This window comes from Pinus tabuliformis, chromosome 6 (genome assembly GCF_031772625.1).
Source record: "Pinus tabuliformis cultivar Carrire ecotype Pingquan chromosome 6, CPIR1, whole genome shotgun sequence".
Lineage (NCBI taxonomy): Eukaryota > Viridiplantae > Streptophyta > Pinopsida > Pinales > Pinaceae > Pinus > Pinus tabuliformis.
In genome coordinates, this window is record NC_142292.1 from 1,626,551,212 (window position 1) to 1,626,623,300 (window position 72,089).

Here is a 72,089-nt window from a genome sequence, read left to right on the forward strand (position 1 = left end):
AGGATACGGGTTGTTTAGTAGTCTTTCCATGATTGTGTAAAGGGTTGTCTCATCCTACAAGAAGGTCGAGTAAGTAGAGGTAAATCGTAGGTCTGATGTGGCATATTTTGTGTATGGGTTCCACTGTGTTTGTCGGCCACAGGTTTTCAACACCTTGTTGCAGGGCTACGTGGGTCTGTTTGAGGGCAATAAGTGCCTAGATCATCAACGTGGAAGCGGAGGAGACTAATGGAAAGAGGCAGCAACTATTTAAGGGACTTTGAGGGTATGTTTTAGGGCTGACCTAGGTCACAGTGATGCCCTAACCAAGTCACATTCATACAGCAGTTGTACATCATACTTGGGAGGTGTTTGCAGCTAGATTTTCCTTGTGTTGGGTCAAGTGTTGACCAGTTTTGGATCAGTTTCATGAGCAACCTCTAGGAGCCAATTGGAAGTCTTGTTTTGTTGGATGAAAGCCTATCCTAGGAGCAGTTCTTGTAGTGAAGTATTAGGTCATTGCACTGGTGGAGAGGAGCGTGTTGGATACCCAAAGTAGCCCTTGACAAGCAGTCATAAAGTGGCGTTGACAGCGGGAGGTTGGGTGAAGATTGGAGCCTAAAGCGCAGCACTTTGAGGGACGAAAGTGATTGCTAGATTGGTAGATTGGAGCTCAGGTGTTGGCCAACCTAGAAGAGCATATTGGATCAGCCCGTGTTCATTGTAGCAAAAGCGACTTGTAGCAGTGATAGGTGGCAGCCCTCCTGGAGACTCTATGTGTTGTCTCTTGATGGACTAAGGGGCAGCTAGAGAGCAGAACAAAAGCGAAGGACCGATAGGATGAGATACGACATGGAGACTACAGCGAGATTGTCATTGTATCTTGTATCCCTTGTATGGGAGCACTAGACTGTTGTATTACTTGGTTTAATATAGTAAAGATTGGGTTGTACATATTTGTACAATATTTTGTAAAAAGTTGTCTATACTTGTGCATGTGTGATTCACTGCTTTATATTTTCCTCTGTGCAAAGTAGTTCCGTTGAGATTCTTGGTTTGGTAGCGTTAAAGATTCCAAGATTCTATCCTAGACAAAATATCATGGAAATTCAACAGTTAAGTGCTGCCACAGCCACCATGTTTGCGTGGAGATTGACAGCCATGCCAGCAAATTGAATGGAGGGTTAATAACTTAATACCCACTTGAAGTAAAGCCAACAGAGCAAATGGCAGGTTAATACTCCCCTGGAGTAACACCAGCAGAGCATGTAGGGTTAGGTGCTGCTCCACTGGCATTCTCCAATACAGCTCTCTATTAGATATTAAACACTAATCCTCGAGTGAGCTCCTAAAGGAAACAATCCATATCAGCAAGGGATGCCAGCTACACCATGTTTGCATGGAGGTTGACAGCCATGCCAGCAAAGCAAATGGCAGGTTGACACTCACCTGGAGTAATGCCAGCAGAGCAGATGGCAGGTTAACACCCACCTTAAGTAAAGCCAACAGAGCAAATGGCAGGTTAATAGGCACCTGGAGTAACACCAGCAGAGCAAGGGGAGGTGCTGCTCCAGGTGGCATTACCTTTAATAATGCCACGTCCCTTCCGCTCTGTGGAGATGGCAAGTTAAACGTCCAAAGCAAAAAAGCATTCAACTGGCAGTCCCACTCAATGATAATTATCCCTTTCTTGCTACCAATTATCCCCTATTATTTATTGATACCCATTAATAAACATGAATCCACATTCCTCGTCTGGTTGCATGTCCCACCTGAACTGTGTACGGGAATTTTTTTCGTAAAACTTCTGGGAACACCACAGATCTTTTACATGAAATCAACTGCCCTAGAAATATACAAGGGAAGACATGATTTGAACATGACAAAAAGCCTTTTGCACTCAAGTCGAAATGCACTCAAATCCACAACCATCATAACAAAAATGAACTAACCCAGACAAGCAAATCCATAAATGAAGATTGCTTCATGTAAAACAGCCTAAACTGGATAAACATGATATGACCTCAATTAACAGGCAAACCACAAATGAAGAATGCTTCCTGTAAAATAGCATAAACTGAATAAACATGATAGACCTCAAATGATCCAAAAAGCAAACCATAAATGAAGAATGCTCCATGTAAAATGGCATAAACTAAATAAACATGAGATGACCTCATTTGAGAGTGTCAAACAGCCTTGAGCTACTTTATGTCTTCCAAAGTTTGAGGTGTCATTAAACCAGAACGAATGGAATTCTTTTTCAGGGAGGCAAAAAAAACAAAAAAACTGGCATAGAACATTAATCCCTTCGGTAGATATTCCATGGTATAAATTTATAAAATCTACTTCAAAAAACCAAAAAAAAAGAAAAACAGAAAGAAATAAGCGGTATGGAACATTTATTCCCTTGGGAGAAATTCTATGGTGATAAATCTACTTCAAAAAAGCATTGAATCAAATTAAGCACATCTCATGTTCAAGTGGTGATGTAGAAACTACATCAATTATACCAGGAGAATGTCTATGCTGATTATGCCATCAATCAAGGTTAACAAAATTAACCTTAGAAATGGACATCAAACATACATGAAAATAGAAAGAGTGAACTTTTAAAATCAATTCAGAGCAGGCATAACCGCATCAATTTCCTTATTTTATGAGGTTCAACTTTCAAGTGTCCATACTCATACAACAATAAACAAGATGAATAAATGAGATTCAAAAGCCGTTGAACTCTTGCACAAGAAATTTTTCACTGGGAACCCAATTTCCCTCTATTTCTATGAGAAAAGGAAATATGGCATTGGGATTCACAAGATCTTGTAAAGAAATGCTTACAACTATGTTAGCAACTGTAAGGCTCTAAAATTGATTAGTAATTGATCAGGCAGTTTGTACAATATTAGCACTACTAGTAGCAATTTCTAAAATGCCTGGACTTGATTATTGGTGCACTTATAAAGGGCATAAAAGAATGTCCTTGCAAGATCATCCAGGCCAAAGGATACCAGCACTACACTATAACAGACAAAACAAACCAAAAGAAAAATATGACATGGGCCTCTAAAATCCCCCTAGACTTTAGGACTATAAACTTCTCTCCAGAAAAAAGCACTTCAGGGAACTAGTTTAAGATAATACAACTTTCTTAAACACATGCAACACCGAGCACTCATATATGATACTCATCACAGGTTGTCAGAAGATGAAAGCAAACTTGAAGCATCCTTCACCTAAATTAAAGTTACCATCTTGGAATGAACGATGAAGTGGTGTGAAAGAACTAAACGACCATAAGTACTGATAGTAGATTACTAGCACACTGTAGGATTTCCACATATGTTTCAAAGCTTCGAGCTATTACTACAGCATAACTTATACTCTTTTTATAATATAAAATGTGTTAGTTACAAAAAAAATGCAAAATGTTTAAAATAAACATCGAAAATTAAAAAAATAAATAAAAATAAAAGATGGAATAAAGTGCCAATTGTATAGAACTGATATGGTACCTCAAAATCTGTACTGTTTAAAGACTAGAAAAAATGCCATTGTCATGCTCAGCAACAAAGAAATTAAGTTTTAATGTCCAGTTTGTGTCTTTAATTGGATAAATGTAGATAGAATAGCAATCTTCTAGATAACAGCCACCCATTTCATATATTTTTATAGATAAGTTGTGTTGATTGAGCAGTTGATTATGCGACCTACTTTTTGGAGCCAACAATTAATTTTGTACTGTGGGTTACTTGTATCTATTTATAGGTGTGTGCAATGAAAATGAGGGTGTGTGTAGTTTTGCTTTCTGCAGGAATTCATTAATAGAATAAGTTTGGACAAGACCATACTCTATACCACCTTGGATAATATGGCTAGAGTTAGCAACCATACCTTCTTGGGAAACTGATTTATTGGATTTGAAGGTTATCTGTGCAGCATCTTTGGTCCTTGGCTACAGTTATGGTTCTCCAAACAGCTCTTGTCAAACTACAGTTGGAAAGTGTTGAAATTGTCGGCCCACTGATGGCAAAAGCGATGTGGTTATTGCCGCTTTACTGCTCTTACCCCGTTAGAATACAATTGTTCATGCTGAATTAGTTCCAAATTTTAGATCTGTTAAAATTTACAGATCTTTATTATGACAAGCATTATGTTATAATACCAGCTTGTTGGTCAGGCTCATCACACTAAGCGTTCAACATATCAAGAATTGTTTCACAATTTGTAAAGCACTGGAATAACTGAATCAATAGTAGACGTGCATTCTCTGCCCCCATAAAATTAATTTGCATTTGCTATACAATTGGAGGAAAATACCATCCACTCGTGAGTCATCCTCACAACATGAAAAAAGATAATCTCAACAAAGAAAATAGTATTCTGAACGTGAATTCATTGAAAACTTGCTATTGCCAGATTTTACTGAAACTCTTCAGTTAATTTTCATGATGTGAAGAGGAAAAGGAGTGTTAATACATTAGTCTTTGTAATGTTTAAACATAACAATTTCATGAGATATGATAATAGTTGTAATATCTGATTTGTGCTTCCTGACTAAACTAACTTTTAAACTTCAAAAAGACTAATCTAAAGATTCAATCTTGTGGCAAAGACCCTCAACTGTCTGCCACAGGCACATGAGAACTCAATTTTCTTGCCGTAAACAAGACTTTATATGTTCAAAAGTATACATGAATATATCTTCCCAACAAACATATATGTTTAAAATTACTTTGAAGAAAAAACAGTAAAAGGGGAAGTTCTTGAAGGGCCACTGCATTGACTTTACAAATATCCACAAATGATTCATTCTAAGGATGCACTGACAGTGCCAAGGTCCAAAACTTGAATGAAATATTTACATTAATACAAGTAGATATTCTACAGTATAGAGGAAAGTGGGGTGTTCTTGAAGAACCACTACATTGAATTTACAAGGATCCACAAATGATTCATTGGAAGGATCCACTGACGACGCCAAGACCCAAAACTTGAGTGCAACAATATCAAGTTCATTAATACAAGTGAATATTCTAGTATAGATTAGCAAATGAAAATCTACATATGCAATTTTGGCAGACAGGCACCTATAAAAATCAACCACGGTTATATATAAAACAATTGACCATTACCCAAAAGCAGTCGTCAAAATTTGTTTATAAAAATTTCTCACATATTCTCCATCAATTGGAAATTTGAATATCTTCGGTACCATGGAAAAATAAAAGTATAAGAGAAATTATTATGTAACTGAGACAATGGCATTCCTAATGACATAATATTATCATTTCTATAGAATCCAAGCTCTAATGTATAAGCATATGCATAAAAGTAGCATGTTCTTGATACAAAAATTTAACAAAAAAAAAACACAATTTAAAATTATAAGGAAATATGTAATATAACTAGGGAAAATATCTGTTGATCTCAGATAATGAAAACCTGAATATGAAGCAATAATTTTTATGTGCTTACACAACTAGCAAAAACGTTGCTATACCTGGTAATGAAAACAAAACAATTGCAGCCTCCAGACTGAAAACAAATGAAGCCAACTTGAAGGGCAAATAAACAGCCCTTGCAACATTAGTGTGACCAAGCTTTAGAGACTTGTAACTCTAGCTTACCTGCTGATTATAGTTCCCATATCCAGGGTAGCCACCATAAGCATACATTGCAGGATCTTGAGGAGGGGGGGCATAACCATAGCTTTCATATCCTTGCCCATAGTAAGCACCATTCCATTGATTTGGATCAGACTGAGGCTGTTGCCCCTGTGGCTGAGGTTGCTGGTTTAGAAGGCAACATAAATTACATTCTCAGATCCCAATATTCAGCAAAACTAATGCCAGAAGTAAAAGAATGTAAACTTAAGACATAATCCTTAAGTACTTGTACACATTTTACCTGCTTGTTTGCAGGGCTTCGTCCCCAAGAAAGGCGTATAGTTTGCTGACGAATAACAGTACCATGGAGCCTTTGCAATGCTTCCTCAGCACAAGCCCTGAACAAATACATTTCCAACAAAATTCAACCAGGATCTAAAACGTTTCATTGCAAAGAATAAGAAGTGGGAATATAGCTCTGATGACAAAGCAAAAATGCTACAAATACAGCGATTTCAAAAGCTTACCTGTTCGCAAACTGGACAAATCCACAACCTTTACCAACAGGTATTTTTATGGACACAAGATCACCATACTGGCCAAAGACTTGTCTCAGATCTTCATCTGTAGCATTTGGGTCTAGCCGTCCTACAAATATCTGCATAAATGAAAACATGAGAACAAGCAACAACCAAAATCTGAGGGATAAATAGAAGAAAAATTAACTCACAGTTGTATTGTTTAAATCATTGTCTGACGGGAATCCTTGGGCATGAGATCCACCATTGCCTGCTGTAAACAAAAATAATCAAGGGAAAGTATAACAAACCTAATAACATAAAACCATCATAAATTTGAAGAAAACAACATTGCATGATTTGGCAATGCCTAAATCAGCAACCAGTCAAAATGACCAATAAACTTAGCACAACGCAATTCCACTAATCTTCACTGTGACTAGTCAATTATAGAATTATGTTTACAATAGCATGTATGCCAACCACCACCCACAACATGCATATATGTAAAATAACCAGCACCGAGTGCAAGCATGTTTAACATAGCAGTTAAGACAATCAGCAAATGCATGTTATGAACAGCATTATCAGAACCGGAGCAGAACCAGTTGAACCAGCCACTCCAGCTGTTTTCCAGCCTTAACTGATGGCACAGAAACAGAAAAAGCCGGTTTGTTACCGAACCAATCGGTTCCTGTACGGATCCATCCAGGCCAGCTGTTTTAACTTTTCAGGCCCTAACCGGTGGAACAGAACCAGAAAAGGCTGGTTTGATACTAAACCAACTGGTTCCTGTAGGGATCAGGCTGGCTTGGTACCAAAGCAGCCAATTCTGTATGAAACTGGCCGGTTCCATACAATGCAGCTAAGGACCCTTGGAACAAAAACAAAAAAAAATTAAAGCAATAATATATGAGTGGAGCAGCCCAATATTCAACCATAGATATGTAATTAATTGTAATATTAAATTCTTAAAGTAAATAGATGAAAATGAAGTTTTCTTAACAATTTTCAGGATTGCAGGATTGGTGGGATTGCAATGTTTCCATTGGAGTTTGTCGCGTATGAGGGTATGGAACTAGCATTTAATCAAGAACGCCAAGCCCCCCATGTACCTCGATGTTGGTGCCATTGCTTGTTGAACTCCTCTATCATGACCCTAGTCAAAATGTACCCATCGCTCAAACAAAATCTCGATTTGACGTGTCAAGCTTTTTCTATCTTATATTAATGCTTAGAGGGTGATATTGATGATGAAAATCCCAATACAGGCAATGATTTTGATCAATGAAACCAGATTCGTCCAAAACAGGCCACGTGTCCGAATCCCACGAATCCGACATGATTGGATGGGAATTCGAATCCAAAAATGGGACACCATCAAATCCCGGTCATGTCCTGTTAGGACACATCGTGTCCTGATTTTGGGATTCGAATCCCAAAATAGTGAGGGTTTATGAGGTTTATGAGGGAGGTTTTATGAGGTTTATGATGTTTGTGAGGGTTTATGAGGGAGGGTTTGTGAGGTTTGTGAGGGTTTGTGAGGGTTTATGAGGGTTTATGAGGTTTGGGAGGGTTTATGCAGATATTTGAATTTCTATGTACTATGCATGCTATAATGTTACTAACTTACTTTGTAAAAAGTAAAACTAACATCTAGATGAAGATCTATGTTTGAAATCAATGAATTTGTATCATTAATGAGAATGTGTAAGAAATATCTAAATTTTAATATATATATATATATATATAATGAATCCTACGTGTCCTGTTCCGGGGGGTCAACATGTCTGAATCCGACACTCGAATCCCCGTATCCTACGAATCCCAAATCCCGTGTCAGGTGACTTAGATTTTGATGATATGTAGGTATTTGTTGTAGCATGGTTTTTTGGAGTCTAGGGCCTATTTGTTGATGTATTTTTGGTTCAAAGATGGATTGCACCGGCTAGCATTTCGGTTATATGCAACCCTGCTATATATGAGAAACTATGCATATTTGTGTATAATGGTTTGGATCCATAGTGATGCACACACACACATATACATATATAGATAACCAGAAGGAGAATTTCTGGAGAATTGGTAACTTCAATCAGATCGGCAGCCACTATTATAGCAGATACAACTATTTCATAAATGCCACAAATGGGCCAGTTACAACATGTCTCCAGAGACTTAAACCCACGCAGCTGGGGAAACAAATTGTTCACCAAACCACTCAAGCTAAGATCTATTGACTATAGATATATATATATATATATATATACCTCTTATGTTTAGTGCAGCAGCCTTTTTTTGAACATTTAATTACAAGAATGTGGTCTGCATGATTGTAGCACAACCATCAATTCTTATCCCCACTTATCTGATAAGTAAAACTATTCTCAATTACCTACAAGATTAATAAAAATACATTCTTTTTGCAAAATTATTCCCCAGTCACATTGCATTTACAGTAACAATGAATATGCAATGTTTTTCTCAACTATGTTTACAGATGCCAGCAAGGACAATTTAATATTAATTAAATCAGAGATATGTTAACAGGTCTCGCAAACGTAGTTATCTGTATTTATTATTTTATTATTTTATATTTTTCTGGCAATCCTTGCCAGGCAAGGCATTTCATTTCAAGTTAAATTAGCTCACAGCATTGGTGTAAATGCCCAATAATCCTAAACAATCATGAAATATTCTCTGCCTGTGCAACTCTGCTCAACGTAATTCATCTTTTTGATGTTTTAATTTCAAATCAAAATAACATTACAAAAGTTCGAATAAAGTTAACGATCATGAAATATTCTTCACCTGTGCAACTCTGCTAAACCCTAATTCATCTCTTTGATAGTTTAATTTCAAATCAAAATCACAACACAATGTTCAATTCAAATTAAATGAGCTCCAAGCATGGGCACAAATACCCAATCCTAAACAACCATGATATATTCTCTGCAAGTGCAACTTTGGTCAGACTTAATCATCTCTTTCATGTTTTAACTCCTTCCCTAAAAAACCATCTTCTCCTTTGTTATTTTATTATAACACACAAAATTAAGAGCCTTTTATTTGAACCAACCTAATCTTAGCCTCACATGGCACCCCTTTCCAATGGTTAACTCACAATGCCTTTTCGTCACTGCAAATATGACCCCTCTAGAACCATCTTAAACCCAGATCTAGAAAAGCACTGAAAGCAATCAAATACCTCGAGGTGCAAACATTTCGATTGTCTGAGATTGATCTTGGAGTGCCACTCAACTAGGTAGAACTTATGAAGTTATATCCCCATATAAATTTTATATATAGTATCTCTGTTTATATAGTGGTGCTTCTATTTATGCGTAAATCTGGTATCTCTCTTTTTATCTCTCTACACAGCAGGTTCTATGTTGTGAAAATTCTCTCTTTGGCCAACATACGGTCATGTCAGTGCTTACCATTTTACAATATCTCCCCCATACTGGACTATATAAGCACCTTTCAGCACAAGAAGTCAAACTACCCAGGGTAACACCACTTCAGCAGTCAAAAAGTGTAGACTTTTTCTTGGAAACATGTAGCATCAACATTCACACCATGATTCCCCAATGTGGTATTAGGGAATAGAGCAGCGGAGGATGCCACCTGGCCAGAAGGGTATGAGAGCAGTGGTAATGGGGCTGGGATACATCAAGAAGAGGAGAGTTGGGACTGTTTTGGATGCATAGACATTCATGAATGTGCTCTCTCCCAGCAGGCCGCTCAACCAGATGGTACCCCTGCTAGGGCAGCAGATTATGGAACATATGAAAACAACTTATATGCAGAGAGGTTGAACAGAATATATGTGAAATCAGAAGGGTCAGTGATTTGTACTCATCTAGAGTGTTGGCGGTGTCAGGAGGTTTACAATGCAGGTGGCCAGCACTCTGCCAACACTATGGCTTACAGCAAACCAATAGAAATTTACAAGGCTCCAGACACAAGGAAGAGAAATGACGAGGAAAAAATGTAGTGGCAGGCCACCCCAGGAAAAAGGAAGAAGACAGAAAGGAGGACCCTTTATTGCAACAAGAGGACAAAGGCGGCAGCAACCAACACTGCTTTCTACCAGACACAATATTCAGAAGCTGTAATAAGAGAGACTCAAGCCGTCAAGGACAGATTGAAAGGAAGCAGAACTGCAAATGCTGATGTAAATCGTATATAAGTAGCTCAGTGGCCAATTTACCAAAATAAACACTCACACCATGTTACCTTTTGACAAACAGCCAATGTTCCAAAAAACAGGCTGAGAAACAACACAACGAATCACATTAGAGACCTGAAAAGGCCTCCACAGAACCAATACAACATTGAATAGTACACAGGAACATTTTAGCTCTACACCCAGGCCCCAACCCCAATAATGTACTGCAATTTGAGAAGTGGCATGAATCATTGTTGCAAACATTGCAATAAAATCGCAATTTTATAGCCGAATTGCGATTTTTTTGCGGTGGCAATTTTATCGGCTGATCAAATCAGCAATTTTTTCAAATGGAAAATATCATGATTAAATCTTTATAATCGCCAAAATATCGTGAGTCGGCCTCAAAAAATCGCCGGCCCACGGAACAGCAACTTATTAAAGATTTTGAGTTGGTTTTTTCATTTCATTTTGCAAACAGAGGGCAAGTGAGAGAGCTAAGGAGGAGGAGAACGATTCTACAAGGGAGAAAGAGGAGAAAACCGAGGTTATTGAGGATCCCAAGGAAAAAAAATTGATTTTGGACCGAGTTTCTTCAGCAGACCGTGGATTCCAGGTATGGGCATCAAATTCTGCCCTTATTTTGTTTCTTTCTTGTTTTGCCTTGGGTTTCAGTCACCCATACTTTTTCCATGATTTTTGCTTGGGTTTGAGTGTGTTTTTTTGCCATTATTGTTTCATTGAGTGGAGAGGGTTTTTTATTATCAAAAATTGAAAATGCTGATTGTTAATTTTATTTTTTTAAATTCTTCTTGTGCCTAGGTTCAATCTTACATTAACAGTTCAACAAACATGCCAAGACATTTGGACCCTATGTGGGAATTTGGTGAACCCAATGGGGTTTGATAGATCAAATTTGAGTTGCAAATTGTGTGGGAAGCATATGACAGGGGGAGTATTCCAATTGAAATTCCACCTTGCATAAATTCTGGGACATGAAGTAGGACTTTGCCCAAATGCAACTCCAGAAATCATCCATAAAGCCCTCAAATCATTAGAAGATATGGACTCAGCCAAACTAAACAAGGAAGCTATGAAGACTCAAATGGAAAGGGGTGGAGTGGTGGTAGGTGACCATGAGAGCAATTCTTCAGCATCAGCTTCTACAGTCAACCCCACAGCTGCCTCATCATTTTTTGTTCCTAGAACCATACCTGGTGCACAACCATCTATCAGGTCAACTCGAAGAAGCTGACAAGCTGGTGGGTAAGTGTTTTCTATGGAGTCTCATTCCCTTCAGCATTGCCAAGAACAATCCCTTCTATCAACCCATGTTTGATGTTATTGCTATTGTTGGCCCGGGGTACAAAGCACCTTCTTATGATGACTTGAAAGGGCCTATTCTTTAAAATGAAAAGGTTGATTGCACTACAATATTGGAGCAATTTAGGGCATCATGGGCACAAGACGGGATGCACTGTGATGTTAGATGGTTGGTCTGATCGAAAAGGTGGAACCCTTATCAACTTCTTAGTTAATTGTCCCTAGGGGGCAATGTTTATGAAATTTGTTGATGCATCTGCACATATCAAAGATGCATGATTTGTTGGACATGTTCATTCTGGAGGTAGCTCCACAACATGTTGTCCAGGTCAAGCCATAATGGATAATGTTGCAAATTATGTTGTTACTGGCAGGATGCCTATGGAGAGGCATCCTAACTTATTTTGAACACCTCGTGTTGCACACGGTATTGACTTGATGTTGGAGGGCATAGGAAAAATTCTTTTTGTTAGGGATATTGTTGAATCATCAAAAATCATTACAAAATTTATATATAATCATGCATTTGTGCTTCATTTGATGAGAACATTCAACAATAACAAGGAGTTGGTGCGACCTGCTATTACATGGTTTGCTACTAGCTTCATATCTCTTCAATCTCTCTTGAATTCTATGTGGGATGCGAAGAGAATGTTTCTTTCAGAGGAGTGGCGTGCTTTATCATTTAGCCGCAAAACAGAGGGAGAAGCCATATGCAAGGTAGTTTCATACCAGAAGAGTTTTTGGGCAAGACTACAGGAGGTGTATACCTTTACTGAAATTTTGAAAAAGGTCCTTCGATTAGTTGATGGAGACAAACCCGCAATGGGCAATTTGTCTGAGGCCCTGGATAGGGCCAAAAAATCCATTCACGGCTATTATGATTATAAGGCAGTGAGGGGTTTGAGAAACAACAACTGATATGGAGAGTGATTGATGAGTTATGGAACAATACACTACATCATCCCATTCATGTTACAGGGATCTACTGGAACCCCGCATTTTCTAACTCCTTTGGTTTCATATTTGTTGTTGAGGTCATGGATGGATTCTTATATAGGAGGTTGAGTTCCCTCCTATATATAGGCTTCCAAGGAGGACGACATGCCCTAATGAGGCTGACCTCTTAGCTGCCGGGACGACTAGGTCTTGGAGGGGTATTTTGCCACTTTAAATACAAAAATAATTCTTTTGACACGTTACAATCTAAGTTACCAGGATTCGGATACGGATACAGATACGGATCCGGATCCGGATACGGATCCGTTGCATTTTTGAAAAGGCAGGATCCGGATACGAGGAGGATACGGCAAGTACAAAAATATATAATAATATTTTTTTTAAATTTTAGAAAACACATTTGATGTTTAAAATCAAAACCATTTATGAATCACAACATTAGAACTAAAATTATTAGATAATTTATGAATTTGAACACTGAAATGATGAAATTTAAAAACTAACAAACAAATAAACATATAAATATTAATGCTAAATATTAATGCTAACATATTGATATAATTGTTAAAATAAAGTTATTACATAAAATATATTTTTTTTAATTTATAAAAATTAAAATATATTTTGATTTTTAACAACCTAACATAAAATTATATAAGTTATATAATTTATATATATATGCCAGATGGTATTAAAAAGCATATATAATATATATCAATCAGATGGTATTAAAAACTATGATACGTAAATAAATTAAAATAACTTTATTATATATATCAATCAGATGGTATTAAAAACTATGATACGTAAATAAATTAAAATAACTTTGTTATATATATATAATATATATCAATCAGATGGTATTAAAAACTATGATAAAAACTATGATACGTAAATAAATTAAAATAACTTTATTATATATATATATATATATATATATATATATATATATTAACATCAAAATAAACCAAAAAGCATATCTATATATATATCAGATGGTATTAAAAACTATGATAAGTAAATAAATTAAAATAACTTTATCATATATATATTAACATCAAAATAAACCTTTTAATTAAATCGGAAATCTTTATATTTAAAGCTTATTAAAAAAACAAATTGATTTAAAATAACTTTATTATTCATATATATAAATCAAAGATCTTTATGATTGAAAGTTTATTTAAAATAAATAAACTTTTTAATTAAATCAGAGATCTTTATATTGAAAGGTATTAAGATCACTGTTTGGTATTGGTAGAAGTCACAATATGTGTTATCGTGCAAAAAGCCTGAGTTGACAATTTGAAAGCTCAGACTTCTGTATACAATTCAATATCCCATGGATTTGTATTTGATAATCTTATTTTGACAATCAGATTGATTTGGAATCTTACATTCGTGAGAGCAGGCGTATATATCAAATTATGAAACTATAAAACATGTATTACTGTATTAAAACTATGGATCGATGACGCCATGGAATCGATTTGCTGACACGCTTCAAGGCATATCTAAAGCGAGTAGTGTGTTTATATTTGACCGGAATTTATGACAACATTAAAATATTATTCAAATTCAATAAAATCAATTAAAATGTGGATAGGATAAATGATTCGATTCATATTTTATGGGAGTTGGTATAGCAGAACCGTAGTTCTTCAATTTTTCACCGAAGTAATTAAAAATTTGTTGCGCTGATGACTGCACTGTCCGTCTCTGAAATTTTTTGGCCGAAGTAATTAAAAAAATGTTGACGCATAATTTTAATGAAATCTATATATATATATAAAAACCGGCAGATGGTATTAAAAAACCACGCGTAATTTTATTTAAATCTTTATATATATACGCTGGCAGATAGTCATTAACTAAGTCATTAACTGACCGTACACGGATCCTAGCGTATCCGTATCCGTACCAATTTCGGATTCGGGGATCCGCGGTTCCACCTCTTGCCTTCAGCGGATCCGGTAACTTAGGTTACAATATGCCCAATGGGGTCTTCTTCATATGACAATGACTCTATTGACTTCTTGACTCTATAACAAATCCTAGAAGCACAATAGATGCTTGGCCTCTATAAAAAGACCTTGAACATGAAACCCATACTACAAAAAATAACAATAATATTTTTTCTTTTTTTTTTACAATATACAAGAATCAAGAGTACATTTCATATTTATGAAAACCGAACCTAGTTACATATTTCAACACTCCCTCTTAACTAGGGAGGTATTCATAATGGTACATGGACATTCTCAAACTGAAGAGATCTCATAAGAAGAGTTGGATTGGTAAGCCATCTTATAAGTTATTATTTCATCTTATCTCATTGCATCTCACTAAACCAACTAGCATTGTCACATAGCAAGGCCTTGACTAACAACTCTATCTCTCCACAAGATCAAAGCACAATGTTGGCAATACAAATAACTGATAGACACCATCATCATTGTCTCTAAGGCACATACCCCACCCGAGTGCTTAAAGGGTATGTCCTTTTATGACAATTCATGTCTTGGAATAACACATACTCAAGGAATTTCCTCTTCGACTTCTCTTACCTATTTGATGCCCTACCTCATCCTCAAAGATTATCAAAAACTAGATGCCTACCAATCCTTCATTCTTTCTTCACAAAGTGAAAACAAGAATGATGTGTCTATCTCTCCCTCTCAACTAGGGAGGAGATATCAACCAATCCCAGATTGTCTCTCAAATACACAAACTTCTTATTAGGAAAAGATTTTGTCAAAATGTCAGCTACTTGCTCATCGATGGAGATATACTGTAGCTGCAACACTCCATCATCATCAACTTTCATATGTAATGATACTTGTTATTTATGTGCTTTGTCTTTCCATGGAACACTGGGTCTTCAAACAACATTATGCAACTGGTGTTATCAAAATGTATAATCATAGGTCCATCAATCCTTCAAACAGGTCAAACAGCAGATTCCTCAACCAAACAGCTTCTCTGCTTACTTCACATGTTACAATGTATTCAGCTTCAGCACTACTCAAAGCAATTGACTCTTGCTTTTTAATCATCCATGATATCATAGAGGATCCCAAACTAAAACATCCTCCAGTAGTGTTTCTTCCATATGTCTCACTGCCTCCCCAATCAAAATTTGTATATCCAATCAATTGGACATCATTCTTTCTATCATACTTCAGGCAGTAATGGGTTGTTCCTCACATATATCTCAGTATATGCTTACCTGTTATCCAATGGTCATACTTGGGCTCTATCTAAAACTGACTGAGAATATTCACTCGAAAGCAAATGTTTGGTAGAGTGTTCACCAGATACATCAAAGAGCCAACCAAATGTCTACCCAATGTTTTAAAACTCCGACTCAGCCGAGGGTCAACTCCAACTCCGACTCTGACTCGGCAGAGGGTCAACTCCGACTCGGTATTGACTCCGACTCTGACTCGGCCGAGGGTCAACTCCGACTCGGTATCGACTCTGACTCTGCCTCGGCCGAGGGTCAACTCCGACTCGGTATCGACTCGGCCAACTCGATTTCAATGACTCGGTCGTTGTAAAAAATACATTAAATATTTACTTTTTCATAAAAAAACATAATTTTAAAGACTTTCATTCATGTTTCCAAATACACAGCATTAGAATATAGATAGAAGACAACATATGATCAAAGTAGGCTCATGAATATATCTGTTATATCAAAATGGCACCCAATGCATTGTCCTATACATACATGATGATGATATAGAGATCAAAACAAACACACATAACCAAGGAGGCTAGAAATGGCCTCTACAACAAAAGTAAATTGTGACCAGTACTACTAGCTATTGCTAGAGGAGCCAAGATCATCTGGATCAACCTTTAGATCAGACTCAGACAGGGAGCCCCACGGCTCCTCATCATCATCTCCAACTACAACTGTAGAAGTGGTAACACTAGCAAGCTGTGCAGCTGCTGCAAGCTGAGATAGACGAGATATGTGCTTTTGTCGTGGCTGAGCAGAGGAAGCGCCTGCAACTGGAGGACTTGTTGGCCTTGAGGCTGAGGCTGGTACAAGTGGATCAGGATCTACATTCAACTGAACATTATGTTCAAGTGATGTTATCGTCTCATAATCATAATCAATATCCACATCAGTATGAAACTCTGTTGGATGACTCTCCACTACCAATCTAATGTTGGATCAATGTCTTCCAACACAATGGGATCTGAATTAGGTCTTTTGTTCAGCAATTGGTTGCGTCTGAGCCGGAGGTTGTATTGGACATAGACTAGATCATTTAACCATTTTTTATCCAAACAGTTTCTCTTCTTCGTGTGAATCCTCTCAAAGACAGACCAATTGCGCTCACACCCAGTAGCTCTGCAAGTTTGACTCAAAATATGAATTGCAAACTTCTGCAATTTAGGACAATGGCTACCAAAAGCCTCCCACCATTATGTTGCAAAAAAAATAGGAGTGTAATGAGTTAGCTCAACAAAATTACAAATTATATCCAACTTTCAAATTATAAACGATTTAACAAAGTAAGTATTAAGAATTTGAAAATTGAAATTTTTGTTTACCTGGCTCATCTGCTTCCCTTGCAATCTCTGCTAGGTTCTTCCCAAAGGTACCTGAGGCATTGCTGAAGGTTGTGGTCTGTCGGTGTATCTCCAGCTGATCACACTCCCATGGGATCATGCGATCAGTGCAGTCAGTCTAACCTCCCCCTTCAAAGCCCCTGTCTCCTTAGCTTTATAATGATACCGTGGGTTCAAAAAATACCCAACTGCATGTATAGGGCGATGGAGTTGATTGTTCCATCTTTCATCAATGATTGCCCAAATGGGCCCATACTTAGCCACTTTATCCTTGTATGCCCTCTTTATTTTCTCTTTTGCTTGATCCATAGCCTCATAAATGAAGCCCATAGCCAATCTTTCCCCATCCACCAACCGCAACACCTTAACCAGTGGCTCAACAAGCTTCACAACCTTTGTTGCCTTTCTCCAAAATATTTCTTCATTAACTTTCTTTTTCAACTCTTTTCCTTCCTGTTTGTGAGACCACTGGCTTTAATTCCATTCTTCACTAGAAAATATCTTTTCCAAGTTTCTATGTTGTGAAAGCATAGATTGCAATGTCAAAAAATGAGTAGCAAATCTAGTGATGGCAGGCCTAATAATATCCCTGCCCCTTGTGTGTTTCCTCATCAAGCTCAAAATCCATGAATGATTGTAAATAAATTATGTTATGCTTTTGGCATGATCTACAGTGTTTTTGACCCAATCTAATTTGCCAATATCCTCAAGCATGAGGTCTGTGCAATGTGCAACACAAGCAGTCCAAAAGATGTTTTTGTGTTTTTCCTCTAATAGTTTACTAGCAAGAACATAGTTAGAGGCATTATTTGTGATGACTTGAACAACATTAGCCACCCCCACCTCCTCAACAACCTCATCCAATAGCTGAAACAACAATTGTCCATCTTTTACCTTATCAAATGCATCAACTGATTTTAGAAACATGGTTCCCTGTGGGCAGAAGATAAGAAAGTTTATGATGGTACGGTTTCTTTGATCAGTGCATCCATCTGACATGATGGTACATCATGTTCTTGTCCATGAGTTTTTGAAATCTTTCAAATACTCATTAATGGAGGCAATTTCCTTTTGCAAACGACACCCCCTTATCTCATGCATAGTAGGGCCTTTGAAGCCTTTTCCAGCAACATGTATGGCATCAAACATAGGCTCATAATATGGTGAACAGGAAGCATTAAAGGCGATATCAGCATTATACCACCATCTACATATGTAATCACAAGCAGTCTCACTCAATTCTTTCTCCCAATGGTCATCTGAAGTGGGCTGCAAAGTTCTACTAACTTGAGGACCATGTGCATCTGATGGAGAGGAGGGTGTGACAATGAAATAACTTTTGATATTCATATCACCTTTCTTTTTCATTTTACCCTTACCCTTTTCTTGAATAGACTCCAAAGAGGGAGGAACATATCGGAAGGGGTTGGATGCATCAGTACAAGGGATAGAGGAAGAACCCTCAAAATCAAAATGGGGGTTGGTAGCCAGCATTTTTTGTATATTCCTCTTCCTCCCAATTTCAGCCTCTAACTCTTTTTGCCTAGCCTTTTCTTCTTTAAACTTCTCAAAGTTGGCTAACAATTCCTTCCTAATCTCCCCAATTTCATCTGATTCACATGGAGTAATTTGGCCTCTAATCCTCGCCAAGTGTTGTTTCAGCCTATTAATGCCCCCAGGACCTTCCTTAATTTTTCTATGGCAAAATTTGCAATGCATTTGACTATCAACCATTTCAACATATGCCCAAGCAGCATCTTTCACTCTAGGTGCCATTTTTTGACTTGGAAATGAAAGCAAAAAATCTGAAAATGAAAACAAAAAAAATAGCATTGCTTCAATGTTCATTTCTTTCACAAAAAACACTCTTTTCAATTTCCAAATTTGCACATAAAAATTAATAAGCAAAAACAAATTTTTACAAGTGAAAAAAAATACCTCCAAGCACAAACTGCCTCCTCAAGGTTGCTCCAACAAACCAACTCCTCAATGCTGCTCCAAATGGTTGCCCAAGAAGCTCCTCACTCCTGCTACAATGCTTGCCCAAGACTCCTCACTGTTGCTGCAAAAAAAAACTCCACAACTCCTCACAAACTCTCGCTCAAATTCCCACTCAAATGCAATGAGATCGCTGAAGAAATGAGAGGGGTTGGGCGGGTTTTATAGGGTTTAGGAGAGGGAAATGGACCCCAAATAACCTATAAGCAAATTACAAATCTGTTTGGGGTCCCCAAAAAGCAAAAATAAAATTAAAAAATCGTTGTTTTTTGAGTTTTCGGGTCGTTGTCACCAAGCCGGCCGAGCAGGCTGGGTCATTACTGAGCCGGCCGAGTTGTCTTGTAATAACCTGGCCGACCGAACCGGTTTTATGGCCAAATCGACCCAGTGAGGGCTTGACTCAGACCAACTCGGCCGAGTCGACCCAGTGAGGGCTTGACTCAGACCAACTCGGCCGAGTCGACCCAGTGAGGGCTTGACTCAGACCAACTCGGCCGAGTCGACCCAGTGAGGGCTTGACTCAGACCAACTCGGCCGAGTCGACCCAGTGAGGGCTTGACTCGGACCAACTCGACTGAGTCGGTTCCGAACCAGCCGATTCTTAAAACAGTGGTCTACACCTAGTAGGATCCACAGGGCTTGAATCAAAACTTCTTAGCCTCTTCAAATTTGTGAAGCTTACTTGCAAGAATGCAAGTAATAGTGCATCAGCGCCAGATCCTTCATATTGAATTTTGTTGCCAATTGCTTCTTGCATTCTTGAATACAACCTTCTACACCTATTATGTGAAGATCATTTACATATAGAAAAATGATTACAGGTTTCATTCTTCATTACCTTGATATAGAGATTTGAATCAGCAGAACTCTCGAGAAGCCCAATCTTTGTAGGTATGTGTCCATCCATGCATACCGAACCCTTGGAGCTTGTTGAAGGCCATAAAGTGCCTTCTTCAGCCTACAGACATGAATCCATTATCATTCACTTCAAATCCCAAGGGTTGTTTTATATAGACTTCTTCATTGATAGTACCATTCAGGAATGTTGTCTTGAAATCCATTTAGTGGATGTTCCATCCCATCAATGTTGCCAAAGAGACTAACGATCGTATATTCGTGTATCTGGCTGTAGGTGCAAATGTCTCTTCATAATCGATGCCTTCTTGTTGGAAGAAACCCCTAGCCACAAACCTTGCTTTATATTTCTCAATACTTCCATTTGTTGCATGCTTAATCTTGTAGAGCCACTTGGAAGTCACCACAGATTTTTCTTTCGGCCTAGGAACAATTTCCCAAACTCCATTCTTCATTATTGATTGATATTCTTCATTCATAGCATCTTTCCATTCTTGATGATTGACAACATCTTCAAAGGTGGATGGTTCTACTTCAATCAACTTTGTCATATAAGCTGCATACCCTAAATATCTTTTAGGCTTCTTACTTTCCTTGAATGTACCCTTGGTTGCTCCATGTCCTTCTGCATCTTGAAGAGTAGACTTCAACCAATTAGGTCTCTTTCTATTTTCAGGAATGATGACTTGTTGCACAAGTTCACTAGGACCTTCTTCTTCATGATTGGAATCTTCTTCCTCCCTAGAACATTCTTCAAATATCGGTAGTTCTTCATCATCAGAGTCAATCGGGAGATCTTTAGATTTCTTATATGCAACACTTTCATCAAAGATCACATCTTGGCTTACTTCAATTCGGTGCCCTTCCTTTATGTAGATCCTATATGCCTTTGAAGAGTTACTATAGCCAACAAATATGCCTTTCATGCTTGTAGGATCCAACTTCTTTCTTTTATCTTTTGGAATGTGAATGTAGACAGGACAACCAAATATCCGAAGATGGTCTACACATGGTTTCTTCCTAGTGAATGCTTCTTCAAGAGTCATGTTATCCAATGATCTGTGAGGACTTCGATTTTGAATGTAGACAGTTGTTTTAGATGCTTCACCCCATAGAAATTGAGGTAAGTCTTGATCATGCAACATAGCTCGCACATACACCCTAGCACATACTCCTCTACGCTGAGGACATCCTCGAAGAGCAGGAGATTTTTTTCTATTCTCTATTGGCTGTCTTGCATTTCTAATAAGTAACACTTTCTTCAATTGAGCAATTCTTATGCTCTGCTACTCCATTTTGCTCTGGATTGTATGGAACTATCAGCTCCCTCTTAATTCCATCCTCCTTAAAGAAAGTTGAGCTCCTTTGATGTGTTTTCTCCTCCATTGTCAAATCTTAGTATTTTTATCCTTCTTTCTGTAAAATTTTCCACTTTTGCTTTGAATTCTTGAAATTTTTTGAATACTTCATCCTTGGACTTTAGCAAATAGATCCATGTTTTCCTTGGGTGGTCATCAATGAAAGTTGCATAATATAGATGACCTCCTAAAGACTTTGTTATGACCACAAACATCAGAGTGAATGAGATCCATAATTTCTTTTGATCTTGAAGCACTGCTTCCAAATGGTTTCTTAACATTTTTACCTAATGCACATCCCTTGCAAACTCCTTCATGATCTTCCTTAAGTTCAAGGATGCCATTCACCATTGTGTTTAGAGTTGGTAAGATTTTGTAGTGAAGGTGTCCAAACCTTCTATGCCAAAGCTCACATGGGCTAACTTCAATGTGAACCAAGGCTTGAGAGAGAGGTGTGAGTAACCTGTAGAGTCTTCCTTCACAAATCCCAATGACTTTTGCATTGTTGATGCTAGAGCCTTTATCCCATACCATAACCTTTCCATCTATAAAAGCGACTCTATCTCCCTTATCTTCTAGACATGAAATAGAAAGTAAATTCTTTTGCAAACCTGGTACGAATAAAATGTTGTTGAGATGTATGTTTCCTCCATTTTCCAACTCCAGAGAGGTTGATCCAATTCCTCTTACAGGATAGCTCTTCTTGTCACCAAGTTCAATAGAGTAGGAATATTTTCCTCTTGATAGGGTCTTTAGTTGTTTGTGCTCACCTGTCATATGTCTGGATGCTCCACTGTAAATTACCCATATATTTTCATCTTCAAATGTACCTATAAGTGTTGAGAATAACCCTTTGTCCTTTGTAGTCGAAGTCTTGGTTATATGATTCATGATAGATAATAGGATATCCCAAAATGCTTTGATGCCTTGCTTGAGATGACTTGCCATCATAGAAAACTGCTTCAATGACTTCTTCAAAGATGTAGTGATCTTCATCATGCCCTTTGTCAAACTTGCCACGGATACCATGTTGAGAAATCTAGAGGGATACAATTAAGATGATTTCTCTTATACTTGATAATTGTTTGTGATGTATTTTAACTTTTACTTGATTATTTGCTTCTTCTCTTATTATTATGTAGTTCTTATCATCAAACAGCTACAAAAAACATGAAGATCAAAAGTACACAAGAACACAGGATGTAGGTGTCGAAGAATCTAGGGCATGCATAATTACATTGATTCTTCGTTACATGATAACAATTTGTGAAGTGTTTATATAATTTATATTAGATTGATGTTTACTTCATTATTAGCGAGTATATGTTAGCTTCATCAAACTGCTGTCAAAAACAAAAGAGACAAGAACACAAAGTATTTGGCTTTCTGCCAGGGCCAAAATCTCTCCCTCTTGGAGAGAAAAACCCACGCAAAATTCTTCTTATAGAGATTTCATTGACGAATACCAAGACCATGACCCTTGACACATTCTGCCACTCCAAGACCAAGACATTAATCCTCCACTTCATCTCTGCTGGGATCATCATCCTTGTTGCACCTCTGAGGTCACCATTATTGCTACCATCATTGAGAGGACTATTGTTGGACCTTAAGATCTTCACTGAACTGATCTTTGCACCATGATTGTTTCCTAGAAATCACCACTTAGATGATCTATGTACCTTCATCAAGATCATGACTAATATGTATGCTATGTACTGCACAGAAATCCTCTTTAGACCATCATCAAGATCATGATTATAATCGGAATCATGACTATCCTAGAAGGTATGCAGAGACAGGTTGATTATTGTGATCCTCTTCATCAAGACTGTGAGATAGTAATGATTATGCTAAATTATTGTGATCCTTCTTTCTTCGGACTGCGTCTGCACTTTCACGGAAGTCTGTTGTAGCTTACGCTAGGATTATATCACTGTGACCCTTCTCCTCACACGATGTCTAGACTGTGATTGTGTTAGTGGTAATGACCATCAGGTGACTGCATATAGAATAATTGTCGAGACTCTGATAGTCACAGTCTTGGATGCTTCTTCCCATCATATCGAGACCACTGAGAGGGCTTCACGAAGACTGTGGTTCACTGTGCCATCCGAAGTCTTGTTTGCTTGCGGCTATGTCTGAGATTATATCTAGCCCAGAACGTACGTTAATACTATGCATATATCCGCAGCCTTTTTCTATTCTATCTATTCCAGGACTTTACCTTCAGATTGCAAGTATGTCGAGAGGGTGTTAATCTAGGTTTTGCTGCTCCTTATACCCATCCGAGGAGGCAGTTGAACCCTATATCTAACCTACCGAAAATGTGAATCCTCTGCTCCTTTTACACCCGAAAATTCAGAGACAGATTTGCGAAATTTTCTTGTGTTATTTTCGCTAACCCTTCATGGGTATTTAGAGTAATTTGCCCATATATGCAAGCCGACATGAGTTTGGGAACCGTTATGACTCTTTATTGCACCGACATGACTTTCAATTTCTTAATTAATTTGATTTTACAGCGGACATGAATAGCTTCTTCTTGATTTCGCTTGCAGACTTCTTTGGAGGATTATGCTTGGTCTTTGGAGGGCTTCTACACACCTTTGTGGACTTGATTACACTTACATAAACTCATGAAGAGTTTCAATACACATAACATGACTCTTTGACATAAATAAATCCTAAAGACATCAAGAAGAAGTCTTTCATCTAGTGACACTTCTTGCTCATGAAACCCATGTAGCAAGGCATACAAAAATAATTTAATACATCAATTACAAAGATCATGTCATTATGAAAACTGAACCTAGTTACACTTTCTTCAACACTCCCTCTTAACTAGGGAGGTATTCATAATGGTACTTAGTCATTCTCAATCTAAAGAATTTATTATAATAAGAATCAGATTTGTAATCCATCTGTTATAGCATCATTTCAACCAACATTGTTTCCATTTAGCAAGGCCTTGACTAACAGCTCTATCTCTTACTTAGATCAGAGCACAAAATGTTGGCGAGACCAATCACTGATAGACACGCATCATCATTGTCTCTCTTAAGGTCATACCCACCCGGATGTTCGTAGAGTATGCCCTACAGGACTATTCTCATCTTGGGTTCCCAGCCCTCAAGAATATCGGTCCTCTTGCCCACTCTTGTCTTGGATGCCCTACCACATCCTCAAAGAGCGTCGGATGCCAGATGATTATACAATCCTCCATTCTTTCTTCCAAACTGAAGACAAGAATGTCATGTCTAGCTCTCCCTCTTAACCAGGGAAAGTTCCAAGTTTCTCTTTACTCAGAAACTTGCTCGAGTTCCTTTGCTCATAGGAACTTCCCAGAGCTCCCTCTTACCCAGGGACTCTATCATCAATGCTTTATAGGGTCTTCTAGTTGACTGATGATTCAAGACTTTGATGTCATCAATTTCTTCACATGTAGGGTCAACCATCCATTACTTTCCTCCGTCATGTCATTCCTTCTTTTCCAGAAAGTATCCTCCTTGGCTTCATATCTGGGGCTTCCTTCATAAGCTCATCTGTCTTCACTCTTCTTCAACAGTGATTGCTCTGGATCACAAGGTACATAGTTGTGACATCCTTCACAACTCTTCTTTCCTTGATCCTGCACACATACCCAGATTTTTCCAAGAGGTCAGACACCAAAAACAAATCACATATTACCTTTTGGTGATGGCCTTCTTCTAGTGACATCTTCTTGTAGGCATCAATCATCCTGCATACATGGTGACACATCTCCCAATGATCGTTGTTGTCAAGCGTCCTCATCCTTTCAGAGTTTCATCAGAGTCTTCTCATCTTTACGGGAGATTTCCTGGTCAAGTCTTCCTGATTCTCCGAATGTTGATTGCCTTCATCATGGTTGCATGCTTCACGATCTCTTCCATCCTTATATCTTTCATTCCTGGTCAAGTCTTCCTGATTCTCTGAATGTTGATTGCCTTCATCATGGTTGCATGCTTCACGATCTCTTCCATCCTTATATCTTTCATTCCTCGGAGATTTCATAGTTCTTCAATGGTCATCAACTACCTCATACTACATTATGAGGACATATTATGTTGATTTCATCTAGTTTGACTTATGTCTTTCTGCATCCTTTCTGAGGAGGAGATCTATTCCCTTTTGATCATGCTTGATCTATTTTATCTGCAACCACATATCATGACATTACAATATCAAATGCAAATACAAATACAATCATACATACCTTATTTTCCTTCCGATATTTTCCTGCAGCTTCCTTGATTGAAAAGATCTTCAATCCCTTGTACCTTATTTTCCTTCCGATATTTTTCTACAACTTCCTTGATTGAAAAGATCTTCAATCCCTTGGTCTGCTCCATTCTTCATGTCATTGAACCACCAACTCATGAGTTCCAAGAGTTGGAATTTCTGACGAGACATTTGTTGCCTTCCCGGACTAGGAGATCCTCCGCTGAGATCTCTATCAGAGATCCTTCAGGGTCTAATATCCCCATCTGGCAAATGTTTCCTTTGACTTCTTCCTCTTCTTCAATGTATAACGAGATTCCCAAGAGCTATGTTCTTCATGATTCCATACGAGCTCTTGATGCCACGATGCATCTTACTATGTTCATATTTGCAGGGACTTCTGATAGGATCCTTTTGAGAGGGATACCATCTCATCCATAGTGAAGATCCATTACTCCCTCTTTCCCTTGATCCTTTCCTCAGCTTTCTCCATCTGTCAGGTAATCTTTTCATAGTACTTACCTTGTCAACCTTTCGTCTTCTGCACTTATTTGTATCCTATCAACTTGCCTTTCTCTATCTGACTGTTGACATAAAGACCACAGACTGTTGATCGAGGTAACCTTTTTGTTTATGGACATATGTTACCTTGCTTATCAATACCAATGATGATTATCATTTTTACTAGATCTCTTCATTGAGATCTCATGAAGATATTTCTTCATCCTTTGGTGCCCTCTGTACTTTATTTCAGTAAGCTTTTGTGTTTCCTTTCTTACTTCATAGAACCTTGAGAGTTCTCATGACTTTAGAGGAGACCTTGAGGTATTGACTTCACTCCTTCATGATAATTCTGTCAATCCTACTGCAAGAACTTTATCTATCAGATAGATCTTCTTGCACTGATGAAGTCAATAAACCAAAACTTAAATAAAAGATACTTACTTGATACGTGAAGACAAAATCTTCACCTTGATCATGTTGGTTGTAAACATATTGATGCTTCCTCCGAATATGATCCTTGTTGAAGCTTATCTTCAGACCTTCAAAATGATTGTCCTGAATATCTGATCCTTGCAGCGTCGACTTGAGGTTGATTGCCATGATGTAGAGATCCATCAATAGGTGCTATTATGGTTGTGGCATCGAACACCTTCATTCTTTATTGAGTATTGTCCATACAAATCATGTTGTAGATGATCTGCTTCTTTGTATGGGAATTCGGGTTGTTCTTTGAAAAGATCAATCACTGCAATGTTGAGATCATGCCAAGGTTGTTGCTATAGACCAGACTTCGACTTCAGACCTCCAAAACCCTTGTTGTAGATGACTGTAGATGTGGACTGCTTCTTGGATTGTCTCCTTGATTAGCCATCCTTGTGTTTCCCATACTGTTGTTGCAGATTGACCCTTTGATCTAGGGTTTGATCAAGGTATAGCTTTTTAGTTTGCTATGCTTGCATGTCCCTTTTTCTTCCCTTCCTTGACTGTCGAACCAATCCCTCTGATACCATGTTGAAGAATCTAGGGCATGCATAATTACATTGATTCTTCGTTACATGATAACAATTTGTGAAGTGTTTATATAATTTATCTTAGATTGATGTTTACTTCATTATTAGCATGTATATGTTATCTTCATCAAACTGCTATCAAAAACAAATGAGACAAGAACACAATATTTGGCTTTCTGCCAAGGCCAAAACCTCTCCCTCTTGGAGAGGAAAAGTCGCGCAAAATTCTTCTTATAGAGATTTCATTGACGAATACCAAGACCATGACCCTTGACACATTTTTCCACTCCAAGACCAAGACATTAATCCTCCACTTCATCTCTACTGGAATCATCATCCTTGTTGCACCTCTGAGGTCTCCAGTACTGCTACCATCATTGAGAGCACTATTGCTGCACCTTAAGATCTTCACTGAACTGATCTTTGCACCATGACTATTTCCTAGAAATCACCACTTAGATGATCTATGTACCTTCATCGAGATCATGCTCTTCAAGAACGAGATCATGACTAATATGTATGTTATGTACTGCACAGAAATCCTCTTTAGACCATCATCAAGATCATGATTATAATCGGAACAATCACTGTCCTAGAAGGTATGCAGAGATAGGTTGATTATTGTGATCCTCTCCATCAAGACTGTGAGATAGTAATGATTATGCTAAATTATTGTAATCCTTCTTTCTTTGGACCGCGTCTGCACTTTCACGGATGTCTGTTGCATCTTATGTTAGGATTATATCAATGTGACCCTTCTCCTCACACGATGTCTAGACTGTGATTGTGTTAGTGGTAATGACCATCAGGTGACTGCATATAGAATAACTGTCGAGACTGTGATAGTCACAGTCGTGGATGCTTCTTCCCATCATATCGAGACCACCAAGAGGGCTTCACCAAGACTGTGGCTCACTGTGCCATCCGGAGTCTTGTCTGCCTGCGGCTATGTCCGAGATTATATCTAGCCCAGAACGTACGTTAATACTATGCATATATCTGCAGCCTTTTTCTGTTCTATCTATTCTAGGACTTTACCTTCAAATCACAGGTACGCTGGGAGGGTGTTAATCTAGGTTCTACTGCTCCTTATACCCATTCGAGAAGGCAGTTGAACCCTAGATCTAACCTACTGAAAATGTGAATCCTCTGCTCCTTTTACACCCGAAAATTCAGAGAAAGATTTGTGAAATTTTCTTGTGTTATTTTCGCTGACCCTTCATGGGTATTTATAGTAATTTGCCCATATATGCAAGCTAACATGAGTTTGTGAACCGTCATGACTCTTTATTGAGCCGACGTGACTTTCAATTTCTTAATTAATTTGATTTTGGAGCCGACATGAATAACTTCTTCTTGATTTCGCTTGCAGATTTCTTTGGAGGATTATGCTTGGTCTTTGGAGGGCTTCTACACACCTTTGTGGACTTGATTACATTTACATAAACTCATGAAGAGTTTCAATACACATAACATGACTCTTTGACATAAATAAATCCTAAAGACATCAAGAAGAAGTCTTTCATCTAGTGACACTTCATGCTCATGAAACCCATGTAGCAAGGCATACAAAAATAATTTATTACATCAATTACAAAGATCATGTCATTATGAACACCGAACCTAGTTACACTTTCTTCAACAGTACGCTGCAAGTCAGGGCCAAAACCTCTCCACTTGAGAGGAAAACCCACAAATCTCTTCTTATAGATTCTTCAAATGACGAATTTCAAGACCTCTAGACCAAGACCAATACCCTTCCAAGACCAAGCCAGACCTTCTTGATGATGTGCTTCTTCTATCCAAGTCAAACCCAGTCAAATCTCTTCCAACTGCACAATTTCGACCCCAAACTATAGAATTTTGGCCTCCACTGCAAGTCTGAAATTTTCGGCCCCTACAACAGTTGTTGCTTCCACACGTGTGAGCAAATTTAGGGCTTCCAAGGTTTCCTAGCTCCTTCACTTGTGTTGCTTCTCTTTCTAGGGCTTGTAGGTGACCTAAAAGTCCTTTCTTTGACCTTCTTTCTACAACTTCAACCTTGCAGTTGCAAAACCCTAGCCTTATCTTCGCACGTGTTAGAGGGAGAGAGAGAAATAACCCAAAACCTTCATCCTTCGTCCTTCTATCCTTCTTTGCTTGCCTTTCTTCTGCTTCTCCTTTGCTTGGATGATGAGAAGTGAGTGAGTGTTCATAGGAGGTCAAGCTTCTCCTTCGCTTGGATGATGAGAAGTGAGTGAGTGTCCATAGGAGGTCGAGCTTCTCCTTCCCTTGGATGATGAGAAGTGAGTGAGTGTCCATAGGAGGTCGAGTTCCCTCCTATATATGGGCTTCCAAGGAGAACGACATGCCCTAATGAGGCCAACTTCTTAGCTGCCAGGCCAACTTGACCTTGGAGGGGTATTTTGACACCTTAAATACAAAAATAATTCTTTTGACATGTTACAATATGCCCAATGGGGTCTTCTTCATATGACAATGACTCTACTGACTTCTTAACTCTATGACAAATCCTAGAAGCACTCAATGGGTGCTTGACCTCTATATAAAAAGACCTTGAGCATGAAACCCATGCTACAAAAAATAACAATAATAATTTTTCTTTCTTTTTACAATATACAAAAATCAAGAGTACATTTCATATTTATGAAGACAGAACCTAACTACATATTTCAACAAGACTAAACCGGATTATGTAATTGGGAATATAGCAAAGCTATGCAGAACATGTCACTGTACTAAGAAGGTTGAATGTAACTTTTCCTGCTAATGCCCATGTTTCCAGCCCACATGGAAAAGTTCCATTTGGCAACACTTGGCCCTTTCATTATAACTTGGAGTTAATACGGAAACCCTAACCACACTAATAAAAATGTTGAATGCACTGGATTCTTCTAACAAACCTCACGTCTGAAATATTACAAGTGCCTTTCCTGTCAGGAGTTGCCCAAGTGGTTCGATAAATGGTGTTGCCACCCACCTCAGCTCAAAGCCTGGCTAAACCACCCAGTATGGTTTGTGGGCTATTATATCAAGCCAAGCGGTTATAGTGTGCAATGCAGTCTCTGGTGGCATGGATGATACTGTGTTATAGTTATCCATTCCCCCTTGTACAAAATATATATATAAAATATTAAAAGTGTCTTGCTATGGTTTAACTATCTCATATGAAACTGAGGAGCAATTTATTAACTGAAGGTCCAAGCAATGCCATAAAACCATCAACCTAATTATGACCCACAAAATGAGATTCTGCAAAGGAAGAAATAATGCAGCTGAAAATCATATTGCATGAAATGAGCCAATTGACAGTAGCATGAAAATGCTACAGAAATGTCAAATGAAGGGTGAAATGAATTCAAAACATAACAAGCAAAACTGACCTAAATGAGGCCACGCAGTAAGCACTATTAAGGTTCTTTTTTCTGCTTTGTTTTGTTCCAAGTCCCTAAGTCAACAAAGCCTTTTGGCATCCTGCTTTGAGACAATGACAGTTTTATAAGCTTGCAAAACCTGAAGCTTCAAATTTTGCCCAATTTGAAAAAGGAAAAGCAATAGGAAAAATAGATTTTTGCAGATTGACTGAAAGGAACTCCATTTCTGTTGAAGTAGCTAATTCACCAAACCACCAGCATTAAATTCCATGGACCCAACAAAACACAAGTTGTTCAAATCACCTTTCTTGTATAAGTTACCGAACAGCCATTCAGGAACACTTAGTCAAAATACTGATTCGCAAATTCTGAAAGGAGTTAGGAGGTGACAAAATAGTCCTGAGGTAATATCATTCCATAGAAAGCAGGTACACGACTTGCACAGGAATCACATACAATGAGAGGAATAAGCACCTCAACTGCTTTCTTCTAATGAAAAAATTCATAGTAAAAGTGTTTATTCAGGGGTTTCACTCCAGTGTGATGAGTTTAAAACAACAATTGAATTAATTTACAGTGTAATGTAAAACTCAATCAACTTAAATATCAGACATTATATACTATCCAAAGATCACAAACATAACACTGTAACAGAAAATAGAGAATCCCAACATACCTCTTCCTGAATACTGTTGCTGAACTCCTGCAGACTTCCTTGGGGTGGCTGCACTGATTCGCATAGGTCTAGTAGAACAATATACACCATTCATTTCTGTCATTGCTCGAGCCCTCTCACTCTCCTCGCCAAACCTCACAAATCCATAACCTTTTGAACGCCCTGTGTTTGCATCCATGACAACCTTAGCAGCTTTCACTGATGGATATCGAGTTTGGAAAGTCTCCTGCAAGACCAAATCCGAGACATCTGAATCCAAATCTCCCACAAAAATAGAATAATCTGGACCTCCATCCAGACGCCTTTCTCCCATGCTAAATGATGCCCAATTCATTCTGAAAGCTTGTTCAGTGTTGGGCATTAGCGTCCCATTATAAGTTTGCATAATCTTCTCAGCTGCTGTACGTGATATGAACTCCATAAAGCCATAACCCTCTGACTGTCCAGTATACTTATTACGGATTATCTTGGCAGAAACAAGCTGTTCAAAAGCAATGTGTCAAAACAACATATGCACATCACTTTAGTTTGACATCAACCCATCCAAAGAGTCTATAGATTAAATGTAAACAGTATCAAAATAAAACAGCCCAAAATCAATCCAACATAATCAAGAAGTTCAGGGCACATTTAGCATTAATAAGCATTTGATATGCAATAGAGATCATCCTAGCTTCCCAGAAACAAGCTGTTCAAAAGCAATGTGTCAAAACAACATATGCACATCACTTTAGTTTGACATCAAACCATCCAAAGAGTCTATAGATTAAATGTAAACAGTATCAAAATAAAACAGCCCAAAATCAATCCAACATAATCAAGAAGTTCAGGGCACATTTAGCATTAATAAGCATTTGATATGCAATAGAGATCATCCTAGCTTCCCATCTGGATCATCAATGTTATCTTAGCAAGGTAGGATATATTGGGTTTGACTCTTCCAACTGAATATTCAATAAACATTATATAAGACAGCCAGCTGTTGACTGCCAAATGTTGCTTTTACACCAGATCTTTTCTATATTTACCTAACTCCCTTTTCTAAATTTACTTAACTCAAAAGACTTATCTCCATTATTTTATTCCCTCTATTTGTTACTCTTGTTATTATTAGTCAGATATTAATAAAATTATTTTATCTTAAATTTCAATGCAAGTGCCACCTCAGTAGACTCACTCATATACTACTATTCAAAAATTGCTATTTGCATCTGTCTTGCTGCAAGAACTTAGTGCTCAGCCACGCACTTGTCAAATCTTTATCAATACAGTGTTCAAGGTTGAAATAAAATTTGCATAGGAAGAAGGCAACCATTTCAATTTTATAACCGCCATTATTTTCGCAATCCTATCAGTTGATTTTAATTGATCTCTAATCTCCTTGACTTTTAGCAAAATGATCTTCCAGGGAGCCAAATTCCTCATTTTAATTAAGAACAACATGTTTTCAAGTAAAAATACTCTCCCTTTGTCTGAGGTTTCACGCATCTCATGTAGATTCTGTAACACTACTTAACGCCCCCTTGAGTTATTATGAGTTGTGGAAGGTAAACTCATAAATGAATGTAAATGATTCCATACTTATATGCATACGTACAAAGAAAGTTATAAAACGAGCATATTAAATATCTATATAAACATTTTCAATCCATTGAAATGAATAATCTAACCGCATCGTATATCATCGAATTCATGCCACGGTCGCTCTTTGTCAAGGTCATGTGCTCCGAGGTTATATTCATATATATAACGATAATCAACGTATATACCGATGTCTATTCGAACTATGCATAAGTCAAATGAGAACTTGGTAACTTGTCATACTTGTGTTTACGGGTCGACATAACCCACCCACTCTATCCCATCAGGGTCGGAGTCCTAAGGTTCGGTTTTCACACTTTACCACCTCCCAACTACCCATCGAAGGTTCACAACAACACCAGTTATAATTATATGTATAGAATTGGCGTGTTGCATATGATGGCACTTGGTCATAAACTCGTGTATCCTAGGCCATGGTGGATTATATAAACTCCTGGCCAAGATATTGGAATTGATAGCACACATTGGGTTCCTTTATGATCGATCTGTATATACCAACGAATCCTCATTGCAGGGCCATCATTGGGAGTTAATATGGCACACAGTGGGACTTAAGTGTTGCGCACACTGGGCACTCCCGAGGCAAGAACATACACAGCCATCCTGCTTTAGATTCCATGCTATAATCACCTCCATAACATGAGGTGTTGACTGCAGCAAAATACCAATCCAGTATATGATAAACTCTGCCTTTACACAAAATGTGAATAAATTGAACTACATCATTTGAGGCAATAAAACGGTGCCCAATTTCTTGCATGAATCGGAGCAGTATTTCAAATTCTAATTTTATGTTGTGCAACACTGTGGAATAGTACACAAACCAAGGCATTGGGATTCATATTGTACAAGAATGTAAAATAATCAAATCAAATGTTGGAGTTTATAGACACACACATGCCCATTACGTTGGTATGTAAAGTTATGAACATCCCTAGAAGGGGCAAAAAGGAATTTTGAGACAAATATTTAAGGTGACCCATTACAATCCAATCAATCAAGATCAACATTTATACTACACACTATATATTGTTCTCCATAATCGTTAAAGTAGCTGCAGGAAATTAGGATTGAAGCAACAAGCAGCAGGGCAGGCAAGGTACGAGGACCCTCTCATTCTCCCGAATCGATACCTCTTTTGTTTGGACCATGGTGGAGGGAATTTCTTGGAGTGACCCCCACCCTATTCAAGGTTAGGGGGAAGAATTGGGATTTCACCTGCACCCATATCCTATATTTGGCTTGTAGCCATCCCCTATATATACATTATTATGATGGATTCACATGAACACCGAGCGATCTACTATGCACATGCGTCTGCAATTCTTGGATGTGGATTTGGTTAAGCATCACACCCTGGCCGAGACCAACTCCATAGATTTATCAGTTGCGACCAACTTCAATATCTACACATATGACTACTTAAATTCAGCAAATAACTTAATAAGTATTCTTTTGGGCGTAATTGACCTGCCGAATCATAATGCGAATATATATATATATATACACATGACTACTTAAATTCAGCAAATAACTTAATAAGTATTCTTTTTGGCATAATTGACCTGCCGAATCATAACGTGTGTGTGTGTGTGTGTGTGTGTGTGTGCATGGCTCCCCAGACTCAACAAATAAATATTAAACACAATATTAACCTATCCTTTAATGAATCAGCTGGGTTGCTTCCAATCGTGACTTCCAACCTCTTCACACCATTTATAGACATATTTTTAACCAACATGTTTCATCGTAACGTCGTGGAGAAGAATTCAAATTCATATATACCCAACAGAGGCATCGAAGCTAATTAAGGCCAGAACGAAAGAGCATTGGCACAAACTAACAGGTCACTGAATATAAGGACATAAATTTGCAAATATCATTAATATTAGTTGGACAAAGCATACCTAAGGTGAAATAATTGAAGTCGTATGATTGGGAGTTAAGTTCGACGAGGCACCGTTCCAATATGAGATAGCATGCAGTATATTAATTTTTAAAGATACACAGGCAATAAAAATATAGTAGGAGGCTTCTTGAAATTCCTCGTTTACAACATGAATTCTATATCCCAATTGTACCACACAGTCCTAACATTCGTTCAATATGCAATATAAATTCTAATTCCTTCAGCAGATTTACAAGACCAGCCATAACTATTAACCATAAACATCTATGCCAGATTATTCATCTTGATCATACAAAAAATTTAGCATTCATGCATAATTCACACAGAGGCATACATTCAAAAATTTTCCATCATAATTAAACATAACTCAGCATTCATAAACAGAAGAGCATAGGCCATGTTACTTATCAGGTTTATTTAACAGAGAACTAAAGGAGGAACTTCCACTCTCCTCCCAACCGTAGGCTAGCTGCACGCCTCTCTGTCTTCCAGATGAACACCCCGAGCCGGATCCAAGGTCGAGGACGTTGCAGGTGATTTATCAGCAGGCTTACTTAACACTCTCAGGCAGGTTGACTTTAATCTCTGTTTTCCATGCTGATGGTACCAAAGGTCTGACAGGGCTCTCAAGCGTTGGATGGATAACCAGAGTGGGGAAAGGCACCCTGCTTAGCAAGAGGTAATATGAATTTATATAATTCTGTTCCACCATCTCACCGCCTCTAGTTATGGACAAGTGGGGGCATCGCCCTAGTTCCTTCACAGGGACACTTTGTCCTTTTGAACTTCGAGGAGAGAAAACATTGATTTCTTGTCAGAATATTTTTTTGATAATCTTACATTATCAGTTAAACATCTGCTAGGTGGTAATATACAAGTACTAAATGGGAGTAAGACACTACCAGTGGATGTAAAATATCATAAGTAAAATACATGATCATTGGAGGAATTTTACCTCAAGCTATACCTTCATTAATTGTTGGATACTTAGGTTACCCGAAATTACAAACACTATTAAGATGGTTTTCGACAATAATCACATCGAAATTCATTTGTCGACGCGTTTTGAACCAACAAGTGTGGTTCATCGTCAAGACGAGATGAAGAATCAGATCATGGCCCCAAGTTAAATAGAGAGATCCATCATTCAGATCATGGCCCCAAGTTAAATAGAGAGATCCATCATTCAACGGCTACTTTTGACCAAGGAAACAGCTACAAAGGACAGGGCAACAGCTACATTTGACTGGACCAAGGGACAGGGAAAGAAAAAGTTATTTAATTCATTAATTATTTAGTTTGTTAAAACAATTCATTATTATTTTTATTTGTAACCAACAAATTTGTTTATAATTAACTAAATGTTTTAAAGAACTTAAACTCAGAACCTAAGACCTAAATATTTTTATATCCTCTTTAATACTTTAAAACTACCCTAAGATTTGTATTATTATAGGACTATTATAAAACTAATAAATAGTTAGTTAATTAGTTAACATGATCTTAAGTTCATTTATTTATTTACTTTCACTATATATGTAACTACCTAAGGTAATACAATAAGGGTAAATTCTATGAAGATTCAGATAAATTGAATATAAATAATTAGTTAAATTAAATATTAAAGGTATCATGGTCTAAAAGTTTATTAAATAACCCACAAATTAGTTAATAAGTCTATATTTAAGTTTTATAAATATCACAAATAATAAAACCTAGGTAAAGTGTAAGACTATAGGAAATTAAACCTAATAAAAGGAAAAGAGGGAGACTTTAGTAACCATCAATTAATAAGAATAAAATATTAATAATAATAATTAAATAAAAAGTTAATGAGAATCAAAGGAAAAATCAAAACACTAGCAAAGGTAATAAAGGGGAAATAAACAATCTCGAAGACAAGGGAGAAAAAACCAGATAGAAAAAAGGCCAAAAAGGAACCAAACAGGGGGGGAGGGGGGGCTAGGGGGAAAGGGCGGGGATCCAACAACTGCTAATCTTCCAGCCGTCATCTCTGTTGAGATTGCTCAGCCTTCTTTCAATTTCAATGGCCTCCCTAAATTTCCGGTGATGAAAAGGAGCAATCTTAGCAATAACCTAGGCCTCTTCAATACATATATGATGCTTAGTCTTCTCTGCATGTTCAGCCAGGGCTGAAGACCGGGTCCTCCCATGTTTGATGTCGACGGCGTGCTCATGAATCCTCTGATTAATGGAGCGCCCCATTTCACCCACATAGGGGGTCCCACAGGAGCAAGGGATAACATAAACACCTTTCATGTCCTTGGGGTCGACGGGGTCTTTAACAGACCTTAGGGAACTACGAATGGTGTTAAGGGGTCTAAAGGTTGAGGGAACATTATGCTTCCTAAGGATTCTAGCAATCTTGTAAGTGGTCCCTTGGATGAAAGGGAGATGAACCCCTGAGAACCGATCTTTGGGGTCTTTCTTGACCTTCGGACCTATGCTAGCTTTAAGGAAGGCTTTCAGACCTTGGTGCCTGCTATATCCATTGTTGACAAAAACATTAAGGAGATGGGCTTTCTCTTTATCAAGGGACTTTTCATCTGAGATTCTCAGCGCACGAGTAGCTAGTGTGTTGAGAACACCCAACTTTTGAGCAGGGAAATGATGGGAGTTGGCATGAAGATACTGCTCAGTATGAGTTTTCTTCCGAAAAACCTGATGGGAGAAAGAACCGTCATCATTCTTCGAAATGAGAACATCAAGAAAAGGCAAGCACCCATCAATTTCCTGCTCCATAGTGAACTTTATGGAGGAAGATTGATTATTGAGATGTTGGAAAAAAAGATCTAACTCTTCCTGGCCATGGGACCAGATGACACCGGTGTCATCCACAAATCTCTTCCATAGCTTGGGCAGGAGACGGGCCGAGGCCAAAGCCTTGGATTCAAAGTCTTCCATAAAAAGATTAGCAACAACCAGGGACAGGGGGGAACCCATGGCCACCCCGCATGTCTGCTCATAGAATTCCCCTTCAAAGCAGAAAAAAGTGGAAGTAAGACAGATCTCAACTAAGCGAGCGGTATCGGGGTCAGTGAGGCGATTGATGACCTCAATGGCCTCATGGATAGGGATGCAAGTGTAAAGGGAAACCACATCGAAGCTCACAAGAATGTCCCCATGATCCAACTTTATGCCCTTTAACTCATTGACAAACGAAGAAGAGTCTTTGACGAATGACTCTGTGAGGCCAACGAGGGGTTTAAGCTTAGAAGCAAGGTATTTGGCTAGGAGGTAGGTTGGTCCTCCTATGGTATTGACAATTGGTCTCAAGGGGGGCCCCTCTTTGTGGATCTTTGGGAGCCCATAGATCCTTGGAGTGATGGGGCTACTCTCAATCAGCTTGTGGCAAAAGGAACCTACAGAGTTACTCGACTTTATAGCAAGAGCGATTATTCTGGAGATCCTTTTTAGGGGATTCCTACTAAGCTTTTTATAGCTTCCACTATTATAAAGATGATCCAACATTTTCCTTCAATAATCCTCTCTGTCAAGGATAACAGCAGCCCCACCTTTGTCGGCTTTAAGAATGACGATGTCCTTGTTTTGGTTCAAGGATTTAAGGGCATTAAATTCATCCTTGCTAATATTGCTCCTCGGGGGCTTTGCTTTTCTGAGGATGACAGCGCAGTCTTGCCTAATAGTGTCCTTGATATTATCAGGTAAGCCCCTAATCCCAAACTCCACGTCACACATAATGTCTTCCACGGGGATTTTTCTAGGAGCAAGGGCAAAATTTAATCCCTTCTCCAGAAGACTATAGACTGAAGCTGGAAAAGAAAACTTAGATAGATTAACCACGTTATTTTTATTTTTATTATTATTATTAGTATTGTGACTATATTTTTCATTATTACTCAAAGTTAAATTATTATCATTAATATTATTGTCCATATTATTTTTACCATTATTATTAATATTATTACTTGTGCATTTCAAATTCAAATTATTATTATTTCTGATTATCATATTATCCAAACATATATTATTATTATTACTATTATTAGTATCATCAATAACTCTATTATTGGTGTTAAAGAGAGAATACATACATGCTGGCAGAGTGTTATGCTTAGTGGAAAAACCTGTGAACCATTTATGAAACCAACGTTTCGGACTAGCTAGTCCGAAACGTTGGTTTCATAAATGGTTCACAGGTTTTTCCACTAAGCATAAAACTCTATTATTATTAGTATTATTATTATTAACTATAATCCTAACATCATTATTATTATTATTATTATTCAAAACCAAGTTATCAAAATTCCAATGGACTTTTTCATTATGGGTATACGACTCATCTAACTTATCAAGATTAATAAAATAAGGATGACCATTAGGGTTAGGGAACCACGACATACCATCGATGACCAAAGAATGGGTCTTAACATAATCAGAAGGACCGGACAGACCAATGGCGGAAAGGTGGAAGGGAGGCTGGTCAATGCAACCTGGACCAGAGGTGCTGAGATAGGGGAGAGAGGACGGCAACGGGACTTCGGCCGAGTCTGAACGAGGAGGAGCGCCAGAACCAAAGGAATCAACCAAAAGTTCGTTGGGAAGGTTAAAGCCTTCGAGCACGTCCAACCTGTCGTTGGAACGACAACCAGAACCAGGGGCTGGAACAGAATCTGGAACAGGAGGGATCAGAGGAGAGATCTGATCATTGAACTGCAAATTCAATTCCACGTTTGAAAGCTTCGAAACAACCAACGAAGAACTGGGGGACGGATTAAAGAGCAAAGGGGAGCCAACCGTTTCGCCAGAACCGGAAGAATTCAAATTATTAGCAAGGGAGAAGCACATACGATGTTGGTCATTAACCAAGGATTAAAGAACCGATAATTGACCAACAGAAACGCAGCTACAGGATGGCTTACCTAAGGAAAATGAGAGACCGCCGAGTGCAGCAGATGCTCTTTCCGTTAACTTGAAGAACTTAGCAAACTGCCTCATGCTTCCACATATCTTCCATTCTCCGAGACTTGAGAGTCGAGCAAGCATCGACCCTGGACCACGGGGAGGCGGAAATACAGCCAGAGAGTTCTAGATGCAAAGAGAGAAGTTGCCTTGAAAGTTGATCAAGAACTCTCCTAACCCTGCAATTTTCAAATCTCAGTAACGCTAAACTGGCCTTCAGAAAGACACAATGGTTCCTAGGAATATTGAGGCGATGGTTAATCTGGGCGTCGACAAATGAATTTCGATGTGATTATTGCCGAAAACCATCTTAATAATCTTGATATGGATCACAAAAGCCTAAATTCAACAATTACAAACATTGTTGATGCAAAGAAACCTTCTAGTTAGGTTATACATTATTCAAAATTATGTTATATTCACTAAATTAACCAACTCGACTTCTTCCCCCAAAGGCAATTGGCTAGTAAATTTAGTATGAAGTTGTCATGATAAAAAAATTGCGTTACTATTATTTTTCATCAACACTACCCCAATCATGCTGCAAGTTTGATTAGAATACTACTATGATGTAAGAGTTTTATCGTATTTAAAAATTTCCCAGGCCTCTAACTCATATTGAATGTGGTTGTTACAGTTATTCTGGTCAAAACAGGGGTTGGCTTTTCCCAACTGCAAAGGGTTTGGTAGTTGACTCAGCAAATAAGATTGCGTATTTTTGAAGGTAACAAGCAAAACACGACAATTTTCCCTCAAACCAAGGATCCATCAGACGGTCCAGCCTTCAGTTGTGTTATTAAATTAATTTGTAGATAACTAATATCATATTAATTAGGGTTATGGCCAATTGTCGTTCTCTTGATGCTGATGTGGCAGTCACCGCTTACATTTAAAATAGTTAGAATTGTTGCACACATTTTGTCAAGTTCCAAGGAAGCAGTGGTACCAAATTTTTTCAAAAGATCTGGATCATCAGCCAGCAATTTTTTGAGTCATTGTAAACCCATTCTGCAAATTTGTAATGTAAATGATGCTAGTAGGACCGTGTATGTATGTAACAACCTAGGTATGTCTATTATTTTGGCAATGGATTTCATCCTAGGAGGTTTTTCATCACATTGAATATCTATGTTTCTAAACAAAGATGATCAGTAGAGTTTTTCCCCCAGCCTCACCCCAAATCTACAGTGGAATTTATCGTCAAACTCTTAAGTGAGTCCTAGTGTTTTAGTCGAGTCTTCTGTAAAAGTGATTTGGGAATAATTTAAGCTATTTGGCTAAATTATTTTATTACAAGTCACTTGGTCTACTAGATCATATTGTGTCGCAAAATTGCATAAGTTTTATGAGTCTATAACGAACAGGTATTCCCCCTTTGCAAGTTGAATTTGTGAAATCTTATGTAAAAAATTATTTTAATGCATGGTCCCTCGTACTTAGACACCATCGCTAAAATATTTGAGGGTGGAAAAATAATTAATCCCCTCATGAGTCAATTAATTAATTTTTCTAACAAAAATAAAATTAAATCCTAAGCCAGAAAATTAATTAATTAGAGTCAAAACTAAAATGTTGGAGAAATTAATTTCTCCAAGTGGAAAAATCCATGGGTCTTAAATAAGTTAAATTTTGAAAGTCCTCCCCCCCAAGGGAATATTGGAAATTTCAAGAAAAATTGGACCCTTGGACCTTGGTGGTCGAGTCAAAGTCAATTTTTTGAGGAAATTAGCTCAAAATAATTATGTTTGAGATAATAAATAATGGCTTTAATGAAAAATTCGAAAATTCCTCAAAAATAATTATTTTCGATGGCGAAGATTAAAAAATTATCAAAGATTTATTGACGATCAAGATTATTTTGACGAGGATCAAACCAACTAGCTATTATTTTCCACTTGTAGGAATTTCTCTATAAATAGAAGGTTTTTTACTTCTATTTTCATATGGATCTTGACCTCTAGCCTAATATAACTTTGTAAATGTTGGTGTAAAGCCATTGTCCCACTAGTACCATTTTGATCATCATAATAGAAGACTTTAGGGTGTAGTTCATGGTTGTAGAAATTTCTGTTTTCCCACCCCGGTTTTCAGTTTCACCTTATTTCTCCCATGTAGTTAAATGCCCTTTCCCATATCCATACATTCAACAACTGAAAAAATAATTTTTTTGCTGAAAACACAAATTCTGGAAATTTTATAGAATGCTGGAAAATGCAGAAATAAAAATCAGCAGGTACAAACAGCCATTTAAAACATTTAAACACAGTGATTTTTGGTCAATGTGACCCTGGAAAAACCCCCTACAACTCTTGGTGAAAACCAGTTCGAGAGCTCTTTCTTATTTCTGAAAAATGCCTTTTACAGTGACAAAAATTTTCAGCAAAGATTTCAGCAAGCAAACTTTACAACTTATCTCATTTTCAAGCCTCACAGTGAAGCTGGAAAACCGTTGTACGGGTGTACGGACCGTATGAACTGCCGTACAGGCTATACGGGCAGACCTCGATTTTTGTGCAAAAAATCGCCTTGTTGAAAAACGTGCCCAAAAAATCTGTCTTTTACTGTTTGCTCATTCAGCTGTATGGATTTGCTGAAATGCTGCCTTGGAATGTGTGCCAAGCTGCTGCCTCCTTCTCCTTCCTATCCAGAAATCTCCCTTGCTCTCTTGCTCTCTCTCTCTCAATCTGCTCATGAAAGAATGAATGATCTTTTCCTCCTTTTCCTCCCTTAATCCAACCCTAAATGACTTTTGGGTGATCCCTAAATCCAATCGCTGAAATAGATTGAGATCTAGGGCTGAGATTAAATGTTCATTTAAATCTCGCTTTCTCTTTTTTAATTCACCCCACTTTAATAAAGACCCACTTAGTCATTTATTTCCAAAGTCACTTTTCCTTTCTAATTTTTCATTGACTTTATAAAAGTCACTTTAAAATTAGACTTTAGTAACTTTATCACTTAAAGTCACTTTTAAATTAGATTTGATTTTATAAAAATTATAAAGTCACTTTAGGAGAAAAATTAAATTCTTTTGGACACTTTTCCCTAGGCCAAAAATCAAAGCCTTAGGGAACCACCTGTCCTCCGGTACCAAATTTCAACACTCCCTCTTATCGAGGAAGATGTTCCTCACCACACCCATCTTGTCTCTGAAGTAGTCATGCTTGCCCCGTGGTAAGGCTTTGGTAAGAATATCTGCAACATGCTCATCAGTGGGAATATACTCAAGCTTCATAGCACCCTTCTGAACACAGTCTCTGATGAAATGATATTTGATCCCGATATGCTTTGACCTGTCATGAAATACTGGATTCTCCGTGAGTTTAATGCAACTCTGATTATCACAGTAAATCACTGAAGGTCTCAACGACTGACCAAATAAGCCAAACAACATCTTGCGAAGCTAGATGGCCTCACAACTAGCTAGACTGGCTGCCATATACTCTGCTTCCACTGAACTCAATGCTACTGACTGCTGCTTCCGACTGAACCATGACACTATTGCCGAACCCAACCCAAAACAGCACCCCGAAGTGCTCTTCCTATCAGAAGCACAACCTGCCCAATCAGAATCAGTGTAACCTGCCAATCTCACTCCATCCCCCTGCCTGTAGTTCAGACCATAATCCACTGTCCCCTGCAAGTACCGCAAAATGTGTTTTGCAGCCACCCAGTGAACCTTCCTAGGCTCACACATAAACTGACTCATCGTGTTGACTGCAAAACAAATATCTGGTCTAGTGTTGACCAAATACATCAAGGAACCAATCAGCTGCCTATACAATGTGGGATCCACCAACTCGGAATCCGAAGCATGAAGCTTCTTCCAGTTGGTGATCATCAGTGTCGACATGGGTCTACAATCCTCCATGTGGAATCTACCAAGGATGTCCACAATATACTTCCCCTGCCCCAGGAAGAAATGCCCCTCCTCCTGCCACACCTCCAAACCCAAAAAGTAATGCATCAAGCCGATGTCCTTCATCTCAAACTCCGCCGCAAGATCTCTCTTGCAGTGCTCTATGAGTCTCTCTGCACCTGTAATGACCAAGTCATTCACATACAGCACCAGAATGAGAGGCTCCTCACCTATCACAATAAAGTAAAGGTTCGGATCTGCCTCACTCTTTGTGAAACCCAACCCCTGCAAGTATGTATCTATCCTGGAGTACCAAGCTCTGGGAGCTTGCTTCAGGCCATAAAGGGCCTTCTTCAGTCTGCACACATGGGACTCCTTCCCATGCACCTCAAAGCCCTGTGGCTGCTCATTGTACACCTCCTCCTATATGAAGCCATTGAGAAATGCAGTCTTCACATCCATCTGGTGGATCTTCCAACCCATCTCTGCTGCTATCGATATAATGGAGCGGATCGAAGTATATCGAGCCACGGGAGCAAAGGTCTCCTCATAATCAACTCCCTCTACCTGGGAGAACCCTCTAGCCACAAACCTCGCTTTGAATTTCTCAATGCTGCCATCTGCAGCATGCTTTACCTTGTAAAGCCATCTGGAAGTAACCACGGATTTGCCCTCAAGCCTCGGCACCACCTCCCAAACATCATTCTTCATGATAGAAGAATACTCCTCCTGCATGGCCTCTCTCCAGACCTGCTGGCTAGCTGCCTCCTCATAAGCTAGAAGGCTCAGAGTCAAGGATGCTGGTAACCATTGCCATATAGCTACAAAACCTCTCAGGTGGTCTACTCTCTCTGACCGGCCTCTTCGGCTCAGCAACAGATGTGGCATCTCTCAAGGTGTCCTGAAGCCACTTGGGCTTCCTCTTCCCTGAGTGCACTTCTCCCATAGGAGAATGAAACTCCTCCTCCCCATCATCATCAGGAGCCTGAACTCCTGACTGTCTGTCTGTTGTCCTCCTGCCTGCACCTGAACCTGTAGAAGCTGAGGTATCGTGTGAACTGTCCATCAATGGACTCCCTAGTGAACTGCTCTGTGAACTGCTCTACATGCTGCCCGGAGCACCACCCCTCTGGCTCGGTGAGCCACTACTCACTGACGGACCTGACATCCTCATAGATGTACCTCCAGATCCTCCTGATCCCTACCCACTGGATCCCTGCGACTGACTCAACTGCTGCTGAGGGTCTGGCTGATCCAGATACTGTAACTCCCGTGATCTCCTAAAGGTCCTGTCCTCCTCGAACTTCACATCCCGTCTGACAACAACTCTCCTCTGTGCAGGAATGTAAATCCGAAAGGCCTTTGAGGTCTCACTGTAGCCCACAAAGATACCCTTCTCTGCGGTGGGCTCTAGTTTGGTCCTCTTCTCCTTGGGTATGTAGGAGTATGTGATGCACCCAAAGATACGAAGATGACCAATATCAGGCTTCTTCCCAGAAAAAGCCTCCTCCGGAGTCATGTGCCCCAAGGCACGATGCGGACTCCTGTTCTGCAAATAAACAACTGTGTTGCAGGCCTCTGCCCACAAGAACAATGGCAACCCCTGATCATGTAACATGGCTTTGGCAGCCCCTACGATGGATCTGTTCTTCCTCTCTGCAACCCCGTTCTGCTGGGGGTTGTAAGGAACAGTGAACTCCCTCCTAATGCATGCCTCCGCACAATAGACAACAAACTCTCCAAGGGTGTACTCTCCCCCATTGTCCGACCTCAGGGACTTGATCTTCCGACCTCTCTGTGTCTCCACAAGAGCTCTAAACTCCTGAAACCGCTTGAAGACCTCACTCTTGGTCTTCAAGAAATAAATCCAGGTCCTCCTGGAGTGATCATCAATGAATAAAACATAGTACTCATATCCACTCAAGGAAACATGAGACATCCGACCGCTCACATCAGAATGAATCAAATCAAATATCCCAGTCGCTCTGCTGTCACTGCTGGGAAAAGGGGATTTGGCAAACTTGCCCATCGCACATCCTCTGCAAGTATCAAATTGATCAGTACTGAAATCTGGCACACCTGTAGTGATCTCCCGCAATGTCCTCAAGGTTCTATGATACATATGTCCCATCCTACGGTGCCAAATCTCACACAGCTCAGAACTGCTAGCTCTGCTGTCAGTACTACTGCTCAATGCCACAAGGGACTGGAATGCAAACTTGTACACCTTTGCATGGCGTACACCTATCACTCTAGCTGAATCAGCTGGAGTGCCCCTAGGATACATCAACACCTGCCCTCCCCTGAACAGTACCTCATATGCTCTGTCCTCCAAAGATGAGACGAATATGAGGTTCTTCCTCATCCCTGGCACATAAAGAACATCTGTCACCTTCAAGGGAGGTTTGGACTCCCTCTGAAATGTCAATGTCCCCACCCCGACTGCTCTGACAACTCTGTCATCACCGAGTACTACCTCAATATCAGTTTGGACTCCCTTTGAAATGTCAGTGTCCCCACCCCGACTGCTCTGACAACTCTGTCATCACCGAGTACTACCTCAATATCAGTGCCACTCTCTGAAAGCTCTGAGAAGTACTCACGGACTCCTGTCATGTGACGTGAAGCCCCACTGTCCACATACCAGATACCCGAAGATGCTCCGCTAATAGAGGGAAAAGCATGCTCCCTCTGAAGCTGTGTGGCAGGTGATCCTGCACTAGAGGACTCATACGCAGTGAACCCAAACTCCCGGTCAAAACGAACTGCAAAGTCCTCAACCTCTGCTGAAGCTGCCACGTTTTGGTTCTTCCCCTTCTTCTTCTTCTTCTCCGGACACACAACTGCATAATGTCCCATCTTTTGACAATTCCAACAATTCACTTTGGAATAGTCCTTCTGTGTATCACCCTGTTTACCTTTACCTTTGCCTTTGCCCCCACCATTGCTTGTGGAAGCCTGCTTCTTCCCTTTGCCTTTCTTGCCTCCTGCCGACAGTGCTACATCCTCATCCTGCTCAACTGGCTTGGTTGCCCCAAGCTGACCTTTCCTGATCTCTGTCTGAATGCAATCATCCCAAAACCTCTCCCATGTGGGAAGGGTCTCACGTGCACAAACCCCATCAGCAAAGTTCATCCATGAACGGGGGAGGCCATTCACTGCAATCCGCACCAACTCAGTGGGTTGAATGGCCTCTCCAATTGCTGCCAACTCATCTCTCACATTAGTAATCTTTGTGAGATATCCAGCTGCACTATCATTACCCATCTTAATGTTCTTCAGCTTCTCCTTCAGGACCATTTTCCGGTTCTCATTGGTACTCTGGTAGAGATTGGACAATGTTGTCCACATCTCATGGGCATTGCTCTTTCCTCTCACATGAGGAATGCAATGGTCTTTGATTCCGTCTAGAATCAATGTCTTACCCTTGTTGTTCTTTTTATTATACTCAGCCAACTGAGTGGCATCAGTAGGCACAACAACAGGGTTCTGTGTGGTATGCACTATGATATCCCAGACTTCTGCCTCCTCAAAGATACTCTGCATTCTCTTCTTCCAAACGCTGTAATTTGTATGCCCATCCAGTCTATCCTCCACCCTCAATCCCAATGACATCCTGCTGTCCTAAAACTGAAAAATAGCACTGCTGTAGTAAAGATAAAAACTGTTGTTTGTGAAAAATCAGCTTGCTGGAATTTTCTAAGTGAAAAATCAGCAGGCTGTAATTTTCTTCCTTGCTGTCCCAAACTGCACTTCAGCACTCAAGCTCTGATACCATGTAGAAATTTCTGTTTTCCCACCCCGGTTTTCAGTTTCACCTTATTTCTCTCATGTAGTTAAATGCCCTTTCCCATATCCATACATTCAACAACTGAAAAAATAATTTTTTTGCTGAAAACACAAATTCTGGAAATTTTACCGAATGCTGGAAAATGCAGAAATAAAAATCAGCAGGTACAAACAGCAATTTAAAACATTTAAACACAGTGATTTTTGGTCAATGTGACCCTGGAAAAACCCCCTACAACTCTTGGGAAAAACCAATTCGAGAGCTCTTTCTTATTTCTAAAAAATGCCTTTTACAGTGAGAAAAATTTTCAGCAAAAATTTCAGCAAGCAAACTTTACAATTTATCTCATTTTCAGGCCTCACAGTCAAGCTAAAAAACTGTTGTACTGGTGTACGAATGTACGGACCATATGGACGGTCGTACGGACTGTACGGACAGACCTCGATTTTTGTGCAAAAAATCGCCTCCTTGAAAATCGTGCCCAAAAAATCTGCCTTTTACTGTTTGCTCATTCAGCTGTATGGATTTGCTGAAATTCTACCTTGGAATGTGTGCCAAGTTGCTGCCTCCTTCTCCTTCCTGTCCAGAAATCTCCCTTGCTCTCTCGCTCTCTCTCTCAATCTGCTCATAAAAGAATGAATGATATTTTCCTCCTTTTCCTCCCTTAATCCAACCCTAAGTGACTTTTGGGTGATTCTTAAATCCAATGGCTAAAATAGATTGAGATCTAGGGCTGAGATTAAATGCTCATTTAAATCTCACTTTCTATTTTTTAATTCATCCCACTTTAATTAAGACCCACTTAGTCATTTATTTCCAAAGTCACTTTTCCTTTCTAATTTTTCATTGACTTTATAAAAGTCACTTTTCCTTTCTAATTTTTCATTGACTTTATAAAAGTCACTTTAAAATTAGACTTTAGTAACTTTATCACTTAAAGTCACTTTTAAATTAGATTTGACTTTATAAAAATTATAAAGTCACTTTAGAGGAAAAATTAAATTCTTTTGGACACTTTTCCCTAGGCCAAAGATCAAAGCCTTAGGGAACCACCTGTCCTCCGGTACCAAATTTCAACAATGGTATCTTTGTCTCACTAATTTGTGGTATGTGATGGAAATGTGCATTCCTATATTGTGCTTTAAATATTAATTAAATCGTTATTTCATTGTAGATGTTAGGAAGATTCTATTAAGTTTTGGGCTTATCTTAAGAGATCTGATTCATTGTACCTTCTAACAGTTTTTCTTGAAAAAATATATGGAGTCTGCAGGTTCCCTAACCCTTGGGCTCCAAGTTCACAAACTGTGGGCACAGGCTAACCATGTTTGGATTCTGAATATTTTATGTGATTTTCTAACTTCTCTAAGGCTATGGTTTAACATTTATTTTTCGAAATACATCTAGCCATTGTTAAGGTTTATAAAAAATCTATTCTTCAAAATCTTTCTAAGCATTGTACACTTGTATATTTTTTAAATATATTTTGTATAATAATTTTTTGTAGATAATTTTATTTTCTAACCCTTGTTTTGCAGTTGAGGTTTGGGGTTTTGGGATTTATTTTTGAAATTTTTGTATATATTGGGGTTTTTGGTACTTGTAATTTTATTTGTGCAGGAGATCCAAGAAGATTTCCTGGGTTAGAATTAGATCTAGGCCCTTAAGGGTAAGATCTAGACACTAGAAATTTTGGTAGCGCCAACAAAAAGGAATTTTGCAGTGAAATATTGAGGATCTGAAGCAGTTTCTTTTTGGCAAGGATTTGAAAGTTTTTAGGGCCCCTAGATCCAATAATTTTCCCTCTAAGCTCTAGCCGTTAGCCTTTAGGGCTTGATTAGGCCTAGTCACGGGAACTAGGGCCTATTTTTCATTGTTGTAGGCATCCCTAGGCCTGGTCGTAGGCCTTGCTAGCCTTCCCTTCCCCTCAGCTTGACTTCTTCCCTAGTCGTCTGCCATTGGTTGCCTTTCCAGCTTTGTTAACGGGCCTTAGGGCTCCTCTCTTGCCCTTTGTGGCCTTTGTTTCCCCTCCATCAACCCTGTCGCAAGCTTTAAGCCCAATCTCCTTGCCTCGGCCCCTCTTTTTCTAAGCCACGGGCCTCCCGCTTTAGACAAACGACAACCCTTTTAGGGTCTGAAGTGTGCCTTTGTGGCTCTTCCTTTGGAGCCACAAGCCTAATAAGGCCTTTCCCTCAATCTATTGCCCTCTTTCAAGCCCAGCATTACCCCCCTAACCATTCCTATCCCTTGTTGCATCTTGCAATCATTGTTTGAATATCATTGAATTTTCCGAGTCAATTCTTAGTGTATTGCAGAGTTCTGGAGTTAAACTTTTGTTTTTGCATGTGATCATTACATCAGATAAGTTTTGGGCTAGAGAACTAGCCACCTACCGAGCCAAAGGACCACTAGGTTTCCCCTTCCATCCCTCAAACCCTCTTTGTCTTCTTGCAGTTTTATGATCTCTTGGTAACAGTGATATTCAATTCATTTAAGTGGCATAAACTCAATTCATTAATGCTCTAACATATTGGTACATCAGTTGCATTAATTGAGTAGTCATTCATTTGACATGTTTCATAAGGTTTCTTGGTGACTGTTCACTGTCTAAAGGAAGAATCTAAGGTCAGATATGAATCAATGACATAAGTGTTTGCCTCTTTATTTGCTTGATGCCTTGAATAATCTCATCTAAAGTGAAAGAAAGAGGAAAAATTTGGGCATGTTTGGCATTAAATACCTTATTGCTCTCATATGGTTTCCTTATTGTTATCATAGCATTCATATTTTGCTTCTATAATTGCTCATTATGAAAAGTATTGCTTACATCAAATTGTTGAAGTGATTTGATAAGTTGATGAAGTATTTCAAGCACAAGTTTTTGGTAAAGTTGAATAAGAATACTAACGTTGGTTGTCTTTAGAAGATACATAATTCTGAATTTACACATAAGCTCACTCCTTAAAACACCTAATCTAATGATCTTGGCTCCCTAAGTGAAATAATTTGAGAGTTCATTGAAAATTCACTATTGTGTTGACTGGTCCTGTGTCATATTACTTGTCATTTTAAGATCCAATTGGCATTTTCCAATTCTAGCATTGAGCAATTTATTGTCTTGATAATCTAATAACCATTGCCTAAGTACTTCTAACTCTGGGATTAAGGGTTCTAATTGTCTGAAAAGAACATCGTTATCATTAGATAAATATTTTGAGTAAATAGGCGATCTTGTTCTCTTTTCACCATCATTGGTTTATGGTTATTGAATCTTCTTCATATTGGAATATCTTGGAGTAATAATCATTGCATCTTGTATTAATTTTCATTGGATAAGTGAATATCTATTTTGAATCCTGGATATATTGGTTAATCATTGTTAAGAGCATCTCTTGAGCAATTGTATCATGGGCATTTCTATCTCTTATTAGCACTGTTGAGCTTGAACACTTGTCTTGTGGTTGAGATTACCTTCTCTAAGCATTGTTAAGTATTGATATCTTAAATTGAAGTAAATCATAACCAAGTACTTAAAGAATATTTAAGTGATCTCACCTAAAAGACACTCATAATCCTTGCATATCATTCTAATTTAATCTTGCACTTAATAATTTACCTCCAAGCATAATCTTGGTTGATAGACATTTGGGGCCACCCTTTCTCAATTTAGCTTCAAGAACTTAGACCCTCTTTAGTGGTTAACACGGTGACCTTGCAATGGTCAAAACCACAGCCTTTGCAACGCCAGAGGCATCGAGTGGTTGGAACACAGGGGGAGGTATCGTTAATCAAGCCTTTGCTTACTTCCCGTTGGCTTCCATCCCACAACCTAATCTAGAGACTAGTTCCAAAATAGTTAAGAGGAAGGTCACACCTAGAATAGGCATCTAACTTAAAATTAACCAAAATTTTGCATCACACCTAGACCTTAGGATTTGCATAGCATATATAGGATAGTTAAGCATTCAAGCAGCAATCGTCCATCCGGATACTTGGCATCTAATTAATAATAAGGAAGAAGTTGACTCCATAAGGCACTAGTCTCACATTCAAATCCAATCTCATCTTTAAGTATTGCTAAAATTAACCAAGTAGTTAGGCCATTCAACCGTGTCTCCCGGAAAGTTGGTTGCCAACTGGTCTCTCATTTCCTTCTTCTACAGGGACTACCCCCCATACCTGCTATTGGGAGACAGCTAGAACAAATTGGGCGGGGATCAAAGTGACATCCCCCGCCTTGAGTCATTGTCGCGGTGCCTGTACAATCTAAGCAACAACATCTTTTGGTGCCGTTGTCGGGGACCAATTTATTGGGCTTTTCCGTTACGACAATTATCATCACTCTTCTTAATTTGCTACTCAGTTTCATCTTCCTTATCCTGCCAATGCCACAACATTTTTTGGTGTCGTTTCTGGGGATAGAATTTTTTGTTCTTGGTCCTCACAACATTTTTTCCATCATTTCCTTTATCTTTCCATCTTTTTATTTCAGGCCGCAATGCCACAACATTTTTTGGCGTTGTTGCGATATTTTCCTCTCCTTATCATTTCTCCTCTCACTAATCTTTTCATCTTCTCTATCTGCACCTTTAGCACTTGGGCATTTCGGTTGATTTCCTGTTTGGGTGGCAACTCCACTTATTCATCCATTTTTTCTCAAACAAGAAGCCCTCCCTAATATCCATCTTCTTATCCCCGACTAACTTTTTGGTTTTTGCCTTTTGGATTTTGGAGTTAGATTCATGTTCAAGTGGTGACTCCACTTCTTTCATTTTTTACAAGAATTTCTACTAGAAGCCCGCTTCTTATGGATCTCTTATTTTTCTTGAACAAGGATCTCTCTCTCTGACATCCATTAGCTCCTTTTCCCTTGAGCAAGTCATCGTAATGACTTGTTTGCCCCTTTGCATTTTACTAACATCCCTCATGATATTCCAGAGGGGGCTATTAATAAATTACCTTCTTTCACAGGTAATTCCTTTTCCCTTAAGCAAGTCATCATGAATGACTTGTTCGCCCCTTTGCATTTTATTGACATCCCTCATGATATTCCAAACGGGGTTGTTAATAAATTGCCTTCTTTCACAGGTAATGATGCAATCACCGCTGCAAATCATATCAAAAACTTTACTCGTTGTACGCTAATTTTTTGTGACTCTTCACGTTATAATAATGAAGACATCAAGATGCGGCTCTGTCCTTTCCTTGGAAGGTGATGCTAGGAATTGGTTATGTGATTTCCCTGACAATTCTTTTGATTCCTTACAAGCCATCGTCGATGCTTTTTGTGCTAATTACGATATCAAGGAAGGTGATCTTCTAAGGAACTTAACCTACATAAGAAGTGTTGAAGAAAATGCTCCACGTCAATCTTTGCCATATTGCGGACCTTGTGACCATTATCATGACGAATCCACTTGTGTTGTTCCAAGAAGAATCCTTGATAGTGGAAAGGCAAGAACAAATGATCAAATTAATATTGATGATGAAAAAGAAAATGATAAGCATCTTATCAAGGAGTTGAATCAAATGGTTAAAGACATGCAATTCAGTGAAGCACAGTTCATGAAAACCATGGAACTTAATCAAGAAAGATTAATAGCAGATCACGCCAAGGATATGATAACCATGTATACCGAATTATTGCCCATAGAAGAAAAGCGTGATGAGGAGCTAGAAATCATTAAAGTTAATCACTCCAATCAGATGACCACCATGCAAAATTATTTGATCAGTATGGAAGCAAATCATAAGGAAGAAATGAGTTATATTCAAATAAATCATGATAAAGTGATTAAGGACATGCAAGCCAGTCAGATAGCTCTTTAGAACAAGTTACAGGTTATGGAAGTTAGGCGATATAATCAAACGATCACCTTTCAGAAAATGATGCATACCATGGAGGAGAATCGTGAAAGAGAAATCAATGCTATGAAGGATGAGAATTCTAATCAAATGAATGCCATTAGAAGCAAACAAATCATTCTTCAAAATAAGTTGCAGATAATGGAAAAATCATAGGTTCAGGAACTCCAGCCAAGACCAAAGGATCATGAACACAAGCCTCTCAGCTCACAAAAGCAACCTTCATCTTATTATGAAGAAGTCAATGATTCCATTAAGAAATGGTTAAATGAAGATGAACCAAGCAGGAAGCACAAGAGCAGATTTGTGGGAGCACATAAAGGCAAGCCAGCACGGATTATGCAATCTGCGTGAGGATGAAGAGTTAAGTCAGAGCAGATGTTATTCTTGGAAAACTCAAATTTCTTCAACCTAGATCAGGAACCACCTGCATCATCACATCATTAAGCATCATGTTAACCTCCTGCAATAACAAAACACCTATGACATACATCAGACACCAAGCACACACATCCACAGCTGTTAACATCAATGCCAACATGAAGTCTTTGTGAAATTTGAGGTTCAAGGTTCAAATCCCCTGGTTTACTATGTTGGTCATGCATGGAGACGCATATGGATTGACCTAAAGGTTATAGTGGTAGCAATCGAAATCGAACCCATGTCACACAAGTACAAGACCAACCCAATTGTTGATTCCTCTAAATACCAAAAACAACGAATTAAAAAATAAATAAATAACAATATATCACACAGCCCAATGTAGCAAGTTGGACTCTCTAGTATAGAACAATGGTGTTTTTTGGTGCATTCCTATACATCTCAGTGTAAAATAAGGCCCATTATAGCAAGTTCGATGCTCTAGTCCAAAACAACAATTTTCGTGGTGCAATCCTATGAATGAGAAATACAAATCAACTATAAAAACCAAAAAAATCATACACTTGTTGAATTTTTTAAAGCTTCGAAAGGTCTTCTACATAGGCTTGGTGTCTTAGCATGTAGAAGATATTTGAGTGCCTCTCTAGGTGCTTGCTTGAAAGAATAATCTTATTAAGAAGATATTTATGAAGAATAATCTTATTAATTATTGCAAACTATTAGGCCAAAGTTCTAAGGATAAATAATAAAATTATGCAAGTGACTAAAAATAATCTCAACCGTTGATCTCAAGTGAGGCTTAGGATATAATCCTAGCCATTGATCACTTAGGAGATTATAGTTAGAGATTTTGGCTTAATGAAATTTCAAAATAAGCCTCAAGGAGAGGTAAGACACAAACACAATTGTGGAGGAAGCAGTTTTCCCTAAAGCGAGAGGGTTGTCTAAACTAAAGAGCACTAAGGAGAGTGCAGTAGGAAATTTTGGGAGAAATTCAAGGAAGCTGAGTTCAGAAAAGAGGGGATTTAGATGCTAAAGAAGAGGGTTGAATTATGGCAGTGGCCTAATTATCCAGGAAGGCTGATTTCTCTAGAGTGCAGGGGCCATATTATACAGTGAGAAAGGGAGGTCAATTTGTTGGTGAGACAGGTTAATTCCCCAAGGCTGACTTGCTTCAGGCAGTTCAATTTTTAAAGGTTAATTTCCTAGTGGGACCAAGTTTCCAAGTGCCTAGCAATTGTATTTTTTTATTTATTCTCTGTGGGTCTAACCCAGAGTTTTCCCAAGAAATTTAATGAAGCTTGTGTTGGGTGTAAATTTGTTGTTGTGGTGTGATTGATCTCTTCATTTTATTTCCCCTGCCTTTTTAAGTTACTATACCAATGTATTTATTTTTCAGCAAATTCAAAAAAATTGAGATAAATATTTGTTGGGGTTTTAGTAAATTGTTGAAGTAAAATAAATCAGATCTAGGATAAGCAAAATTAACAACACTCCCATTTACAACCAAATATAGATGAAAAATTACATGAGTATCATGTAAGTTATGTTGAAGTCTAACAAATTTGAGAAACAACAAAATACACTTCAGAAAGCAGCACAATGTTTCAATTGCTAACTTTAAGATTCAACAACTACACTACAACATCTTGAAAGATTCAAGTATTCATGGAATTCCCCACTGTCAAATTGGATTCTCTCGCACTTAGATTATGTTCAAACAACAACACTTAATGACCATAGCCCACGAGTGAGATTGCACATTCCTAGAATACACCACTATCAAACAGAATTCTCACCTATCTAGGAAAAAGAGAAGCTAATAGAAGGAAATAACCACAACTGAAACAACCAATTTTTTCAAAGGTGTTCTAATTACTTGTATTTCACATGGAAAGTTACGAGGTCTTTAAGCACACCAATTACCGTATACCATATATTACTTTCAACTCAGAATTTGTATCACTACAAAATCTTGCTACCTATTTTTGTCAATTATTTTTCTAGCGTCTTATGAACATTTCATCACCAAACCATGTCAACAGTCAATCATATCACTGTGTTTTACACGCACCATGGTAAAACCTGAAATTATCCCAAAATTTAAATGATTTATATCAAAATATTTGTTTACTTTGAATGTTTGCTACCAATATATGCGTTCCCCTCTTCAAAGATTCAAAACATTAGCCAACATAGTGTTGATTCACTGCTGTGGTTGATAGATTGTTAATCCATCCACTATACTTACATCTCTGCTCTAGTCTGACCCGTTTGTATGGAATCAGTTTCAAAAAATGAGGCCGTGTACAAGTCCCAGAAAGATTTAGCAAAATATATACCCATCAGACCTGGCATGCAAGACCCTAGCAACTTTGGCGGAATAGATACCCCTCAAGCCTAGCACAACTACAAATGGGACTGCATGTAAGGAGTGCAGAGGCAAACTAACAGGCTTTTACCACTCACGCCCTCCTTACGTGAAAGGCAATAGAACACCCCGGTTTACTGGCACTGCTTTGAGCAAAATTGCAAGTGTAGGAACTGCAATGGTTGAAAAAATGTAGTGTTTGATCCCAACCTCCCAACCTAAGGTAAAGAATTTGGGCACCTAATAGGTACAGAGTTAAGTTTGAGCCCTGACCTTCAAAAATATCTGGGCCAAAAGAAGTCCGCTCTTTGAGATACTGCCCCCCTAGCAATGTATCTTTTGAAACGCTTCCAAAAACAAGATATAAATTCAAATCTCGAGCAGCTAGCTATATGCTTATGTAAATTATTTCAGACCTAAAGAATTTCCATAGTAACATCTTACTTCGGTACTTCCCTGGATGTCCTGAAATGCACAAGAAACATAGACCACCAAACTTACTATAAATCAATGATTTCACTAGAAACCCTGCAGCTAGAAAAGCCTCAACCGCCAATTCACCTGGACAAAACCCTAACACTAAGCATTTTTTCTAACAACCATGTACAGTAACACCTTTGCATTTGGGTGTCAATTATTTCAGTAGAATTATTCCAAGCCCCTGACTTGAAACTTCACAACCCTAAATTGGCAGTTATATTCATAGCCACGTACCTCTCCAGTATGGGAGAAACAGGTGTGCAAATAGCCCTCGTCCATCCAGAACTGCAAATCACCCACCCAAAGAGTCTTGACCTCGTCACTCGACTGCGGCTGATGTTGCTGCATCACCATTGGTAGCTGCTGCTGCTGATATTGAGGCTGCTGTGCATAGTACTGCTGCGCCATCATTGGGGCTTGCTGTTGCTGCATCGCCATGGCCTGGTTCGGCTGTTGCTGAGGCGGCTGCTGTTGCTGCTGCTGCTGCATCTGCATCGCCATTTGCTGCTGCTGTTGAAGCCATTGTTGCTGCTGGTGGTTCTGATTAGGGTTTGCGAAAGGAGGGCCAACGCCTGCTGTGGTTTGCATCATTCTTCCGCCCGAAGCTTACGCAAATGCCTCAGAAACGAAAAACCCCAAAGACTCACAACACCCACGAGAAATGGATTATACGGAAGGATCAGATCCTGAGGTACACGGGTTCTAGGGTTCGAGGAAAGGCTTTGAGAGTTATCGTTGATGACTGAACACCATAAAATTTTCCGGGATACTTCGTTCCCGATTAATATGCTGTCGATTCCGTTGGCTTCCTAATGAGATTATTTTTCTGGAGGGCTTTTGAGAATAATGAGACTTGCTATGTAGTTAGTTGCTTTGAAGGTGTTGTATTCTAGTTAGTTGATTTGAAGGTGTTGTGGAACATTTGATTAGATTAGAGGAGGGGTGAGAAAACTCCTCTACAACCATAAGAAAAGAAGTCAAAGAATATATGTGATACCAGCGCATCTAAAAGGTAGAGAGAATAAGTCCTTGCAACGGATATGAGTGGACAACCACAAACTTGAACACTAAGGAATTAGAATTTTAATTTCTCCTAATCCAATCTATGTTTCTCAAAATCACATTCATCGATTTCAATGTTAACCTTTTAAATTTATATTTATTAATTTGAATATTGATGAGGACTTATAAAAAGAATATAAGTAAAATAAGTATCGCAAGGTTTAATTTTAATATTAATGAGTTTTTATATTATTTTTATCTAATTTTAAGGTTATGGTTAAGCCACACACTAAATTGTTGTATGAGACTCTCTTGTTTGTGAGACAAGGGACCTACCTCCACACAGCGATTTGACTGCTAAGTCTATGAAATGAGTATGGCATGGTTTAATTTGAATAATAGTGAAGCCTTATAAAAGGAATCTAAGCAAAATAAGTATACCATGGTTTCAATAATAAAGGAGTTCTAATGAGATGTTTTTTCAAAATATTGAAGAATCCATAATAAAGCACAAAATTTGTTTTACTTTGAAACGGATTTATTTTATTTTATTTTATCTTAAATATTTAATTTTTAATAATTGAAGGAGTTTTTTAGAAAGAAAAAAAAATCAAAATATCAATAATGAAAAATTTCATTTTAAATATATAATTTTTTTACAATCGAGTTTCAAAGAGGTCTATACTCGAGAGATCTCTCTTCCCACAGCTTCAACACATCAAAATGGTAGTCAGACATATAGGATCAATTAGGGCCAAAGGAGGAAACCATGTCACATTTATTTGATGAAATGATACTTCTCCATGAAGTAGTGGTTCCCCTGGTTGGTATACAAAAAAATGTAGAAGAAGTCTTAAAGCTCCTGAAGGTGGCAAGCAAAGTCATTGATCAAATCCAAGAATGGGCTACCAAGTATCCATATTTTCCGATCTCTCAAGTATAGACTCTTCTCTTTGAAACTTGATTGTAGAAAAATTATATATTAGGAAATATATTAATGAATTTTTTAGCTAATTTAAATTTAGAATGAGGCATAGAATTAGTCCTACGCGTAAGACCAAATTCTCCTGAACTTAAACTAGTGCATATAGTCAACTTATGAGCTAAGAGTGACCATTAGGAATGACCTCCACCATCCAAGATGCATTAAACAAGGAAATTGTAAGGAAATCAAGAGACTCTTAGACCTCATCCTAGATAATTAATCTATGATTGTGACACTTAATGATGTTGTTATCATAGTGAAGTTGCTTTGGGATAAAAGTTGATGCTTCCTTTTGCATTTATATTGATGCTTGTTCAAGTGCATGTCTAAAATCCCATTGTTAGAGCTATTGTCAAATATATGTTTCACTAAATTTCAATAATCCATTATGAAAGTTAAAATATGTTATTTGTGTTAGTTATAACTAGTTAAACAAGACTATAATAGTTTTGGGTTTTTGGGTCAATGCTTAAACAGCTAGTAGTTGCTCCTAAAGGTGTGAAGGTGCGTTAATAGGGTAGGTATTGTATGAAGAACATTTTGAGAAATAAATTTATAATGGTATTTTTGTTGAGAAATAACGTTTTTCTGTTTAATTTGGGGACTTGACAAAGCTTCAAATAACTTTTCGAAAGCATATGCTCTTCTATGTGGTCTTACCCTGGCCAAAGAAGCAAATGTTGGATTCCTTTATGTTCTTGGAGACTGAGTGATAGTCATTAATAAAATGCTTGGCAAATCCCTTTTAGAGGGAAGCAAATTAAATAACATCATCACTTGAATAAAGCAAGAAGTCATATCCTTCTCCAAATTCTCCTATTATCACATCAAAAGAGGATTTTATGAAGAAGTTGATTAGTAGGGTAAACAAACCACAAAGTCTTGGTATTTTAATTAAAAATTCGAGGTATGAGACCCATACCTATGTTGAATTTGTTGTCGTTAACGTCAAGTTTAGGGGGGGCTTGTTGAGTGTACATTGTCATGTTGCATCACTGGAGTTGTCATTGATTATTGAGTGCAGGTTGTGTAGCCTAATTCCATGGATGAAGTCAGTTTGAGTAGCCTATATTTCTAGGCATTTTGAATATAGTTGCTTAGACCTATTGAGCCTAAAATATGTTTGGTTAGATAACTCATTCTGATACCTTTCTAATGATACATGGCACTTCTTCTAACTCTTAAGGAATGAGGAGAAAAATGAATTTGAAGTACAACAATTCAGACACAATTCTTGTTAGTCAAGGTTCCGCACCCTAGGCAATGACGTGGTAGACAGGTGAAAATTTGATGACGCGATATCATCAAAGGTGACATGTGGCAAGTAGATTTGGTGTTTTTGGCTAGCCAAATCGACGGTTGGCAGATGACATGTGGCATGCACCTGAACACATGGCAACGATAGGGAATGACATGTGGTAGTGAGTTGACTTGGCAAATGACATGGCAAACTAGAGCTTGGGCCAATATAGACTTCCCCAAGAAGTGAGGGCCAATAGACCTCCTGAGAAGCAGGGGTTGATATAAGCACGACCCGAACTAGTAAGCATTATTGGGGGCATGGGACTGATATAGATGTGCCTAACCAAGGACTGGTATAACAACACCCAACCAGGTCATGGTATAAAGGCACCTAGTACAAGAACGACCAAATAAAAGGGCCTTTGATACGCCAAGGATTGATAGAAGCCTCACACGACATTCTGGTATGAAAAATGAATAAGGCCTAATTTATAACTAGAAATTCATGTTTTACTGCAAACTTAACATGCCTTAATCAAGGTCCTTAATCCACTTTTAAAAACTAGTTATTTAGGATTAAGCATGACTTAATTATACTAGAACCCTCGGGGCACCGAAGTGTAGTTTTGTTCCAAAAAGCTAAGGTTGGGTTGGTATGGCATGGCATGACAGGTGGCACTAAGTGACAAAGGTCAATGATGTGGCAGTCGAAGGCAATGACATGTGGCACTCATTTTCTGTTGATTTATGGTAGGTCTCAAATTTTGCAGGGAGGCTTAGATACATGTACTCTCCAATACCCAAAAATCGTTTTGGGAAATTCCACCCAGAGACAGTTTTATTAAAATAATTAATTATTTTTAATGGGACCCTAAGTCTAAACTTAAATTAAAGTAATTAATGGGTATTAATCTAAATTGTGGGTGTAACTTCTAGAAGAAGGCGGAGATCAAGTCAATATGATCCTAGTCATTGATTGGAATCTAATTTGGGTCGTTAATTGATCAACGAGAGGATTATAAGAAAACGCTTGATGGGCACTTCGAGAACACACATGGAGAGTTCATAAGATCGAATTTCTGAAGCAGATCAGTTGTCAGTGAGAAATTCGAAGTGAGCTTTTGCAGTGAAGGGTTAGGATAGCTCCGGTTGGATATTTATATTGATCCGGAAATACTCCGCAGAGGAGGCAAACAGAGATCTAGGAGAGGCAGCGCTAAGCAAGAAGAGGTTGACACAGAGCTACGCAGGGCCACACGGAGGCAGCGAAGAAGCCTTGAGGGAGTCTGAAATTTGCTGAAGGGTTAAATTTATGTAGTTGGAAGCTGGGGTGTGAGACTGGGAGAGCAAAAGTCTGAATTTCAGAGGAAAATTGATTAGCAAAGAGTGACATAGGTCCTAGTCAGTGTGACGCTGGGATGACGCAAACACTGCGTAGAGGCAATAAGGGGTTGTTCATTCAAGGGCTAGATCATCCAGGACTTCAAGTGATAGTGTGAGGTAATCTCACAAATCTCTCTGTCAGTGATATTCTCTGTGACTGGATTGTCGGGAAGGCATCTAGAAGTTGTATTTAGAAATTATTACTGCTTAATAATAAACCCTCTGTTGTTGCACCAGTTTTCCCGTATTGGGTTTTTCCCGGGACATTTGTCGGAAAATAATTGTGTAGATGTGTGTTGTATCTCTTTCCTATTCAGTTTCTTGTTTCTGCATATAATTTAATTAAGTGAAGGCCACAATTGTATTTACTTTGACATTTACAGTACAACACCATAAATAACTTGCATGGATTAAACAAGTAGGAGAAGCAACATCAGTTTACTACAGTAAGGATTCTAGGTTCTCAAATTTTCACATGGTATCAGGGTTGCAGGTGAAGCAAGAAGATCAGAGTCGGAAGACCCAGCGCTGAAGAAAGAAGGGAATTCGAAATTCCTGCAAAGGCAGAAATTCGAATCCCTAGAGGGTTTTCGCAGTTCAAGCTAGGAGGGATAGATTTTCGTGGTAAATCTCTCTCCGAGTGAGTCGACAGAGAGGTAAGCTTTCCATATCGAAATCTGTCGACGGTAAAGGGAGAAGTGCAGCAGAAGCTTTAGCGAAGAGGGTTTTTCTAGTGGGACGCAGTTTTCTGCAGGCAGTTACTGGGAAGAAAAATGTCAGGGGGAAGAGAGAGACATGGTTGAGGGGATTACTCCTTAGAGGACTTCCATCCAAGGAGTCTGAATTCTCATTAGCTGAGCAACAGTGGAGAGGGGCAAATCTACAAGCCCTAGAAGGGAGTACGTAGGCCAGTCCAGTGTTGTGCAAAGGAGCGAGGAGGTTATTCGACTATGTGATCTGGAAGGCAAGAATGTCATGCCTTCTAGATGAGCATTTTCTCAAAGTCTACGTCGACAGCGTGGTAGTTGAGCCCACAGATCCAGATCAGCTCAAGAAGTACAAGGGAGAAATGGCAAAGACAAAAATAATGATCCTCGACAAAGTGAAGGATCATATAGTCTGTCACATAGCTGGCAGAAACACTACCAAGGAGATGTGGGATGCATTGTTGACACTGTATCAAGGATCTTCCGAGCAGCGGAAGATGTACTTGGAGCAGAAGATGAGATCTACGCAGATGCAGAAGGGGGAACGCATTGATTCATTCCTCACAAAGCTTCAGGAGACCCGAGATGAATTGGCAGTTGTGGGGTCAACACCTCAAGGTTCCGAGATGGTAAGACTGGCCCTAAATTCAGTATCTGAGGAGTGGCAAGTCTTTGTCTAGAGCATCTTGGGCAAGGCGAATTTGCCAAACTGGGATGAGATGTGGGAAGCTCTTACGCAAGAGGATTGAGGAGGGACTTGGTCAAGTGTAAAATTGACAGAAGCAGCAACACCGAGTCGAAGCCCAAGGAGGAGGATGAGAATGCAACCCTTGCATCCAAGGGGCAGTAGGAGCAATGGAAGAAGAAGAAAGATGTTTCGAAGATCAAATGCTTTAGGTGTGGTGAATTTGGTCACTGCACAACGCAGTGTCCTCTCAGGAAGAATGACAAACATGAGAAGCATGATCTGAAGGTTGCAACCGCGAAGATCGAGGAGGATGAGTTTGCCATGACAATCGAGATACCTCCAGGAGGGAGGTGGGCTAATTTAGAGTTGTAGTTTGAAAGAGCTACAGATGGGCAGGATCCTTGAGGAGCCCACCTCTCGGATCAATTCCTTGCTACGGGAGCCCAGAACAGAAGTAGAAGGATGGATCGGGCCAGTTGATGCAGAGGAGTGTCAGAGTGACAGTTATAGTGGCTAGTAGTGCCAGAGATTGGGCAATGCAGAGTAGAGTTGGTAGCAGTGCAGATGGCACAGAGCAGAGGTCAGTAGCAACATAGAGGCTTCAGAGGGTTAGCGCAGAGACTAGCAGCAGTTAGACTCCAACAGCGAGATGCATCATACTGAACACCAGTTTAGTAATTTAGGATGCTTTTTCATTGTTGATGCAGTAGCAACAACAGTTGGATAAGGTTGTAGCACATATGTAGATGGAAATGGCAGTGTCAGCAGCAGCACGAATGCATAATTAAGAGGGAGTTGTAGTACAGATGCAGTGTTGACAGTGGTAGGGTCAACAAAAGTATAGATGCAATATTTGCGTAGTAGTTGGTGGACAGGATGTCAGACATCAACAACGTAGAAATAGAGTAGTGCTTCAGCAGGTTGCATTGCTAGAGCACATTCCTCGCTAAGAGGGAGTGTTTATTTTTGGTAGCATCAGATGTGATCTAAGTCTCAAATTTTGCAAGGAGGCTTAGACGCATGTATTCTCCAATACCCATAAATCGTTTTGGGAAATTTCCCTTAGAGACAGTTTTATTAAAATAATTATTTATTTTTAATGGGACCCTAAGCCTAAACTTGGGAAATTAAAATAATTAATGAGTATTAATCTAAAGTGTGGGTGTAACTTCTAAAAGAAGGCAGAGATCAAGTCAATATGATCATAGCTATTGATTAGAATCTAATATGGGTCGTTGATTGATCAACGAGAGGATTATAAGAGAACGCTTAATGGGCACTTCGAGAACACACATAGAGAGTTCATAAGATCGAATTTCTAAAGCAGAGCAGCTGCCGGTGAGAAATTCGAAGTGAGCTTCTGCAGTGAGGGGCAAGGATAGTTCCGGTTGGAGATTTCTCCTGATCTGGGAATACTCAGCAGAGGAGGCAGAGAGAGATCCAGGAGAGGTAGCAATGAGAAAGAATAGGCTGACGTAGAGCTACGCAGGGCCACGCAGAGGTAGTGTAGGTTGATGCATAAGCAACACAGAAGCCTTCAAGGAGTCCAAAATTTGCTGGAGGGTTCGATTTCTGTAGCTTGAAGCTGGGGTGTGAAACCAATTGAGCAGAAGTCTGAATCTCAGAGGCAAATTAATCAGCTAGGAAGTGTGACGTAGGTCCTAGATAGTGTGATGATGAGCTGACGTAGACAATGAGTAGAGGCAGCCAGGGGTTGTTCATTCAAGGGCTGGATCAGCCAGGACTTCCAATGATAGTGTGAGGTAATCTCACAAATCTCTCAATTAGTGATATTCTCTGTACCTGGATTGTCTGGAAGGCATCAAGAAGTTGTATTAAGAAATTACTATTGCTTAATAATAAACCCTCAGTTGTTGCACCGATTTTCCTGCATTGGGTTTTTCCGGGGACATTTGTCCAAAAATAACTGTGTAGATGTGTGTTGTATCTCTTTCCTTTTCAGTTTCTTGTTTCCACATATAATTAAATTTAGTGAAGGTTGTAGTTGTATTTACTTCGACATTTATAATAGAACACCGTAAATAACTTACATGGATTAAACAAGTACGAGAAGTAACATCAGTTTATGCAGTAGGGATTTCGGGTTCTGGAATTTTCACATGCATTTTTGGGTGAGAAAATGAATAGTTGGCAAGTGACACATCGCAATCATACATGGCATGCTCTAATTGGTTGTAGCATCTAATTTGGAGTATGACTTGGCAGGTGACATAACAGTGACATTTCCCTCCCTAGGATATTGGGGAACCAGGCACCGGAGTCCCATTTTAATGTAAAAAGCCAAGGTTGGGCCAATATGACTTGACAAAGTACAGCATGGTAGTGATGAAGTAGTAGAAGGAACATGTGGCAGCTTGTGGTTGGTCCACCATGGAATGATGTGGCAAACCTAGAGCCTCGAGATTCGCACCAAGATTATGTTTGGTGAGGTTTTGTGTGTATTTCACTTTGGCCAAAAACTAAGGTTTAGTGGGATAGTGAAAGGATGGCTCGTGTGGGGCCAATATCGAGTTATTGGGCATTAGGAGATCAAAGCAAAGAAGAACACCATAATACCCAGACTCAGTCAAAGGGTGTGGTCACAACCAAGGTCAAATGGAGCTAAGGGTTAGGTGTGAGGAGTCAGTCCATAAGAGACTCTAGGACATCAGGACACAAAAACAAGTGGAGAGAAGTGCAACCCTAGTACCCAAAAAGGGTTAAGACCATGGTTCTCATCGTCAGTCATGTGAAGTAGAGCGTAAGCACTCAAGGAGTTGTGAGGGATAAAAATCTAATGTTTTGGGGTGCACAAACAAATAAAAGGTGAAATTAAAAGAAATCTGAATGGGGAAAATTTGCAAGATCTGAGGATATAAATGTAATGAAACATGACATGAACAGTACGTTGTCCCACACAAATCAACAAGAATAAGTGTCGTGGACATGCAGAAGCATAGGAGTTCAAAATTAATCAGAGTGGAGAGTTGTGTTATTGCAAATACATAGAGCTAAAGGACAAATGAAGATATCAGAGACTGAAAGTACAGACGTAAGTTGAGCAAAGGTTGAACGTGCAAATTGGCTGAGATTTGAAGTTGTTATGTACAAGAAAATTGCAGATATGAAGTGTTGAGGTTTTAATTGTAGAAAAGGAGTTGTGTCCATTAGCATATTTATCAGGGAGTCATTGTGATATGGTGTAAATTCAATTGAACTAGAGAATCAGAGGAAGAGAGGGTGCTATAAAGAAAATATCAGAGAAGTCAAGTAGATGTTAAATTAAAGCTTATTATATGTGTGATACTTTAATTAAGGAGACATGGATATGAGTTTGAACATGTATGAAAAGTGGTTGAAGTAAGCGGGGGTTGATGCCTCCATTAAGTGGGTGCTTGTAAAGAAAAGGGGGTTGGTGCCTACAAAATCTGATAAAAATCGAAGTTGGTGCTTGTATTTACATTAAAATAAAAGAAGTTTTATGGTTTTTTTCCCGTAAAGGCTTCCACATATATCCTATGTTCAGTTTATGCGCATTTTGATTGGTGTATGGTTGTGTTATTTAATTTTGTAAATTGTTAAAAGGTGCTTGATACTGATTCACCCACCCCTCTTAGTATCAACTCAATTTCCAACAACCTATCCCCTAAGTATTAACTTTGAGTTGGTGAATCAACCTCGTTAATTAATGCATGAACCAAATCTTCACACCTTGTCATAGAGGCATTAGGATGAACGAGGCAAGTACAAGGTATAATCCTTGTAGCAAGTGAATATTCTCCTTTCTTGTGGTTATTGAATGCTTGGTCAGTGCTTGGTGCAAGGATTATATGATAATGACTTGCCAAAGCTTGGAAATGGGTGTAAATCTAGATAGTCTATCAATGCGCTTTCCCTTCTGATGAGTAATTACATTATTTTTTGCAACTTATCGATCTTTTTTCTTTGATTTGGAATGTTAATAAAATGAAAGTGGTTGAGTTGGGAGACTAAGCGTCGAGGAAATCTTAGCCTCCATTGTTAAAAAAATTCAATTATGGTTGTCGGGTTTTGCTTTATCTTGGTATTTTACTTATTGCTCTTGCTTTTGGATTAATCCCTTGAGAGAATTACAATCAATATTGGGTGTCAATTGAATCTTGGAAGTATAGTGAAGGATGGACGCCAATTTCCAAGGAGGAGAGTTGCTTGGAATCTAGTTTCAAGGTTTGTCATTTCTTGCCTTCTCTTGTTTCTAAGTTAGAGACATTGATTTGTGTGCATGTTGATATCTCTATTGATGTTGTGGGTTTTGATTTTTGAGTGTTCAGAAGGTCCAATGTCATATTTTGTGTTACTCTAGATAAAGCTTCTAGAGTTAGTTTAGTTGTTCTACATCAAATTCATTGTTCATGTTTAGTTAGCATGGAAAATATAGACGTGTAGGAATTTCAAAGAGTATTGAGAAGACATGAGGATCTCATCCACTACAACAAAAGAATGGTGCTCCATGTCACTTCTAAAGTCAATGAGGATTACTGTATATGCATCTCTTAGCAAACAAACTAATATAGGGGATCAAAAATATGCTCAAAAATCAAAGTGCTCAAAATATCTTGAAACTAGTGCCAAATCATAAATCTCGTCGTTTTTATTCTAATGACACTTGAATCGCCTCAATCCGACACCGTATGAGAAAGTTATTGTGTTATGAAGTTTTTGGCAAACAACTAAAAAGTCAACTTGCAGGGTTGACTTGGCAGTTGACTGGGCAGGTCGTACGATGACGTCAGTAGGTTACTGTGTAAATATGGTGGTTAGATAGGTCAATCTCATGTTGACACGTGGCATTATTGTACAAGGTGGTTGGCGAATTTTTATTGGTTGTTGTGTTTGTGGTTGGGCCAACCATAAGTCGCCCCATGGCCCAATGAGAGGTTGCCACGTGGCCCTATGGGAGGATGCCATGTGGATTTCACTTAATGGTCAAAAAATTGTTAACGGGTCGACCGATCTCGTCGGAGTTCAACCTTGTGACCTCACAACAACCAACCGTTCTGCCATTTTGGTTCTTATTATATATGTATGGGTCGTTTTTATTTATTGAACAACAATTGGCGGATTAGGGGGGGCGGCTGGGTGGTGGGCTCGCCCAAATGCCCCAACCCCGATCATATTAGACACCATGTAACCATGCACGGAAGGCGAAGGGGGTGAGGAGTTAGCCTCGGCCCCCAATTCCAACATATCACACATAATCATCGGCGGGAGTTTCAGAAGGGTTGGTGCATGGCACCCAACATGTGACCATATAACAGCTCATGCGACCAGTGTTGAAGCCAGCAGGGCACATGGCCTCTGGCCCACGCCCCTGATCATATTGACTTCCATGTGACCGACATAAGTGGTGGAAGTTAGGGGTGCACTGCCTAGTTAACCATCCGACATTTTGCACTATTTTCGGTGGAATATTTGTTTTTCCCCTACCAGTTTGTCACCTCACGGAACTGCCAAAGGCATAATTCGTTGTCAATTTTGACATAAGGGTAATTTTGCAGGACATTTAGCATATAAATGAAGGAGGAGGCATAACTTGGCCATTTTTCAACATTTTTGAGCCCAAGAAGAGCCTACATATGGGTTTTTGGGTGTTATGGACACAATGGAAACATTACTTTTGTGATTTGAGCATTGTATTTTGATGACATTAACATTTTGAGCATATAAGTTGAAGGGCCAACATTCGAAGCTAGACCCAGAGATGTACCCCAGGAGGGGCGAATTTCGTCATCAAATTGTTGTTTTGTGATGTTGCACGTGGTCTATTTTTCTTTGTTTAAATCTTCAAAACTTAACTAAGTTTAATAAGTTTATATGCCTTTGCAATTTTGATCCATTGCCCACAAGACATAAACTAGCTTGCAAAAATTTACAATAAACCTTCAATTTTAATTTTAGATCACTTTGGTATCAAAGAATGGTTATATTGAAGGTTTGACAGTTTTTGCAAGTGTTTTCTTGAATGATTACAAGGTCTGAGTTGAGAAGACAAGAAGGAGTGCTTGAAGAACCAAACCCTCAAATTGGTTCAAGGAGGTCACAAACTCCAAAAAATCCACTAGTCATGGCACATGAAGAAGGACAGGAGTTGATGTCTGAGGATGAGAGAGCTTTCAGAAAAGGCTTTTTATGCTATGTCTGAGATGGTGAAAGTGTTGTACAATGAGAGGACAACAAGGATGCAAGGAGAAAGTTCTAATCAACAAAAAGTAATGGTGGTGATGGGAGCAAGCCTCCACCTCCACCTCCTCCTTCACCTCCATCCTCACCTCCTTATTCACCTCCTTCAACACCTATACATACTCCTCCTAGATCTCCAAAAGGACATGCTAAGTCTCCTTCCTTTCATTAAGCTTGATGTGAAGTTTGAATTTCCTATGTACAATGGGGAAGTAAATGTTGAAAAGTTGGATATTTGGGTTTGTCAAATTGAAGTGTATTATAGGATTCAAAAGATTGATGATGATGTTATAAAGATCCAACATGCGCCTCTTCGTTTGGAAAGTGAAACCCTCATTTGGTGGGAGGAAAACACTCAAGAAGAATTGAATAAAAGTGGTAAAAGTATCTATCTCTTCTTGGAATGATTTTATAGTTGCATTAAGAAGGCAATTGTATCCATTAGCTTATATGCAAAAAGCAATTATGGATTGGAAAAATTTTAGACAAGCTAAAGGTCAGAGTGTCCAAAATTACACACAAGAATTTAGAAGAAGAGCTCTAATCTTGGTTGTTGATTTGTATTCACAAGATACTCTCCTTAAATACATAGGTGGATTATGTTATCAACCGGGCTAGTGGGGGTCAGGCTGTGTCAACCCTTCAACCCGGTGTAACTATTTCAAACCACCTTTTGATTGGAAGTTAGCCCTTCCAATCTGAGAGGGCTCTCTCAATATTTTTTAGAATGCAGATGGCTAACTCTGGTTTTCTATTTTGATATTTTGGGTGAAAGAGTGTGAGGGTAGCCACCATTGGGCATGGAGTCAGTCAAAGAAAAACAACAACAAACAACACACTGTTTATGGAAGCTGAGGCAATCTTTGGTTTCCTAAGGTGGATAAAGGCATCACAATAATCATAGTAAATTGAAGGAAGTTGGAGTTGTTTGATAGATTTCCAAGTAATCAATAAACTATAACACTAATGGACATTCACAGTAATCACAACAAATTGAAAGAAGTTGGAGCAATACAACATTGAATTCCAAGTAATCAATAAGTTATGAAAACTAATAACTAAGAAAGGAGCATGATAGGATGAGACTGAAACCAAATGAATCTCAGGTCAAAATAGAGTTGTTGCAACTGTATTTCTATTAACTAAAAACATGTACAACAATGGTTCTCCCCACATCGATCCCCCTTGTGGAGAGTCGAAAGTCTACATATTTATAGAGAAAGGTCTCCCATTACATATCTGCCACTTGGGCTAGATCCAATCTACCACTACGAGATCTGTTCTATCCGATTAATAAAACACTGAGCTTTCTAAGGGATTTCTGTTATAACAAAGTTCGAATACAAAATGGAAGTCTATATGAACTGTTACAATAATTAAGAAAATTGTTGTAGTGTGGCACTGTATTTATGGAAATCTAAACATTTGGCCCCTTGAATCTTGTTGTGTGGTTTCTGGGAATTTATCCTACCGGTAGGCATGATGCGAGTGCCATTACTGTCCCACTGTGTCTCGTGCCCCATTTTCTTGTGCTCCGTGTCTTGCTGCCTGTTTTCTTTGTGTTCTATTAAATAACCATGTTGCCCCTGTGTATCGTTGCCTCTTTTCTCTGCTCTGTTTAATAACCATGCCGCTGAAGAAAAGCTAAGAAATATTCTCGTTGTCTCGTGGAGTGGAAGCGGAATGAAGTGTTGATCTGAGCTGTTGATCTGTGCTTGTGGTTATCGCAATTGCAACACAGGAGGAGGAGCCTTAACACTGATTTAATAGTGAATTTCCAATAAGCTAGACGTGATAGTTTATAGGATGCAACACATAAAAAATCGCATCTGGGGAGGGTCTTGCACATCGCAATCGGCATGTGGGAAGAACCTTTGGTAGAGCGCAACTAACATTGTGCGATCACTGATTGCGATATCGCAATCGACGGATGGAGGAAGGTCTTACAATATCGCAATCGACGGAGGGTGGATTGCGATGCGATATCGCAATCAGCGGAGGGGTGTTATCGTAATTGGCGATATTATAGCTATTGGAATCGGCAAAAGGAATGATAACGGGGTTTGCAATATGCAATATTAGCAGGTATGTGATATCGCAATCGAGACATCGAAGAGGTTTGCGATATTGCGATCAGCTGCGAGCCTAAATATTGCGATATACAATATCGCAATCGCAAGCGGAGGAGGGACACATGCGGAGGTGTTATAAAGGAAGGGAAGGGCCGATGCGATATATGAAACGTGGCCTGTGGGTCCCAGCTTTTAAAAGGGCTACATGATATATATATATATATATATATATATATATATATATATATATATATACATACATAGATAGATATATGTACATACATAGATAGATATATGTATGTATACATATATCTATCTATGTATACATATATACATATATACATATACATATATATGTATATGTATACATATATCTATCTATGTATACATATATACATATATACATATATATGTATACATATATATATATATATATATATATATATAGATGTATACATATATATACATATATATGTATATATATATATATATATATATATACATATATATATATATGTATATATATGTATACATATAGATATATATATACATATATATATATAGATATAGATATATACATACATACATACATATATATATATATATATATATATATATATATACACACACATATTTGTACATATATACATAAATATACATATACATACACACACACACACACATAGATGTATAGATATCTATATATCTATATATATATATATATAAAGGGTTTGCGGCTAGAGTTATATGATACAATGGGTTTTGCGGCTAGAGTTAGTATTACACGAAAAATGGAATGCGGCTAGATTTTAACAAAGGAAAGTGGAATATGGGTTTTGGCTAGAGTTTAAATGCGGGTGAATGCAGTTAGAGTAGGAATGGGTATGCGACTAGAGTTGGGTTAATGGGTAATGAATGGAAATGGGTTAGAGTTATAAAAACAAAGGATGAAATGGGATGGGTTTTAGAGAATATGGGAATTTCTCCAAAATAGTTAGAATAGACATGTCCTTCCTTCTTTGATATTCAAATGCAAAGCACAACAACCTCTTTCAGTAAAACAACAGATAGATGAAAAGATCAGTGGTGGAAAACCTTAACTAATAAAACTAAAATTTATTTTAGTGAGTTATCATGGATAACAGATTACATAGTTATTTGAGACATACTATACTTATGTTTAATCCCACCAATCTAGATGAAGTTTGTGTTCAGGAAACTCATTTAGAATCAAGAGGCAAGAATGTTCCTTAAGAGACTAGCAAGAAACCTTCTAAATCTAAAGACAAAAGAAAGGGGAAGTTTAAAGGCAAAGACAAAAATAATGTTACAATCAAGAAAGATGGAGATAAAATTACTTGTAAACATTGTTCAAAAGAAGGCCATGATGAAGACCATCATTGGAAATTACATCCAAAAATGAGAC

General features: G+C 38.6%; 1 protein-coding gene across 2 annotated transcripts; it reads right to left on the reverse strand.

The window, feature by feature from the left end:
- Window positions 1–5,357: 5,357 nt before the first annotated feature.
- Window positions 5,358–57,218, reverse strand: LOC149265138 (polyadenylate-binding protein RBP47-like). Of its 2 annotated transcripts, none has more exons than XM_089429150.1 (6): window positions 56,600–57,218; window positions 31,165–31,645; window positions 6,319–6,380; window positions 6,116–6,246; window positions 5,890–5,986; window positions 5,358–5,771 (listed from the first exon to the last, which is right to left on the reverse strand). In XM_089429150.1, exons 1-6 carry the CDS (start codon window positions 56,954–56,956, stop codon window positions 5,601–5,603), a joined length of 1,299 nt encoding a protein of 432 aa, XP_089285276.1. In that variant the 5' UTR covers window positions 56,957–57,218; the 3' UTR covers window positions 5,358–5,600. The 2 variants fall into 2 exon arrangements, with proteins under 2 accessions (XP_089285276.1, XP_089285279.1); XM_089429153.1 differs by having other exon boundaries at window positions 6,319–6,377; window positions 56,600–57,216.
- Between the last annotated feature and the right edge of the window lie 14,871 nt (window positions 57,219–72,089).

Bases quoted from the DNA above. Each gene is read 5' to 3' on its own strand.
- LOC149265138 (XM_089429150.1), bottom strand. From the start codon at position 56,956: ATGATGCAAACCACAGCAGGCGTTGGCCCTCCTTTCGCAAACCCTAAT. The intron at 31,646-56,599 runs GTACGTGGCTAT...GCTTTTGAACAG, and splicing joins GTTTCTCCCATACTGGAGAG to CTTGTTTCTGCCAAGATAAT. The intron at 6,247-6,318 runs GTGAGTTAATTT...TCATTTATGCAG, and splicing joins ATGATTTAAACAATACAACT to ATATTTGTAGGACGGCTAGA.